Source organism: Herpailurus yagouaroundi, unplaced genomic scaffold, assembly GCF_014898765.1.
Source record: "Herpailurus yagouaroundi ecotype Mexico unplaced genomic scaffold, PumYag 28, whole genome shotgun sequence".
Lineage (NCBI taxonomy): Eukaryota > Metazoa > Chordata > Mammalia > Carnivora > Felidae > Herpailurus > Herpailurus yagouaroundi.
Window position 1 is genome coordinate 102,563,084 of NW_024412376.1, and position 62,175 is coordinate 102,625,258.

The 62,175-nt window shown below is 39.9% G+C and overlaps 1 protein-coding gene across 3 annotated transcripts; it reads right to left on the bottom strand.

Moving 5' to 3' along the window:
* Nucleotides 1-27,886: 27,886 nt before the first annotated feature.
* On the bottom strand, nucleotides 27,887-48,904 carry FGF5 (fibroblast growth factor 5). Of its 3 annotated transcripts, XM_040480258.1 has the most exons (4): nucleotides 48,284-48,904; nucleotides 40,500-40,603; nucleotides 36,633-36,685; nucleotides 28,304-28,621 (listed from the first exon to the last, which is right to left on the bottom strand). In XM_040480258.1, exons 1-4 carry the CDS (start codon nucleotides 48,639-48,641, stop codon nucleotides 28,414-28,416), a joined length of 723 nt encoding a protein of 240 aa, XP_040336192.1. In that variant the 5' UTR covers nucleotides 48,642-48,904; the 3' UTR covers nucleotides 28,304-28,413. The 3 variants fall into 3 exon arrangements, with proteins under 3 accessions (XP_040336182.1, XP_040336201.1, XP_040336192.1); XM_040480248.1 differs by lacking the exon at nucleotides 36,633-36,685 and having other exon boundaries at nucleotides 27,887-28,621; XM_040480267.1 differs by lacking the exons at nucleotides 36,633-36,685; nucleotides 40,500-40,603 and having other exon boundaries at nucleotides 27,887-28,621.
* Nucleotides 48,905-62,175: the final 13,271 nt, after the last annotated feature.

The following is a 62,175-nucleotide window of genomic DNA, read 5'->3' on the forward strand; positions in this document are numbered from 1 at the left end:
ATGACAGCCCCATGTTTAACTTTTTGAAGAATTGCCACGTTGCTTCCCAAAATGGTTGTACCATTTCACATTCCTACCACCTATGTAATGAGGATTCAAATTTCTTTACATTCCCACCAAGACTTGTCATTATCTGACTGTTTGCCCATTTTGTAAATGGTTTATCTTTTCAGTATTGAACTGTAGGAGTCCTTCCTATATTCTAGATACCATCCCCTTAGCAGATGTATGATTTGTAGATAATTTCTTTTATTAAAAAGAGTTGTCTTTTCACCCTTTTGAGACTGTCCTCTGAAGCACAAAACAATTTAATTTTGGTAAAGTCTATTTAATATTTTTCTTTTGTTGCTTATGTTTTTGAAGTGTCTCTAAAAAACCATTGTCAAATCCAAGATCATGAAGATTTATCCCTATGTTTTCTTCTAAGAGTTTTATAGTTTTAGCTTTTTTTAAAATATATTTGAGAAAGAGAGAAAGAGAAAGCACACACATGAGTGGAGGAGAGGGGCAAAGGGAGGGAGGGAGAGAGAGAGAGAGAGAGAGAGAGAGAGAGAGAGAGAGAGACTCTTAAGCAGGCTCCACACTCAGCACAGAGCCTGACATGGGGCTCAGTTCCATGATCCTGGGATCGTGACCTGAGCTGAAATCAAGAGTCAAATGTTCAACCAACTGAACCACCCATGCACCCCAGTTTTAGCTTTTATACTTTGGTCTTTAATATATTTCAAATTAATTTTCACATGCAATATTGAAGTGGTAGTCCAACTTCATTCTGTTCAAGGTGGATATAGAGTTGTTTTAGTGCCATTTAGCAAAAATACTTTTTCCCATATTGAATAGTGTTGGAACACTCACTGAAAAACAATTGACCATAGATATGTGGGCTGATTTCTAGACTTCCAATTCTATTGATAGATCTATATGCCTATCTTTATGCCAATACTATGTTGTCGTGATTACTTTCATTTTGTAGTTGGTTTTAAAATTGAGAAATGTAAGTCCTGCAACTTTTTCGTTCCCTAATATGCCTTGGCTATTTTGGATACTTGGCTTTTATATATGCATTTAGGGATCAGAATGTCAGTTTCTACAAAGAAGCCAGCTGGGATTCTGATAGGGATTGTGTTGAATTTATAGATCAGTTAGGGAAGTATTGCCATATTAGTAATATTAACTTTTCCAGTTCATGAGCACAAGATGTCTTTCTCTTTATTTAACTTATTAGTTTCTTTTTAGGATATTTTATAGTTTTCAGAGTATTAGTTTTTCATATATTTTGTTAAACTTATTCCTAAGCATTTTATTCTTCTTAATTTTTTTTTATTATTTATTTATTTATTTGAGAGAGAGAGAGAGGGAGGGAGAGAGAAAATATATTAAGCAAGCTCCATGGTCACCAAGGAGCCCGATGCAGGGCTCAATCACGTGACCCTGAGATCATGACCCGAACCAAAATCGAGTTGGACACTCAAGCGACTGAGCCACCCAGGCGCCCCAGGATCTTATTATTTTTAATGCTATTTTGAATGAAACTGTTTTCTTGACCTTATTTTTGAATTGGTCACTGCAAGAGTATATATAGTAGAATATAAACTCTTATATATGCATACAATATGTTGACTTTTATATCTTGATCTTGTTGCCACAACCTGGCAGGATTTGTTCATTAGTTCTAATAGTTCCTTGGTGGATTCCTTAGTGTTTTCTATATACAATATCATGTCATCTCAAATAAAAATAGTTTTACTTCTTAGTAATGCTTTTTAAATACTAATTCACAATATTTTAGCATTAAATGAAACAGCTGAATGTATTATGACCAGATGTAAGAACTTAGACAAGTATCTGGATTTTTCATTTTTATCAAAATCTACTTTCTACTAATGTATAATCATCTCTGATAACACATTCCTTTTCTCATCTTTTTGTTTTCTGTTCTTTAATATAGATTACTTAGAAAATTGTTTCTTCTGCCCACTTTACTTCTTTACAGTAAAACTATCGTCTTGCTGTAAAAATAGAGATGTAATACCATTTATTTTGAAACGATTATATCATTTAATCAGTCGCAGGGTCAGTAGTCTTTTTTTTAATATTTATTTATTTTGCGGAGACCACAAGCAAGGAAGGTGCAGAGAGAGAGAGGGACAAGGATCGGAAGTGGGCTCTGTGCTGACAGGCTAACAGCAGTCAGCTTGAACTCACAAACCCCGAGCTCATGACCTGAGCCAAAGTCAGACCAACTGAGCCACCCAGGTGTCCCACGTCAGTAGTCTTTGATTCAGTAAAATAAACTTCTTTATAAAATGACTTTACACGGAAATCAAAAGTACAGAAAAGCAACATCATATCACTGTGCAGTAAATTTGTACCAATATAAGTAAAACAATAGAACATCCGTCCACAAAAGACCAATGAAATGTTTGATGTACGTATCCCCCGTATCACAAAATGTAATAACTGCCACATACGGCACCTTTTCCCGTCCACGTAGAAAACTGCTTCGGTCATCACTTTGCAACACATTGAGTAGAAAACTACAGCATCTGGCACAAGACTGATACATAAAGCAATAAAACTTAGTGAAGAATTATTTAACGGATTCTGTGGATACTGAGGCTTTCAACACGTCTCTCTGTCTCTGTACAAAACGCATCTATCATTCCCATATGGCTCTCTTTATTAGGATTACGTTTCTGAGGCACTCATTAAAGAGTTTAGCTGATGTGTTACCCCAGAGGGGATTGAGGTCAGGGGCAACCTCTTGACCCCAGGATGCGGTCTCCAGAGCCAAGGAATATTTCAAGGAGGGAGACCATGAAGTTTCCCTAAGAAAATATTATCTCTTTTAAGGAGATTTATCTAGAAGTTAGAAGACACACAGAGATGCTGCAGTTAGGGCAAGGTTAAAATCTCTCATCAGAGACAAATAGATTAACCTGCGACACAACTTTAGTGCTGTGCTATTTTGTATTATGTGCTTGTATAAAGGAAATATATATAATTGCAGGAAAAGTTTAAGCAATTAGTCTTCTAGTCTGGCTGGCTGTATTTCATATTTTTGACAATTACCCACTCACATTTTTTCAAGACAAAGGTTTAACTGTTATAAAAACAGTTATTGAATGTATATTAAAATTTGGCAGGGCTGATAGCCTATGTTATCACTAATTCATAATAAAGCAAACCACAAGAATGCTTGCTTACAAGTGACTTATCCGAACATGCCCCCATAAACTATATTGAAATGCTGTTGATTTTAATCTCAATGGAGCACTGGAGCGTCCTTATTAGTAAGAAGGTAGGAAAATCAATCTAGAATTGAGTTAGCTATTATGCAGAATGATCTGAATTTTAATCTTGATCTGACTTTTAAGCTGAGATCTACCCTTTTGTGACTGTCATATTGGATAAATCACAGAATCTCTCTTAAAGCCTGTTTTTGTCTGTTTGTTTGTTTTACTGGTAAGCTAAAAGTAATGAAAAGTACTTAGTTTATGAAGTATTTTCAGGATAAGATGAGAAAGTGCACAATAGAAAAATTCAGTACAATGCTTGCCACGGGGTTCTCAAATAGACTTTGCTTCTTAATCCTGTTCTTAGCCTATCCGAAAATCTAAATAATTTATGTCTTATATTCACATCTACTTATGATTAAGAACTAATAATACACTACAGTTTCCTCATTTACAATATATGCATTGATACTGTCTACTAGTAATGGAAATGAAACACTTTAAATTAAAAAAAAATAGGGGCGCCTCGGTAGCTCAGTCAGTTAAGCGTCTGACTTCCGTTCAGGTCATGATCTCATGGTTCTCGAGCTCGAGCCCCATGTCACGCTCAACTGCGCAGAGCCAGATCCTCTGTCTCCCTCTTATTGCCCCTCCCCCACCCCAATCCCCCATGAGCTCTCTCTCAAAAATAAATAAACAGGTTTTTGTTTTTTTTTTATTTAAAAGATAAATATACAGGGGCGCCTCGGTGGCTCAGTTGGTTAAGTGTCCAACTTCAGCTCACGTCATGATCTCACAGCTGGTGAGTTCCAGCCCGGCTTCAGGCTCTGTGCTGACAGCTCAGAGCCTGGACCCTGCTTCAGATTGTCTCCCTCTCTCTCTGCCCCTCCCTTGCTCGCGCTCGGTCTCTCTCTCTCTCTCAAATATAAGTAAACGTTAAATTGTTTTTAAAGATAAATATGTAATAAGGATTATATTTTATATATACTATATAGCTATAAAGTACATATATATTATGCTATATATATAGCTATATATATTTATATATATAAATACATATTTATATATATAGCTATATATTATAGTATATCTATTTAATGCATATATATTTTATGCATATATATAATAAAATTTCCAACTTTTATACCTTAGCATTTGGACGAAGGACTAGTAGGTAACAAACCACAGCCTACATTGAACCATATGCCCCATTAATTCAAAAATTGCTATTCTGGCTAGGGTATGTCTTTTTCACAGGCACTAGGAACACACTAGATGAGACAGGACAAGTCCATTTTATCTATGTATCACCTAGAGCTCTTAGCATAGTACCTAGGAAGTCGTAAGAGCTTGAAAATGTTCAGTAAACAAAAATTACATCTCACACCTGATGAAAGATAGGGAAAGATGATAAGGTAGATTAAAATGCTAAAAATACAAGGAAAATGTCACATTGGATATGCTATAAACATAAAAATATTTTACTTTAGTAAGTATTATTGAAAACTATATATTGGTACAACAGTAACTTTACACAATTTATAAATAAAGATATAATATCATGGATATGGGCTCAAATAAGTTTTTATTAATAGGGTTGGTTTCAAAGGGTATGGAGACTTTGGTGGGGGTGTTCAAGTATTTCTCAACCATACACCTGTATTTCTATCTACCTATTGATCCATTTTTGTTTTTAGCTTGAAATTTCTCTCACTTGAAATGTTTTGTTTATATTCTGATATGATGGAAGAAGAGTGCAAGAGGTGTGATTGAGTGCCAGTGGGCATAAAATGAAATTTTAGAAGTCTCCTAGGTATCTAATTCCCCAAGTCTCATAGAGACCACACACATTATACCATAAAGGAACTCTATTTGTCAAACTCTTGATATAGTATTTGAAATACTTCAAAACTCATAGTTGGAGAATTTATCTTGATATGCCCTTTGCATCTCTCTTGCTGAATGAAAGCAATCACCTTCTTATAAGTCTTCAATAAGATTTGTAGAGGTTTTGGTTTGTCAGTTTTCAAAAAAGGATAACTGCCTTTACTTGTAGGTAAGCCCAATACCCTAATTCATCTACTTAGGGATCTTTTTGTTATTACTTTTCTGTCACAGATTGTCCCCTACATAGATGGTCTTTCATTATCAACATGAAATATCAATAGATTTATATATAATTATAATGTAAATATATTATTTATATATGTATACATAATACAATAGATTATATAATTTATACTTATATACAATACATATTATCTAATTATATATAACATGTATTATAAGTAATATGAATTGGAAATTGAAAAGAAGATAAAATGTAACTTACAATGTGTTAAATAATTGTTATTTATCACTGCTTCCAATAATTTTGATCTCACTGATATTTTACTTTTTTGTTAAAGTCTTGATTAAAAAAAACTTATTTTGAGAGAGAGAGAGAGAGATTGGACATGAACAGGGGAGGGGCAGAGAGAGAGGGAGAGAGAGAATCCTGAGCAGGCCCCATGCTCAGCACAGAGCCCAACATGGGGCTCGATCTCAAAATGCAGAGATCATGACCTGAGCCAAAATCAAGAGTCTGACGCTTAACTGACTGAGCCACCCAGGCGCCCTACTGGTATTATTTTAATTGAGAACAACATGATTATTTTTTTTAACTTGATTTGAACCCTTGAGGTACAGCAATTCAAGACTATGGCTTTAAATTCAGTTTGTTTTAAAATATGATTTTAATGAAAAATATTCTTTGCAAGCTGCATAGATCCAAATGAGAGAGGTGCAACATAGGCTCTGCTTACTGAATCACAATATCATTTTTCAATCCCAATTATATAAAAGATTTTTTTAATCCAGCATTATATCTCTATCTTCCCTGAAAACAATTGGTTATTTTTTCAATGTTAGTTAGAAGGTACTGTGCATCTTTAACTAGAGGAGGTCTTGTTTCCTCCAGCCCAGGACTTCCTACTTCACCCTCTAGTCCTGGAGCACCTGACTACCTCCAAGATCATCTGTCAGTGAAAGAGAAGAAAATGGTTTTTCTCTTGAGGCTGCAAAAGTGGGGAGGGGGCACATACGTATGGATGTGTGTGCATGTACATGTGCATATGTGTATTGATGGACATATATGTGTATCAAGGTTTGTTAAAAGAATATGATCGAAAACTGGCATTTATTGGTTGACCTGTGCCTCAAAATGAAAGTTTATATGAAACTCTCCAATGAACTTTTCTGAGTTAATAGTTCTCGGAGATATGCTAGAGTAAGAGGGAAAGAGGGAGGGTAAGACGGATGGGAGAGAGATGAGAAAAGAGAGATGTTTTATGCTACGGCGGAAGAAATATTTACAACATTAAAATGCAAAAAGGATAGACTGCAGGAGCAATAAAGGTAGAGGCCATATCTATCTCCTTCCTAAGTACTCCATTTAGAATCTGATCCTCGTATGGTTTCCAAATCCAGCTGTTGAAACCAACCATGATGAATGGACCGTAATAATTGTGTGATACGCTTCATATGGTACCTCTCAGAATTGCATACGATCTGGAGCATCATTTATAAGAGGGGAAAGAATGTGCTTCAGCCAAGCCCTTCTCAGCGTATAAGTTGGCCTCAAGAATAAAAAGTGAAAAAGAATCATGAAATCAACCATAAGCACCTCGAACAGTAGTTGAAAATAAAGGCAGCCAGGGAAGCTTCTTACTTTCCATGGCCAATTCCATTTCTTTCATCAAAACTTGACTTTCCAGGCAACTTGACAGATTGTACCTGGTGTCATTTGTGATTTTTCAGTTGGAAGAGGTAAAGTGGACATTCTCAGTTCATAGTGGGAGCATAATTCTGGCAACTTCTGCATTTCCCTTAGAACATCCATAAAGGTATCAGAAAGTGAAAGGTTAACTTTAATTTTAAGAAAAGTCAGAGGAATAACACTCAAAGGTTGAGATCTGTGGTGCATTGAACTAGGTTGTCTCTTAACAATATATAAATGTAAAAATGTCCACTTTTCCTGAAACAAAAGAAACCATGAGTAGAGCTTTTATTCTTAAGCCGGAAGGAACCTTACTGGGTGGAACAGATAAAGAAATAAGTGCGGAGCATTTCAGTTATTCGACCTAGCGGTATAGCTTGTTAGTGGCAAGGCAGGTGCTCCAGTGCGAATTGTCTCACTCTGAGACCAAAGTTTCTTCCCTGAGCTTCACTACTTTCCCCTCACACAGAACTTAGTTGTAAAGGGGCCACGGGCTCAGTTTAAAGGTATACACCCCTACTGTATATGGGCCCAGCAGACCTTTAAAGGCTGCCAACAGGTCACAGTAGGAACAATGGCAGTAGCTTTGCAGTGTACATCGTCTCCTCATCATGACAGGTCTGGTAACTCAGCTAAATGACAGCTGTTATCATCCAGCCCTTAATTAAATTTAGAAAATTTAAGAAAATGTGACTTTCTGTCATGGTATTTTAAGTTTTGCAGTGTTCCAGACTTCAAGTCTCTACAACAGTAATTGTCAACACAGGGGCGCCTGGGTGGCTCAGGCAGTTGAGCTTCCAACTTTGGCTCAGGTCATGAGTTCACAGTTCATGAGTTTGAGCCCCACATCCAGCTCGCTGGTGGAGCCTGCTTCGGATCCTCTGACCTCCCCCCTCTCTGCTCCTCCCCCCCTCAAAAATAAATAAAAACATTAAAAATAACAATAATAATTCTCAACACGGGCCACCACACTAGAGTCATCTGACGATGACTGTTAAAAATATGGAACTCTGAGGCCCCACCTCAGGACAATGAAATAAGAATGGCTAGGAGGTAGCACAGGGTGGGGGGTTTTGTGTGTCTTTTTGGGTATTTGGTTTTCTGCTGTTTTCAACATAAGCCACTTTGGAACAGCATTTTTTTTTTAATTTTTTTAACGTTTATTTATTTTTGAGACAGGGAGAGACAGAGCATGAACGGGGGAGGGTCAGAGAGAGAGGGAGACACAGAATCTGAAACAGGCTCCAGGCTCTGAGCTGTCAGCACAGAGCCCGACGCGGGGTTCGAACTCATGGACTGCGAGGTCATGACCTGAGCGGAAGTCAGACACTTAACCGACTGAGCCACCCAGGCGCCCCTGGAACAGCATTTTTTAAGTGCCTCCAGTGATTCCAATGTGCAGCCAGGGTTGAGAATCATCTGGACTTCTGTCCTCCTGTTGCTTTTCATTGTCCTTATGAAAGACTCTGGTGGCAGTGATAGACCAGTCATAACTAAAATCTCAGGTCAATGTACTTTCTACCCTTTTTGGTCCTTTCTTGAAAAAATTTGCTCGAGGCCAGTGTTGTCAAACTTTCTGATTCATCAGAATCCCGTGGAGGGCTTGCTAACACACATATTTCTAGGCCCCATGCCCAGAGTTTCTGATTAAGGAGGTTTGGGGTGAGACCAGAGAATGTGCGTTTTGTCAAGATCTCAGTGGGAATCACACTTTGAGAACCACTACTCTGAGCAGTAGGTAAAAATCTACCAGGTTCCTTCTTCCCTAGTGGTCTTTTCCCACCAAAAGCAAGATTCTTCGACTACTAGGTCTCCCGAGTCTATCCCTGCTTCCCTTCTGATCAGTGCCTAACCTCTAGCAAATGTATTTGCCTCTCAGTAGCTATAGAAAGCTTCTAGCAGATTTTACCAGCTGGACTCTTCCATTTGCTTTTAGTTCTTAAAGAGCAACTCTCTTTTCCTTGAAACATTTCAAAAACATTTGAACTGAGTGACTTTCTTAAGAAATGATATTTTCCCATAAACGATGCGCAATTGTGGTTATGCTACGTCTTTAGTGCATGCCATGCAAACATGAGAGGACACAAGTATGTACATTTGCTTTTTCACACAGTACAAATAAAAGGGTGAACACCTCCGCCCCCCCCCCCCCCCACCGCCGCGACTTTCCTTCCTCCTTCTGAATGCATTAATTTAAGGAACTCACTGCTGGTAAGTAGAAACTGATGCCCAAAGCCCGTGGAACACCGAGATAAACTTAAATCAGGAAAAACTTAAAATTTAAAATAGAAAAGGAAGACATTTACCAAGCACATACTATGGGCCTGAGCATTAAGCATTTTTAATTCACAAGACAGCAATAGTTAGTAAGCCCTCCAAGTGATTCTCAGGCAGGCTTACATTTTGAGAACCACTGACCTGAGGAAATATTTGAATGTTGGCATTTGCGCAACATTCAAAATAAAAAGCACTTTGGGGCTTTAACAGGTCTGGGGGAGGTCTCCTCTGAAAGAGAAACACCTGATGAGGGAAACGAGGTAGCTGGGAACTTGGGGAGAATAACCGTTGGGGGGCTGAAGCAATGAATAGAGGAGACACGCACAGCAGTCACCTGCTTTGGGTGAGCTGCGTGCATTGCCCTCTTGTGGGTTGTTAGGGCAGAGTATGGTAGGAGACCCGTCCCGGAGAGGTAGAGGAAGGATGTTTTAGACATCGCCTTACTGGTGACTTTCAGGCTGCCTTCTTACCCCTGGGACTCCACCATTGTGAATGGTCCTCACAAATGTCAAAAATCTAAATGAATTTCTAGATAGGGTTAAGAATAAATCAGGTTTGGGAGGAGAGGTGGGTGTGGCAAAGCAGGGGATGATGGAGGGAGGGTGTTGCCTGAGTCAGATTCCGGCTTCATTCTGATAGTCCCTTCCTAGCTGGTGATCTCAGGCAAATTACTTAATCTAACTCAGGTTTTGTCCTTATCTATAAAAGGGGATAATCATACCTACCTCAGAGAATTGTTGTGAGGATTAAAAGAGATAATGACCTGCTTGGCACCCAGTAGGAACTCAATTGTCCAAAGGCAGCTGGCAGACCCAGCTCTCCCTCCGGCATAATGGAAGCAGTCCTACCTTTTTCTTAAGTAGAAGCTTTTCTCCATGGGTTTTGCTTTTCATTATCTGCTTTGTCTTGTGTGAATAGAAATGACCAGAGAGAAAGAGCTGTGTCCTCCTCTGAGAGTAGGTGGGAACTGGTTGCATATCAGCTTGTTCTCTCATCCTGCTCCCCAACCTTCCCAGGCTCTCCCCTCCAGCTCTTGTGTGGGTGGGGGTGGGGATGTTGCCACAGGCATGTTTATGTACTCCTCCAACACTCAGCTCTGCTGGAGGAGAATCGGTCTTAATTACTCATTTACCTAGCATAACTCAGCAAATCTGTGTTTTAAGGAGAATTATTCTATAAAGACCTTCATGTCTCCATTTCCCATTTGGCCTCAGAAAGGTGACATGGACTATTCAGGAGAGAGGAGGTTAGGTCACTTTTTTTTTCTTCCATCCTGTTTTGGATTTGTGAATTTTAAAAGTAAATGCTTACAATGCATGGATGAATTCTGCATGCCAGCTACCTGTCAAGTGTAGCAAGAACTCAGGCAGCTACTGCATTAGGTTTTGGTTTAAAGCCACTCTAAATGATTTATTGTTTTTAAATTATTTATGTGGCATTATTCCTTTCTTGTAAAATGCAAAAGTGCTGTCAGGAACAGCACGGCAGCAAGGTTATGAATGGTACTACAAGTAAATCAAGGTAATTAGAGGCCTCAAGTTGCAAATACTGACAAGTTCTCCACCAGCCACCACTTCACTGATGATAATAAAATTTGCATGATTTCCTGACATTATACTCACCACATATTTTCACTGCACGCTCACCGTAATTACTTAGGGCATGATCTCACACTCATGGCAAGCAGAACTCTCACTGAACCCAGCTGTGACTATTACAGATGCTTAGAAATGAAGCGGGTGGAATTAAGGGAAGAGTTCCCTACATAGCTTTAGGGATCTGTGATGTATCAACTGAATTTTGACAGCTCAGAAAAAGGAAAATAATCTCCACTACTCCTAAGTCACAATCAGGTCAAATTATAGTGAGAATAAAGGATCTCAAAGACAGGATTTGGGTCCTGGGTTTTGTGACTATTAATTTCTACAATTTGGGTTCTTTTGTTTGTTTGTTTGTGGGTGTTTTTGTTGTTGTTGTTGTTGTTTTGCTGTAATAAAAAAAAATCAAAGGTTATTTTAATCCCTGATATGACAGGACGTATAGGCATGACTCTAGGTGTGATTATGGAAAGAAAACTTCTGTGTTCTTCATCAAGGGTCAGAATGGACAAGTCATAGGAATTCAATACACTAAAGATCCCATGGACACCTCTTAAGGTGTGAGGTAATTAAAGCAGGTCAATTCAATACCTGTAATCCATATCTAACCTCTCATTTTGTCCAGTGATTCCCCAGGGCTCAGTGCACCCCTCATATACGCCAGCACATGAATCCTTATATTCTCCGTGCTCAGGCTCAGAGAAACAAACTTACATCTGACCATTTGCTCTTTTCTAAGCCCCAATAGAGAAGGGAACATTTAGGTTTTGAGCCATGCAATATATAACAGAGTTCCAAGGATGAATATACCGTATAAGCTAAAGCTAGGAATACAAAGAAACCAAAGCTGATTTGATTCTCATCTTTGCCTTGTGATCTGAGGAGATTGGCAGATAATCCCTCTGCCTCTGATTTCATCAACCTGAAAAGTGGGAAATCACTCATTTGCGTGAAGTAGTTGTGAGGGCTGAAGAGACAGGGCAAAAGCACTGGGCACAACACCTGGCCTGTAAGAAGTAATGGTCAATTATGAAAGAAAAGATTATCAATTATCCAGAAGTGTCCTATTTCACAGAGTTTTTAGTAAGTCCGCAGAGACTAGAAAACCTTCCTGTGGAAAGTTAGGGTCCGAGTTAAAATTCGGAAATAGCAAGAAAAGGCACTTTGTTTTCTATATTTTATTTATTTATTTATTTTTTAAATTTTTTTTTCAACATTTATTTATTTTTTGGGACAGAGAGAGACAGAGCATGAACGGGGGAGGGGCAGAGAGAGAGGGAGACACAGAATCGGAAACAGGCTCCAGGCTCCGAGCCATCAGCCCAGAGCCCGACGCGGGGCTCGAACTCACGGACCGCGAGATCGTGACCTGGCTGAAGTCGGACGCTCAACCGACTGCGCCACCCAGGCGCCCCTTCTATATTTTAATAAAACTCCCTCAGGTGCGAAAAGGAGGAGGATTTTAGGACTGAACGACCTCTCCCCACACCGTGGAAAGCAGCAAGTGTCATGGCAATAAAAGCAGCCTCGTTGAGACAATGAGATCTTAGACTTTGGAAGTTAGTTAGTGCTCCAAATCATAGTGCTCCTAAACCCAGAGGTGTATCTACTGGTGAATCCTTAAAGGAATGAAATTCATGAAAGATTCCTCTATCTTCTCCTGGCACTGGTCAAAGTTACAACCATCGTTGCTGATGTTACCTCCTGTAGAACAGTTACAGTGCAGGTATCTTTTCTTTGCAGGAGCACGTTATGGGGGGCGGGGGGCGGGTCACTTTTGTAATGGCAAGCCATATGAACTTGTAGTAACATATATGCAATCTTTAGAAAAGCAGAATAAAAGTCCATTGTAAATAGTTTGTGTTAATTACCCTAAAAGATTACATCAGCCTCTGCGGTAGGTTTACTCGTCTTTAATTATATCCATTTTTAGACCAGTAGCAACTTATGAGATTTCTGGAATGTGTTTAGTAATCCACTGAGGAGACTGACTCAGAGTCACAGAAGAAAGATACTCAGAATGTCCAATTGCCGTGACTGTTGACCTCTATCATTTGTTACCCACACTTTAACATGAATAGAGAATGCATCAAAAGTACAGTTCAATTAGCACAACAGCAAGCATGAAGCTATTATGTAGATATGACATATTTTATGTTGAATCACATGAGTGGTCGTAACTTCTGCTAAAAATATGCATGTCATTTTTCTTAAAGTGCCCTTTCCTTTGCCCCCTACTGTATTTTGAAGACAAAACAGACCATCTTTTGTAGAATTCAACAGTTTACTCATTTTGTTGTTGTTGTCCTTAACAATAGTGTTCTCATTTCCTCAACTCAAGATCTGTGGAAAATTAATCCTAACTGCCCTCCCGGAGACAAGATCACAAGCTTTCTGAATGAGTACCTCACTGTTGAATGTATGGCTTATCACTGCGATATTTAAGCACACCGTAAGGTCATTTCCTGTGAGTGTTATTACCATGGTTTTCCACTTCTGTGAGATTTTGAACAAATGACATAAATTCCAATTAATGTAGCAGCCAATCAATCAACATGTTTACAACTAGTAAGTTTTATGTATTTTTTTAAAAGCTTACATTTGGATAGTGCCTTAGAGGCAATTTAATCCAACTTGCTGTACCTCAGTGTATACATTTATTTTTTGCCTTTTTTTTTTTTTTTTGGTCATTTTTGTGTTTATAACTGTTAGATTTTTTTTTCTCCCTTTCTTTTCATTTGGAAAGAATTCACTCTCAGAAGGAATAAAAGAGTCTTAGAAATGAGCTTAGGGGCACCTGAGGGCTCCCAACTCTTGATTTCAGCCCAGGTCATGATCTTGTGGTTCATGATTTCAAGCCCCATGATGGACTCTGTACTGACAGTGTGGAGCCTCCTTGCAATTCTCTCTCTGCTTCTCTCTATGTCTCTCCCCGACTTGTGCTTTCTCTGTCTTGCTCTCTCTCAAAATAAATAAAGAGAGAGAGAGAGAGAGAGAGAGAGAGAGAGAGAGATGAGCTTATATATCAGTAGATTAATGGTAGCTCAGCTAAGATATGTGACCTATTTTGCGAGTCACATTGAAAAAAAAATTTTAATCTACTGGGAGAGTTTAAAGGTTTTGCTTATCTCTACCTTGCGATGATCTCATCCGCTCCTTCTACTCCAGAGTGGAATGAGGTTGAAAGACCTTTGACAGTTGGCCTATAGCAGCAAAGGAAGAAATGTTTGTCCATTTTCTTTCATTCACTCAATTAACATTACTGATCCAATTAACCATGTACTATTGTCATCCTCTCCTCCCTTGTCAGTAGTCTGTAACTATTAGATTGTTCATTCCTACGTGCACCACATTCAAAAGTTTCAAGAACTGTGTGTTCTTACAAAAGACTTTTTCTTGTGCCTCTCTGTCCACTAGGACCTTTCTTTCTTTCTTTGGTTTTCATGCTTTTTTTATTTTCTTTTTTGAGAGACAGAGAGAGACAGAGTGTGAGCAGAGGAGGGGCAGAAAAAGAGAGAGGGAGACACAGAATCTGAAGCAGGTTCAAGGCTCTGAGCTGACAGCTCAGAGCCCCATGCAGGGCTCGAACCCATGAATGCAAGATCCCGACCTGAGTCGAACTGGGACACTCAACTGACTAAGCCACCAGACAGCGCCCCCACTAGGGCCTTTCTAGAGGGAGCTTGCAGAAGTCTCAGAAGTTTTGGTGAAAGAACAGAGTTCTTCATGATTTACAATCTGAACAGAGGACAGCTCTAAATGCAGCCAATCTGGAAAGTGAGCTGAAGGGGAAGCAGCAGAAAACCTAGTTGAGATGGTTAATTTTATCTGGAAATTAGACTGGGCTAAGGGATGCCCAGGTAACTGATAAAACATTATTTCTGAGTGTATCTGTGACAATGTTTCTGGAAGAAAGTAGCATTTGAGTTGGTAGACCAAGTAAAGAAGATAGACCTACCCAATTGGATGGGGCATCATACAATCCATTGGGGGCCCACAAAGAACAAGAAGATTGAGAGAGTATAAATTCAATCTCTCTATTTGAGCTGGGGTACTTCTGCTTACAGATAGCAGATTATGGGATTTCTAGGCCTTCATAATTACATGAGCCAATTCCTATAATAAATCTCTTAGATAGAGATATATATATCTTTGGATATATACAAATATAGACATAGACATAGATATAGACATAGACATAGACATAAATATAAATATAAATATAAATATAAATATAAATATAAATATAAATATCCTGTTTCTCTGGAGAGCCCTAATACACCTGCTCACTTTGCAGAGGAACCTTACAAATCATCAAGTTAAGCCCCATTAACAAGTTCAAACCCTTCTAGTGAATTCATGGAAGTGCTGAGGTCAGGACACAGACCTCCATCTGCCAGTCTCAGTTCTTCCCATTATAGAGCAGTGATGCCAAATGGCTCCCAGTTTTGGCAACAATATACACGAAACAACCAAAGGAAGAATTAAGTCATCCTCAGTCATTTTTACGTATCTGCGTGTAGTACATGTTTGAAAAATATTATCTAATAATAAAATGTGTGGTTCCTTAAAATAATAATAAAATGGGTTTTTTAGATATAAATCTATTTTTATTTGCGGCTGACCTATATGATTTGAAACTGATATTATTTAATAATGAATCTATATTTGACCTACAAAATGAAATAAAGCATGGAGATTAGGCAATTGTCAGCCCAGTTTGCTGAGTCCAGTAATAAGGATATACCGCTGAAAATTTGAATCCTTACTGCATTGTTAGTGGTAGACATCAGACCTAAATTATCTAAGTCGTATCCTCACTTCTTTTGCCACAGCCAATATTACACAGCAAGACGACTTCATTTGAACACGATCAGATTAAAGATGGTTGCCAGAGGTGAAAACTAAGGATGAATATCAGAAGATACAAGACAGAAGTGTGCCTGGCACAGTAAATAAGAACACGTTGTGACTTACGCATAATGCTTCAATCTTTTTGCTTTATCTGTAAAATCAACTTTTCTAACTCTGATTTTCTGGGAGGATAAAAGAGCCATTTCTGATATAGCCCAGCATATGCGATTTCTAAAACTCACTGCAATATGCAGAATTGTGCAGTAAAGACCCCGGGACCCATGAGAAAATGGGGCTGGGAACACAGCACTCAAAACTTCACGAGAAACGCGTAAACAAGGATAGAAACCTAATAAAAAATGACAGTACAGTTCATGCATGTTACATAGTTAAAAAATACATAAATACTATAATAAATGTGGCGTTTTACCTTCATGAAGGTCTTATGTTTGTTGTTTACTTAAGCTCCCAATGTAACAGAGAAAAAGGGGAAAAAAGTGAGACAAAACTTTGATCACAAAAGAGACGATGAAAAAAGAATAGAGAACAGAGAGGATGAGCGAGAAAAAGGCAGAAGGGAAAAGAGGAGGAAAAAAAATTAAAAGGAGGGAGGGTGCTGGCTGCGGGAAGAGTTGTAGCTTGTGAGTTATCGTCAAGTGGTTTGCCTTAGTCGGCTAGTGCTGTCATAACAAAATACTACAGAGTCAGTAGCTTAAACAACAGAAATTTATTTTCTCACAGATCTAGAGGCTGAAAGTCCTAGATCAAGGTTCTAACAGATTTGGTTTCTGGAGAAATTCTCTTCCTGGCTTCCATGTTGTTGGAAAACTGACCTCTGTGCTCAGGAGCTGAAATATGTAACATGAGGAAGCAGAGTTTGTGGATAAAGAAGGAAGATAGTTTATTGCTTTGCTGGGCAAAGGTGGCTGCAGCAAGCTAAGGCCTTCAAAACTGCATACCCACCAGGAGGAAGGGGCTGGGGGCATTTATAGGGAATTACAGGACCTAGCCGGTTTCCAAAGGAATTGCATATGTGTGGCCAGCCTCCTGGCTTGTTTTCAGGGTGGTATAGGGGTTCCAGAAACAAAAGGCTCAGAAAGGAGCAGGAGAGGTTGGCGGAAGAGAGGAAAAAAGTTAGTGTAAAATCAAACCTGGCTGAATCATCAGTGCAGCCATTTTGATTTTTAACTTTATGCTTTTAAGTGGTTTCACACAGACAAGTGCCTTCTTACTTTGTCTTCACGTGGCCTTTCTTCTTGTGTGGGGGGGAGAGGCAGGAGAGTGAACTCTGGTGGCTCTGCCTCTTACAAGGATACCAGTCCTATGAGATTAGGGCCCCACTCTTATGACCTCATTTAACCTTAATTATCTCCTTGAAAGCTCTGTCTCCAAATATAGTCACATTGGGAGTTAGGGCTTTGATATATGAATGAGGAGGGGGTTGGCGCACAATTCAGTCCATGACATGGTTGAAAGAAATCAGGTGGAAAGTCATAAAACCAGACGAGGGCAGGTGTGGCTCACCGACCTCATGAAGCAGGTGTAGTATATATTGTGTATTCCTATGCTGCCTCATTCAGCTGAAATGCCTAGTATTTCTGACAGAAGAAATCACATAAGCAAACCAAAAATTCACATCATGCTCACATTGCTCCGTTATATAGCAATCGCGTGAGAACAAATTAATACGCTCCAAGCAAATGCTATAACACAGCTGGCTGCATTCAGTCAATCAATAAATATCGAGTATTCAAGGTACTTACATTCTACTGAGGGCATGACTCACATTCCCCTGGGGAAACCAGTAAACACAGGGAATACAAGATTATTAAGGAGTGTGAAAAATGACCTAAAGAGAATAAGATGGGGACGGAACCGAATAACTTGGGGAAGAGACTCTATAGACAGAGTGGTTAAGGAAAGCATCTCCAAGGAGAGGAGTCAGTGAAGAGCTGGAGGGACAGCAGCCCAGTCTGCTGTGGTTAGAACCCTGAGGTGCACGGAGAGCAGGAGGTGTGATAGGAGAGTGAAGGAGGGACCAGATCCAGTCTAGCGGGCTGGGAAGCTACTGGAGTGTTCTCAGCCAAAGAATGACATGATTTATGTTTTCAAAATGTCATTCTGACTTCTCTATAAAATCTCCGCCAGTGGGAAGAAGGGAGACCAGCTGGGAGGCTGTAGCATTGGATCAAGGTAGAGAAGAGGGTAGCTTGGACTGAGGTATAGAACAGAGAGAAGTGGTGAGATTTAGAATTTATTCTGAAGGTTTAGGCAAAGGAGTCACTGGGGGCTTGGGTGAGGGTTATGAGGAAAAGAGAAGGCACAAGAATGATTCCTAGATTTTTGGCTCAAGGCACTGAATAAATAAATCATCACGCTGTTTATTAACCTGTGGAAGTCAGGAAGATTAACCGGTTTGGGAACAAGAGTTGAGTTCTGGACATGCTAGGTTTGAGATTCTTGTTAGACACACAAGTGGTAATGTGGAGTAGGCAGGGAGCTTGTGAACCTGGAATTCTGGGAGAAGTGGAGGCTGGGGATTTAGATTTGGGGAGTCATTAGCACAGAGAGAGCGCTTAGAGCAGAGGTGAGGTCACATAGGGAGTGAGTTCAGAGAAAGAGAACAGAAAAGAGCCAGAAACAGCCCTGGGGTCCTGCATGGTTTAGAGACCAGGTGGAAGCAGAGTTAGACGAAGAGACAAGGACAGAACAGCCACGGAGCTGCCCAAAGACCAGGAGCTTGTGGCACTTTGGAAAATTTGTAAAAAAAAAATATGTTCCCTGAAGGAGGAAGTGATCGACTCTCAGAGACTTTCAGACTGGTTAGTCACAAACTGATTACATGCCCTGTATTATTTTAGGACATATGGTCCACGTGCTTTGGTATAATACATATACACACACACAGACTCATAGCTAATATCTTGTGCGGTAGAGCCAAGAGTTAAAGCCTCGAGATCACACGTGGAATAAATAACATTTTAGGATCTGTATAGCCACTGACACTTCTGAATTTGTCATTGCTTAGAACGGGAGAGTCTTGAAATGTGTCCCCCCGAAATGTGAAAGATCTTTCCAGATCCTCTTCTTGTTCCCCTCTGAGTTTTCCTTTATCCGGGGTTACCCATGGTGCTTATCGACCAAAATAACTTTTCCTAGAGAATGAATTTCCTGTAAACAATCTGTGGCGGAGAATAACGCTCAGGTTATCTGGGGAGGGCTCTTGCGTTACACCTGTAAATAGAGTGGCCAAATGTAATCAGTAAAAATACAGGATGCCCGTGCAATATTTAAATATATCACACTAAAACAGCATTCGCTTTTTAGCTAGTTTATTACCTTTTCACTTTTTAACGGAGCCTGTTGTATTTTGTCTGCATCCTCACCGATTCCAAAGTGGAGAAGGCAGGGTAGAGGGAGAAGGTGATCCTGTGCACAGTTACGACAGAGACTTCAGCTGATCCTAGCAGTGCTTTGAAGCTAGGATGGCCCTATATGTGTTACAGACTGCGGTAAGTGGGCCAGGCCATTGTATCTCTGAATCAGCCAGTCATTGGTGTCAGGGTGCCTCTGGAAATAGGAGTAACCTGGGACAGGACAGGGTGGTTCCACAAGGTCCAGGGACACAGCCTCCAGCAGCTGGGAATGAGTGTCCCGGAACTGAAGAGGAAACCTGCACAGAGCACCGCAGTATCCAAAGTTCAATGCTAACGCTTCAGAAGCTATTCATTTCTCTTTATTTTTTTTTAAAGTTTTTATTTATTTTTTTATTTTAGAGAGAAAGAGAGAATGAGAGAGAGAGAATCTTAGGCAGGCTCCATGCTCAGTGCAGAGCCCAACGTGGGGCTGTGTCCCATGACCCTGGGATCATGACCTAAGCCAAAATCAAGAGTCGGCTTAACCAGCTGAGCCACCCAAGCACCTCTCATTTCTTTTTAGATGATTTCCTTCTATATCTAAATAGATAAGGTAGTTAAATACATTCTGCAAACAAAAAGTGCTAAACTGGAATGTGCTGTTCAAACATAAGGTGGTCATAGTAGTTATTATAGTCACGTCGCTAACACTAATGCTATTGCCTGCTGAGCCCAGCCCCTCCACCATAGGATGTATGGGGCTTATTTCTTTAATTGTACATCTTCCCATTTAGACTTTAAGCTTCTTCTTCTTTTTCTTTTTCTTCTTCTTTCTTCTTCTTCTTCTTCTCCTCCTTCTCCTTCTCCTTCTTCTTTTTTCCTAAGTAAGCTCCATGACCCATGTGAAGCTTGAACTCATAATCCTGAGATTTAGAGTCACATGCTAGGGGCGCCTTGGTGGCCCAGTCTGTTGAGTGTCTGACTTCGCTCGGGTCCAAATCTCGCAGTTGACAAGTTTGAGCCCCGCGTCAGGCTTGTGCCGACAGCTCAGAGCCTGGAGCCTGCTTCAGATTCGGTGTCTCCCTCTCTCTGCTCCTCCCCCACTCATACTCTGTCTCTCTCTGTCTCAAAAGTAGATAAACGTTAAAAAATTAAAAACAAGAGTCACATGCTTTACCTACTGAGCCAGCCAGGCACTTTAAGCTTCTTGAAGGAAGAAACCATGCCTTATTTCTCTCTGGTTACCCAATCCTTTGTACAATATTAAGTGTACAGTAGGTACTCATCCAATGTCCATAGAAAACAAACAAGCAGGAAATAAATAAGCAAGCCATCCAAATGATAATTTATAACAGCTAGACCCACCCTCCATTAGCTGACATGTCATTGTCACTTTTCCTCTTATTCTCTCTAGTGATACAAAACTGGCTCTACTTTCTCTGGCCTTTGGGTGTCTTTATTAAGCAGTTAGAAACTTGAGCAAACCCTGAATCATGCAGCTCATCAGGTATTTACTTGGTGCTCTATTGTTTTGATGCACAACTCACGACATGTTTTGAAGAGTTAAGGAGGCATGGATCCCTTCCCACTTCGGTCCTCCCTTTTTGGGAACTTTGAGGACCCTTCCTACAGGGAAGACAACATTGTAGTTGCCTTAACCATGAAAGCCTGGTGAGGAGTACAAGAGGCCTCTATTTCTCTCTTAACCTGCAACCTCACCTCTTATGAATGCTTCCTTCCATTAACCCTTGAGTGAGTCACGCTGATGCCTGATGATAACCCACTGGTGGACATGCTTCTCCTCCCAGAATGAGTGTTGACATGAAGAAGTCTCCAGATCCCCTACAGCCAGACCAGTGATCCCAAATTTTAACCACATTGGATCCTGCCTGTACATCCTGCCTCTGGCTCAACACCCACCTTTACGCCCACGGCACGGAGCTGTGACCACAGAGGCAGATACTTGCAGGGTGGTCCCTGAACACACCCTCGGGTCAAGAGACATGAAATATTTATTGACTGCAGGCCAACGTTACAGGCACGCTGTCTGAAACCACTGCAGGGGTGCCTCTATAACACCCAAGGTAGACAGGGCAACATTTGCCAACTCCCTCAAATGTCCTGGGGGAGGTTCGTTTGCACTAATCCTAGCAGTGCAAAAAGCAGCAGCTGTTCTCAAGGGGAGTCTGATACAATCCTTTGTTCAAGACAAACAGTGGGAGGTAGGGTGTTATTATTATTTTTTTTAAGGGCTAAATTGTTAACAATTTTCCAGCAAACAGGTAAAAAGAGAGCTGAAAATTTAGGGGAGACCCAGGGCCACATTTGCCCCTTCATTTTTTAATACACGCACTTGTTTCTATCCTGTGTATGTCTCTGTCTTGGGAAATAAATCAGACACTGGCAAATACAAATCAGTTTTTCCCATTTCTGAGAAATATTAAAATTAGATGGTCACTGATCTTCCCATCATAGCTATCAGGCCAAGGTTGGTCATAACCGATGGAATTTGAAGTCTCTCAAAAAGCCTACATTCCATTTTCCTATGTTCTATCAGACCCCAATTATCTCTTAATGAACACAGAATAATCTTACATCTTTGTCAATAATCAGTGGAAAACATGCTATAAATTCTAATAGGGGAGCCAAAGAAATTGGTGAATACTCCCAAAGCGCATACTGTCACCTACAGCTTAAGCTTTTGAGTCTACTATGGGAAGTCGTATCCTGACTTATTCAATTCCTTTGACAAGAAGTGTCATTTTCGACTCACTGAGAACTGGATGTAACACACAGAAGATATGATCCATTGCCCTGATAATAGAAGTCAGAGTATAAGTTTTCTCCCACACGGGTCGGTCCTTTATTTAGTTTTATTCCTAGAATTCAGCACAATGGCAGTGTACTTTAAAGGGTTAAATGAACATTGAATGTTTTCATTAGAAATGTATTAGAGATTCCTGCCATAAATTGTTAGCAACCAAGAAATCATTATTCATTTAGTTGGGGCAGGCTCCTTTGGACTGGGGAGTTTGCTAGACTGAGTTGATTTCACATCATTAAACATTAAACTCCCTTGACTAGTAGAGAGATCTTGTGGTTTGTGCTCTGGGCCAGCAAGCTGGGATGTGTGTCTCGCTGTCCAGATGGTAAAGGCTGAGAATCTCAGACAACAGGATTTCTTTTTCTTTTTTAATGTTTGTTTATTTATTTTGAGAGAGAGAGAGACAGAGACAGAGACAGAGAGAGAGAGAGGGAGAGAGAGAAAGTGAGCATGAACACGCAGGGGAGGGGCAGAGAGAAAGGGAGAAAAAGAATCCCAAGCAGGTGCCATGCTCAGCGCAAAGTCCCATGCCGGGTTGGATCTCATGAACCATGAGATCATGACCTGAGCTGAAACCAAGAGTTGGACGCTTAACTGACTGAGCCACCCAGGTGCCCCTCAAACAACATGATTTCTAAGGTGAAAACTGACTCTCTCTGAGCCGATCCAATTTTATTATCCAGAGATATGACTAACGTGGCAACACATATGGGTGCGACTTTCTTTCCTAATCATAACTGACAAGAGCTGCAGGCCTCAAAGGGGAGTTACAGGGGTCATCGACGTGACTTCTATTCTGTCACTACTTCAACAGAAAACATATTTCTACCTCTTTGCAATGCATCCTTATATGCATAAAAAAGGCTAGGCTGAGAACGTACAGCTTGTACGCTGCTATTCCTTTCTAAAATGTAAACTTATTCTGTCCCATGCTCCATTAGGATGTGACTGTTAGGGAGGTCTTGCTATATCCTTTTGGTCCATTTAGCATTCTAGCATGCAGTTACACTTACTCTCAGGGGCCCTTTACAGGGGAAAATGTAGGACAACCAGCGGACTTTAAAAATGTAAATATGTAACCTGTGTCAAAGTATGGAAATGGGTTATGGAATACATGCATCCTTCAAAGAGAGCCCCATGGTAAAATGAGGTGTTGCTGTGGAAGCAGAGACACAATTGCACTCCAGAGAGTAAAAGACATTGTGTTGCCTCCTCAGCAGAAATTCACCTCCCTTTATGAAAATCTGATAAAATTTCCGGTTTCCCACAGAGAAAATGACGGAGAATTTAATGAGAAACACATTGGAACCAGACCTGTCACCTTGTGATTATGTATTCACTAATCTCTCTGTAGAGTACAGCAAACGTCGGTCTTCTCTGAGAGAGTTTATCTGAGTTGAGGGGAAAAAACACATCTAGAAATAAATTACAAAAAGAAACATCTTCACTCTCCCACTGATACCTCCTGACATCCCACTGGACTCTTGTTTGGCCTGCAAATAGCAAAAGCATCAGGATTTGCACAGTAACCTATTTTTATGATTACCAACGACATTGAAGTTTCATACAATGAGTACTTTCTTCATACTTAAATGCAGCTTGCATGTGCCTGGCATTTTTAGTTTGGACTCAGGATTTGTGTTTGAGAAGTCCAAGTACAGTGAGAGGGGTAGCAGGTGTTCCTTTTCTTGCAGGAGCCATTTCCTCTGTCATATGAACTTCTGTTATCATCATCTTCATCAAATCTTACTCAGCACTATATCCATTCCATAAGCATTTTTGAGCACATGTGCTCATATGCTAGGGACCTATGCTAGGTCATATGCTAGGGACCTATACATAAATATAATTATATACCAAGTTCTGGGATAAGTAGAATATCCCATAGGTTCCACAGAGTCTTTAAGTCAGAGAGACATGTCATTCAAAATTGCTATCCTCTAAGAGTGTTTCTGAAGTTCTTTTTATCAGCCTCAACTTGGGTTGGGTAATGTACAATGAAGGCAGATATACTCGTTCCAGAAATTCAAACTCTGAGCGTACATTGATGTTAATATCCACAAGGAACATGCTGAACAAGTATTGAGCAAATAAAGAAATGTTTCACTAGTTGAGATCCTGTATAAAGCAGGATCTCAGAAAATACTAAATACTAAAGTAAGGGAATGAGGAGGAAATTTATGTCACAAGCTATACTTATTTGGAGGAGTGGCATCAGGACGAGATTACTTATATTCCTTTATGAATTTCCAGGAGGCTTCATGGAGAAAGTGGGATTTCACTCAGAACAGAGATGTTGAAAAATTGTATGTTTGACAAGGTCTTAGAACTATTAATTATCAACAAGGATACTACTCTGACCATTCCCCTCTGGATTCATTCAAACTTGCAAAGTCCTTCATAAAGCTAAGCCCAGAGTTGATCCCCATTTTGTAAATCTCTTGATCCAATCTCATGCTTAGTTTATTTTTTTTAATACAAGACAGATATCTCTTTTAAAAATACCTCTGTTTATCACCTCATTGACAATTTTTTTTCATGTGGTTATCCAGTGTAATCTGCACATCAATTTTTAGTTTTATCTGAGAAGGAACCATGTCCTTTCTTCAGTACCTCGACATTATAAGACTTGTACAATCATTGATGACAAAGCAGGAAATGACATTAAAGATCATATGATGGACGATAAAACAAGGCCTAGAGAGTAATGTGGGGTAGATATATGGCAGAGCCAGAAAAAAAAGGATAATTTAACAAAAATAAAAAGTATGTAAGAGCTCTTGATCTCTGATCTACTCTTTTATTACATAAAATTGCTTAAATATGGATGCATGATTTGTAGCTCAATTGTCTCATAGTGTTTCTGAATGTTGTTTGTGATTCTTACATGTAAGAGTGTCTCCATGACTCAGCTAAGGCTGGGTTCTCCTCCCTTCTCTCTCCTGAGACTTTCCAATAGGTAGAGTTAGATGGAGAGCTAACTCTTTTCTTCAACTAATATCTACTTATATGATAATCATATCTCAAAAACTGGTTAGTACAATTGGACTACTAAAAGAAAAATTAGATGAGTCATGTCTCAAAGCTTCTCTCAAGACCTTTTAAAAAGATTATTGGCTTAAAAATAGATTTCACATGATCAAAATTTAGATATAGCAATGAAAGAAATCTTAAAGGAGGTATAGAATCTCTTCAACAAGTGATTTTCATTTGCTTCTCATTGTAGCAATGGCAGCACAGTGCCAGAATTCAAGGTTTTGGTTAGTGCAATATTTTCATTTTGTTACTGAAAATGTGGGAAGTCATAGTTGGTTCCTCCATCCTATGGAAGGGCAAACATGTCAAGGTAAGAAAATTATTCAGTTTTCTAGTTCGAGATCAATTTTATAAAAAATTTACCTGGCAGATGGTTGTTTTGTTTTCAGTCATAAGAAATAAAAGCATCTAAAGCAATATAATTATTATATTCAGAAATAACTTTTGTTGGTATCCTTTATTATCATCACATAATTTTGAACTTCTGGCTACTCTAACTCAGCAAATGAACTAAGATAATTTATATACATCCACCCTCTCAAATTAGTTTCGTCAGAAACAAGTGATGGTATTATTTGTGAAATAAAACCACAGTATTATTACATCTTATTGGAACCCTCTATTTACTTCTATAGATGTTCTAAATAAAGAATATCTTAAACATAATATAATTAATAGAACTGAATTCTCAATAGGAAGGTATTTACTGTCTCCTAGGCAAATTAGGTTCCTAAATTTTAATGTCAAATTCATTGACGTTTTTAGGTAAATGTAACCATGATTAAACAACTGTATTTGATGTTAGATGGGCCAAGTTACTTAAAAATTATCAAAAACGACGTAAGCAAGGATCCCCTTCAAATGTTCTAGGTATTAGTAAGGAGTTACATTTATACGTGTTTTCTGTACATGAGTTCATTCAATTAATTAATTTAGGTAACTTTAAGCTTCAGTGAGCATTAATTAAATGTAATTGTGTATGGCCAGTAAACTGAAGATAAGTGTAATTTAATTTTTTTTTTTTAATTTTAGCTTGGCTTTAAATTTTGAAATTAATGAGTCCTGACTTGCATGATATATATTTAGTAACTATCCTACTTTAACTTTCATGTACTAATCAAATCATACTAGAGTACAAGATAAGCTATTATTTTGCAGTTTAACCTAAACTACCAGCAGCATCAGCCTAATGTAATATATGCATTAATTTAGTTTGTTGTTAATCATCATTAATATCATCTCTTCCTTGCCCATTTAGGAACACGTCTACTGTTCTGTTTTACAATTTTAACTTTTCATGTGTACTAAGAATTTGATACACGGTGTACAATTCTTAACAATATATGAGAGTAAACTAGAGGGTTGTTTTCAGCTTTGTACTGTGTATATAAGGTGATATGCCAGCTGGATGAGAGTTGGACATATTTTGTTTCCAAAACCCTGTTTCATTTAACCCAAGAGAATTTTAATTTATAAATTAAATAAAAATTTTGTAGTATCTCATTTGATATGTTTTAAATCATGTATTAAATGCAAACAATGTCTAATCAGACTATTGGCTTTATAATAAAACACAATACTAGAGTAGAGGCATGATGATTTCATTGATGGGTGATTTCATATATATTATATGTGTATAGTTTATTTCTATTTAAATAAGGCAATCTGCTTAAGCAGTAGTAAGTTCAATTGTGATAAATTGCTACTTTGCATTTGTGTGCCAAAATAAACAAAACTTTAGAAAAGTTTGTTAGTATCCTTTAAAAGAAAAGAAGCATGCTTAAACATACAACAGAAACTTTCTGTGAATTCTTCTGCTCTTCCTGTGAAAGACATACTTCTGAGAATTAGCTGTACCTTTTTTTACAGGCACATTTCTGATATAAACACTTATCTTTTATAGAACTCCATAGAAATGATTGCCCAGGAAAGTAAATAAATTACGGAAATTCTCTCAAGTCAAATTTTCTGTGATTTATGCCCAACATTCAGTATGCAGGTTGAGAATTAAAGTGCTATTTTCAATCATCAAATTCCCAAATTAAATTTCCCCTATTGCACGGCCACCTTTTTTAAAATATACATCAGAGAGTATCTATTCTAAAGGGCAATCTATTCATTGGGATGGTTACCTTTAGGACAGCAAACTCAAAGGGTGTTTGGCTGAGTAATAAGAATATTTTTGACAACAGAACTTGACGTGCATAACTGTTACACGATTCATCTTCTTCGATGTTCCATGTTTTTCTGCTAAGTGGGTTGCTCCCCGTGGATCTATACAGTGGGGATAGCAGAGGGTCATAGAAGAGGTATTTTTAAGCACTCTGGTTTCATAGTGTGTGCTTGATGGACAGAATAAAATGTATTCCTCCAGCTGTTCAAGAATGAGGGCAGGGGAGTAGATAAAAGGAGAAATGAAGGCAAGACAGAATCAGATCCCAGTAAATGCTGCAGACTTAGTGTAGTTGTGCCTCAAATCCTTTTCCTTACCTCCAGTGTATAATACCATCAAAAAAATCCTTAATTTTCTCCTTACTCCTAAGCCATTATAGCCCAGCCACCAAAGGGGTAGGATTCCACATACTGTCATGAATTTACACGCAAACACACACACACACACACACACACACACACACACACACACACACACGCACACATCTAAGCTGAGCTTTTGGCGCTGTTGAAGAGAATTTAAGCATTGTAAGAGGATGGACTAAACTTACATTATCTGAGGTATGGTAAAAAATAAAAATAAAAAATGAAAGTGCGATGAATAAGAAAAATGAAAAAAATCCACATGTTACAAATGGGCTATAAACACATTTATATTCATAAACTGCATTCAAATGGTTATGTCATATTAATTAAAATAAAAGTAAGAAAATATGCTCAATGCAGAGGTACTTTTTTAAAAAAAACAACAAAAAACAAAAAACAAAAGTTAATAAAATATTTTATCTGCATCAAAATATTCTTTGGAAACCAAAAATAAAAATGTATCATGTATGTTCTTTCAGGTTGATCTGTAAAAGTCAGAAAAATACATAGTCCACGCTGTTTAACTTTCTCAAAATACAGAGTATGCACGAAGCATAAAGCAAAAGGCTTTATGTCGTCCTGACTGAAGCAGTGTGCTCCCTATGTTGGACAAAGAATTCCAGTTCAGTTCCTATCAGAAAACAGTTTTGTTTCAGTCGCGCTGAAACAAGTGACTGGACTTCACTACGGTGGAGTGTAGCTGCAGGTGTATCCGAAAGTTTTTCTTCAGAGCCATAAAGACACCCGTGGAAACTCCTGAGGCGAAGGCATGGTTTCTCACAAGGCCAAGAAGAATATTATCCAAAGCGAAATTTGAGTCTGTACTTCACGGTGTTGGGACTTTTCCGAGGTGCAGAAAGGGGAACCTTTGGCTTGACAGGACTGGGTGGCTTTTTCTTCTCAGGAACAGTGACCGTGAAAGAAAGTTCTGGCTGCTCTAGCTGCTTGAATCTTGGCAGAAAGTGGGTAGAGATGTGCTGGGGTTTAACCCGCGGGCTGCAGCCTCGCTTAGCTTTCCCTCTCTTGTTGAGGGCCACATACCATTCCCGGCCTGCTGGCTCAGTTCTGTGTATTGCTGAGGCATAGGTATTATAGCTGTTTTCTTGGAATCGCTCCCTGAACTTGCAGTCATCGGTAAATTTGGCCTGGTGGGGGGAAAGAAGAAAAACTTGTAAATAGTAATAATATTTTCAGCATGTAATAAAATGAGGTCTTATACTGTAAAGGAAAACCAAAATTTCCACTGACGGAAAGATTCCTCCTCCATTCTCTCTTGTAAAGACATATTGGCCTCTTTTTTTTTTTGTTTTTTTTTTTTATTATTATTATTTAGTTTGAGAGAGACAGAGAGAATGTGAGTGGAGGAGGGGCAGAGAAAGAGGGAGAATCTCAAGCAGGCTGAGCACTGTCAGCGCAGAGCCCAACGTAGGGCTTGAACTCAGGAAACTGTGAGATCATGACCTGAGCTGAAATCAAGACTCAGACAAATGCTTAACTGACTGAGCCACCCAGGTGCCCGAAGACATATTGGCTTCTTTTAAAAAGTTGCTTTAAATTACTATTTTCATTTCTATCTTCCCACTTTATTCATCTTTGTAATGCTGATTTGTGTTTACTGTATACTTAGTGAAATAACATCAATGTATCTAAAAATGATAACAGGAACACTTAATATGTTGAAATTCTGTTATGGTTTTTAAATTACTTTGAGATTTGCAGTAAAAAAATAACTTCTAATATTTTAATATTTTTCCCCTCTTAAGCCATCAAGAAAATAAATAGAACTGAATTACTAAGGAACAATTGCCTGATAAAACATGAATGCATGTTTCGAGAAATGGGGTCAGATTATTCTTTTGAAATAAGAATACATTTTTCAATGTTATCAGTGTGATTCATGGTGCTGAGAGAGGGGTAGCATATGGCCCTATTAATATTGCATGTGTTAGAGTTCTTTAGGAAAAAATATATCTTCACACAGTGATACAGGAGAGAATATTTGATGCCAAGAAGAAAAAATTACTTTTGGAGTCACTAGCAATACTTCATCCAGATCTCTCTCTCTCTCTCTCTCTCTCTCTCTCTTTCTCTCTCTTCCCCTCCACAGACACAGACACAGACATAGACACACACACACACACACACACACACACACACACACACATATAATGTCTGCCCTTGAAATGTTCCCAGAATAGTGGCAAAAGCAGACAAGTAGACATCCGTCATGGCACAGCTTGATACAGGGAATGAGGACAGCGATATGCAGAGGGAACAATGACAGCATAGCCGAAGGGAATCTAAGAGGATGGAGGCGGCTGGCAGAGGGCAAGGAAGTTTTCCTAGAAAAGGTGCCATCTGAGCTGAGTCTTCAAGTACAAGATATTAGCAAGGTGACATGAGAAATGATTCTCAGGGAGCAGGAACAGTGTGTTCACAGGTCAACATGACACTTACTATAGGTAGTAAGTAATTCAGTATGACTTCCAGGTAGGATTCATGGTAGAAGGAACAAGAGATAAGGCTGACAAAGTAGGCCAGTAAAAGCTCTGAAAATGCTTAGTTTGCTCTGGTTGTAACGCTGATGACTTCTGCTTACTGTGTACATAGTGAAATAAAATCAATGTATATTTAAAAAATAGGAACTCTTAATATATTTCAATTCTGTTACTGTCTTTAAATTACTTTGAAATTTCTAGTTAAAAAGTTAAGTTTTAACAGAAGATTCTGTTAAGGAATTAAAAGAAGATGGTCTGGGGGTGTAGAGCATAAGCGTGCAGACAGATCTGTGATCAGATACCAATTCTGCCAACCAATGTCTTAGTGTCAGGCTCCTTACCCACAGGTCTTATCCACAGGGTTATTGTGAATACCAAAATATTTTTCCAGGAAAAATATTGGTAGCTTTCATCAAACCCAAAACAGGCCATAACTCTCAAAGGATAAGAATTCCTATCCTAGATCATTGGGTTTCACAATTTCAGGGAGCACCATTGTATAGAATTCCTCGGCTTGCAAATACCAAATACACTGATGTCTATATAGAAAAACACTAAATATATATATGAGACACTTTCCATATCAGACCAAGAGATACTATACTAGAATTAAAAGTTATTTTTTCTTACTTTTTCTAATAATGCCAAGCTTTCCTCTGCAATACAGATCACAACGCTATTATCTGAAAGTCAGAACTGCGGAAGGGAATCTACCTAGATCTACTGTTGACGGTCATATGAATATTTTGACTTGTGCAAAGTAGAGACAATATTGGAAGACAACCGATTTCAGAGCACTTCCAACAGAGCATTTATGTTACATACGACGGTTAACCCAAGTTCCTTACATTCAAGTAGAGTTCAATCAATAAAGCTCTTTATTTGAGAACTATGAAGCTATATATCTAGAATCTCCACAAGTCTACTGGTGATTCCCTGGATTTGATCTCTAGCTTCTGGAAACAGATGTTTTAAAGAACTATCGCTTATGGTATTCCTGTCATCTTGTCATACCCTACCAGCCTATGTCTAGGCCAAGGGAGCTATGCTGACATCACTGTCCTATTTTTCTTTTTTTTTTTAATTTTTTTTTAACGTTTATTTATTTTTGAGACAGGGAGAGACAGAGCATGAACGGGGGAGGGTCAGAGAGAGAGGGAGACACAGAATCTGAAACAGGCTCCAGGCTCTTAGCGGTCAGCACAGAGCCCGACGCGGGGCTTGAACTCACGGAGTGCGAGATCATGACCTGAGCCGAAGTCAGACACTTAACCGACTGAGCCACCCAGGCGCCCCATATTTTTCTTTTTATTAAAAAGACTTTCTTACAAGTCAAATGTAGATTTTCTTATAGTTACTTAGCTCTTAAAAGGACTTAAATGCTTTCCCATTTCATTAGATAATCCCAAAGTTTTATTTAAAATAAATGCCATATGGGGCGCCTGGGTGGCTCAGTCGGTTAAGCGTCCGACTTCAGCTCAGGTCATGATCTCACGGTCCGTGAGTTCGAGCCCCACGTCGGGCTCTGTGCTGCCAGCTCAGAGCCTGGAGCCTGTTTCAGATTCTGTGTCTCCCTCTCTCTGACCCTCCCCCATTCATGCTCTGTCTCTCTCTGTCTCAAAAATAAATAAACATTAAAAAAAAATTTTTTTTAATAAAAAAAAATGCCATAGCCATTTGTAATGTTTTCTGCTACATAAAAGGATAAGCATTTTAGGAAGGTATAGGGGGCTTAATCAAACAGAGTAGCAGGTATATTTACCCTGCCTCATTTTTTTCTTCAAATGTATTTGAAAAACATTTTTAAAGACATATAATACATTATACCCAAAACCTGACTTCTAGTCCTATTTTGCAAAAGTCTATTTTCTGAAATAGAAATAGCAGTGACCACTTTATCCAATTTTGACAGGTTTTTTAAAGTGTACTGCATTATTTAACCTTTTCTTTACTGGCACACACACACACACACACACACACACCTCGGTGAATTAAACCTATAGCAATTCCATCTTAGAATCTTCAGATGAGTGAAAGCTCACCGACTCCACCTGCTAAAATCATTTCATCTAAAACCATTCTCTTTTCCTCCTTAAGATTCATGTCCATAGTTCTTTCTTAACACAAAGGAAGGCTATTTGGGCTCTAGATTTTCAAGAGCTACTTAACTGTCACCCAGGGCAGAGATGTTCAGAACCTAAGGACCCACACACCACGTGTAACCCCACAGCCTTTCCAAAATCCCGCATTAGGAGTAAAGGCGGTCAGACTGTTTTGGATTTCTTAATTGACTTCTAAATTAATGTTTTGTCTGAAAAATTCTTCCAGCTGTGATGGAACAGCACCATTTGAAACAAAGATTTCAGCAAATTTTTTTCACCAAGAGATCTGGTTTCTTCTTGAGGGGATTGACTGTTCCTGCCACTATTCCTGGCCTTGTTCATTCAGACAAGACGGTGGCCCTAAACAATGAATTTCAGCTTCTAATATCATGCGTGAACCAGTTTTAGAGCAAAGAGTCACTAAGCAATATAGTTCTTAGCTACAGGTGTTTGAACATATAGATGTTTACCATTACACAGTTTTGTATAATAAATCTTCCAGGCTACTTTTAACTTTTTAAATCCCCTTTGAATTATCAGAAGTCCTTTGGCAAAATATATACTTTAAAAAACTTTTTTAATGTTTGTTTATTTTTGAGAGAGAGAGAGATGGAGAGAGAGAGAGAGAGACAGAGCGTGCGTGGGGGAAGGGCAGAGAGAGAGAGGGAGACACAGAACCCAAAGAAGACTCCAGGTGCTGAGCTGTCAGCAGAGTCAGATGAGGGGCTTGAACCCACAAGCCGTGATATCATGACCTGAACAGAAGTCTGTCGCTTAACCGACTGAGTCACCCATGTGCCCCTGGCAAACTGTATACTTTTAAAACAATAGAACTACATTGTTTCCCTAGAGAGAGTGACATTGACATAAAGACTTTTTCTATAGTTGAGGTGTGAGATAGAGAGGTGAACGAAATTTCAAAGAAGCTATTGAAAGCAGGATCCCCGTTGCCTCATCGTGTTAGCACCATCAGCCGCAAGACCGAACATAAAGAACCAGTATCTTGGTTTCAAATTCATTTTTTACCAGTCTATTCCACAGATCTTGTTGACTATGTATCACAGGCCAGGCACTGTGCTAGTTGCCACTTTTATGATGAGAAGCAATACAGACATGGTCCTGTCCATGTTCCTTGTTGAGCTACATTATATGTTTTTCTCCTTAATTTTTTTTGATGTTTATTTATTTGAGAGAGAACATGCACACATGCAAACACACATGTGCGAGTGTGAGCAGGGGAGGGGGAGAGAGAGGGAGAGAGAGAGAATCCCAAGCAGGCTCTGTGCTGACAGCCTGAGGTGGGGCTTGATCCCATGACCCTGAGATCATGACCTGAGCCGAAATCAAGAGTCTGATGCTTACCCAACACACAGTCACCCTTCTCCTTAATTTCTCCTTGATCTTGCAAGTGTAAAAACAAGTTACATTCAACAAATCATAACTGCAAAATTAAAATGAAATGTTCAAGCCAGCTAATTTTTATGTAATTTAATATAGTCCTAATGGACAAAACAAATAAACCTTAAACAAATTTAACCATTTTTGCTTGGGTAGCCTAATAACTCAGAGTAAGAGAAAGAGTGCAGTTAAGGAAAACATGAATTTTGGATTAGAAGGGTGCCGTGCCTTAATTCTACTCACCTCTTCACACGGTGAGAACACACAATGGATGTTTAGAAGAAAGGTCAAATTCAGTTCAAAGAAGGTAAAATTTTGGTTAACCGGGATATTTAAAAAAAAAAAACTAATTCTGCGTTGTTGAAATCTGAGCGTCAAGTAAGCCAAACAAAAAATTCTTTCTGAAACAATATTTTTCAAAAAGCTTTCTGAAACCTCTCAACATAGTTTTGTTCCTTAGTACATATCGTGTTGTATGATGAGTGAGGATCCTGCAGTGAATGAGTTGAGTCAATGCAAACAAGTACCAATTCTCACTACATGCAACAACACAAGTAAATACATAACATATGAAAGAGGTATGGAGAGAGGAGTGAATTTGCACCAATGTGAGTATAATCCTTGGAGTTTGTGGGGGTACTAATCAAGTTTACTTCTTTATTTCACTTTGTTTTCTTTGATTTGCCTCCCTCTTTTGAAAACCCTTATGAAGAAAATAATTAACCAAATACAAATAATTAAAATGTCATTGTGGGCTGCAATATTATTAAATAATTAAAATATTATTATAGACTGCGATAAAAACAATTATAAGCCAAATTGTACTGTAAGCAAAGTTTCCTGACTGCATGCATCCCTGCTTCTGGCTCCCTACCTCCTTTTAGTGCTTCTTGGTTCCTGTCCCTACTCCCACCTTCGGGGCTGCCCGGCCAGGTGCCCTTAGCCGAGGCTGTTTTGTGTGGTTGTGCTTAAAGCTCCCTGAACGAAGGAACCCACCTTTGGTGGTGATTAAAGGCTGAAAGGCAGCCCCTGCTCCCATCGCTTCCAAGCGGAAGAGCTCAGTGCCGGGCGACATGCACCCAAAGGGCTGCCTTTGACTCTTTACTACATAGGCTTTGTATAGGTCAGTTGCAACCATACTATGCTATCTCCAGGGCATGGCCTATTTCCTGCTTGGCACTGGACATCTTTCCATTATATATCTCAGATCTTCATCCCGAGTGACTGAGGGAATACACAAGTTGGATTTCACAATAAACCAGCCTGAAGTAATGTAATGAAGAATCACAACCACAGGATTTGTTCCCCTCCAAACTTTACGAACTGACTTAAAATTAGTTGGGGAGCCAGTTCAAAATGCAAATTCCCCAGGCCCTATCTCCAGAGGTTATGTCTTTAGTAAATCTAACGTGAGACCCTGGAATTGCATCATTAACCAGCACCCCGTGTGATTTGATGCAGGTGAAGTAAGAGTTTTCCCTCTGATGCTTTTAACAGCTCAGAAACAGGGGCTATTGAGGGCTACTGTATACACCAGGGGTTTTTCATCTATTAGTTCACCTTCACAATAATCTCATGACTAGTAGGATGCTATTGTCTAATCCTCCAGTCAGAGAAATAAAGACAAAGATTCATCTAAAGTCCCATGTTTACCAAATGCCAGGGTCAGCACCTGTGACTTAAATCTCCCATCTTCTGATTCTTAGATTCCAGCTCCTTCACACTATAGAGACCCAAGGGCATCTCCTAGATTTCTGTATAGTCCTACTTGTCTTGAAGTTGCCGATACTACAAAAATGCTGATAAAACACAAAGCCATTCCCCCAACCATTGAAGAAATAGAACACCCTCTCTCGCTGTAGGCTGAAATGAAGCTGCAAGTTAATTCATGGCACCCAGATTTTCGCAACAAAATAGGCTCTCTAGCTCGGTCAACATCGTGTGAAATTACGGGAAAACCGGCATTTACTGTAAAGGCAGCACCCTGACCCCAGTTTTGAGACTGAATAACTGGACACTCAGTTTTACTACGTAAATTGAAAGCCTTTAGAGGGCAAGAGAAGTTTCTATTCAAATGCCTTTAAAGAGCTCATGGTCTTGACTGGGAGAGTGGAGTGCTTAATAGGTTATTTTTTTATGATAATGATGGTAACTATTGCTCAAGCGTCCATTTCCCCTTTCAGTAAACATGCCCAGCTCTCGAGGCTGCTGACTCCTGCTCACACTGCCCCCAGCGCAGAAAGTCCAGTCCAGACTCCCATCCCGGGCAAGCCAGCTGGCACCCTCCGAAACCAGGAAAGGAAGACGTTCTAGTCCTTGCTTAGGGCTGATCAAGCATACATTCCATGCCTGTTTCGTAAACTCTGCAATTAGCTTTCCTTCCAAACATGATCCCCTAAAACCCTGAGAAACAAAAATAATTCTACCACATGCTTCTCTCTGGACCTTTAAAATAAGCTAAAATGTTTCTTCCCCAATAGGTAATGTGCTATCATTCGTGCTTTACGAAAAGGCAAAAAGAAAAAAAAAATACATTACAACCATCTTTTCCAAGATTTACATTTTCTTTAGGAAAAGAACAAGATGCAACAGGGGTCTAAAAGTGTTATGAGATTATGATCATTAAGAAATCCTTGCCTCTTTAAGACCTTGAGCCTGGGAATTTTGCTTTCAAATTAGGTTTCTTGAAAAAAAGGAAACTCTGGAGATAAGGGGCTCTTGTAGGCACAAAAAGAGCCTAAAAGTGGACCTAAAGGAAAAAAAAAAAAAAAAAGGTCAGTGATAAACAGGATTTGGGGCTGGTCTAAATATCTGAAGGGTCACAGCTGCCTGACCCCCAAATCAGAAAGTCGTCTTCTAAGAGAGGAGACAGGATCATCAAACAGCTGCCTGAGAGCAAATTAAGGAAGATCTTTTCTAAATTAAATGCTGAATACTTCCCAGGCACTATTCTAAGTATTTTATATGTATTATCTCATTTAAACTGCGCAACTATCACAATAGATCATGATTTTAGTCTTTGTCCTTTTACAATTCATAAAACCACAGAAGCGAAAGATTAAGTAAAATGACTAGTTTTAATTTAACTAGAATGACACAATCTAACTATGCTTGTAACCACCACACTTGAGGTCTCTCACTCCTACATCTGCACCCACCTCATATAAATCCAGAAAGGTGCTCTATGGGGATTTCCATAGAGATAACAAACCTGAGGAGAGAGCAGGAACAGAGTGAGGAGGGAACAGGAACAGACGAGCAGTCAGAGACACAGACAGAAAGAGAAGGGTGCTCTTTTCCACAAGGTACCTCAGCCTGGAATGAGTTCAAAAGGACAGTGGAGGTCTCAGTGAAGGCTCTGACTCACCCTCATGGCTCTTTGGGAAGCAGTCACCTACTCCCACTCTCGAAGATTCCCAACACATCTTGAAGAAGGAGAAGACCATACGTCTTCACCCTTGTAAAGAATGCTGAAAAAACCTGCATGGTAGGTATCTGGCTGCACTGTGTATTTGAAGTATACTAGTAAAGATTTTAAGGAGAGCTGCATATAGATTGCGACATGTGTAGGTTGAATGAGTCAGGAAGCCATGCACACTGAATTAACAAACTTAGCCCACGCAAAAAAAAATTCAGTACAAATATTGCCTAAGTGTACCCATTCTGGGCTCATACTTTGGTTTGCCATTTTTGCGTCTACTGATAATGAAGCATTTTATAAATGAAATTTTTCAGTGAGCAAAATATAGCTCTCTTCTGCTTTGAAAGTTCATTTTGAGAGGCCTTTCCTATGTGGCGCATCATCACATTGAACCACCAATGTGTGCAAAACTCTGTGATAGGTTCTGTGGCAGACACAGAAACTAAAGACACAGAAACAGATGGGAAAAAAAGAGTCTGAACAGAGCTTGCGTAAGATGGGGAGGCGACGCACGAGCAAAATATTGTAAGGATGTGCCACAATATTTATTCTTTGACATGTAGTATAAAAATATTACTAAACTGTGTGATTGTTAATTCCTATAAAATAATAGGTGAAAACAATGTAATTGGTTCCAAACAAAATTTAGTATCTTCTCTCAACTAAATTTTACCTACAAAGCATTGTAGCATTTGCAGAGAAACAGGATGTTAAAAGGATGGTTCTGGTTCAATTGCTTGTTAACTGTGTTAACTTAACGAAATTATTTAACATCTCTAAGACTCTTTCCTCACCTAATCATGTAATGAGATAATGTGAGTGAAAGAATTTTTAAAGAACTATGCAAATGCGTTGTCTGTGCCCAGCAACTAATTTTTAATATTCTAATTGTTACTAGAAAAACTAAGCTGAGAATCTATAATTATCCATGAATATTTCTTAATACAGTATGGAAATTACTTCCCCCAGAATTATATGAATGCTTCATATTTTTGGTTCATATTTATTGTATATATAAAACCTTAAAAGTACTCTATTAACTTAAAATGTTTTCCAGTTTTATTGAGGTATAATTGACATGTAACATTGTGTAAGTTTAAGATGTACAATATGATGTAAATATACACATATATATAGAAAAATGATTATAAAGGTAGGCTTTAAATGCCTCTGCACAGTTACTAATTTAAAGCAACTCACAAATTATACATTTAATCCTAAAAATATAAAGGTTTTTAGCGTTTTTAGTGACCATCCAATTTTGTGAAAATCAAGACTAAATCAAATGATTATATCTAAAGTTACAAGAATAATTTTTCAACGTGTTTAACTAGAAGAAAACAGGAAGAAACCATCTGGGCATAAAACTGATAACTGCTAGGATTAATACTATTTCCAAATTCAACTTCCTTAAAAATAAATCACGTTATAATTTAATTAGGTTTCCATCTAGAGAAAAAGTGCTAATAAAAGCTCAGATAAGAGAAAGCAGGCTTGGACAATAGGTTTAAGAAGAATCCACATAATCATAGGGCTTAATTTTTTTATCTACAATTCAGCTCAAAGTCATTAGAACGACTTTAATATCAAAGAGCTTCAGTGAGTGACAAGAGCAAGACTTGCTTTGTGCTGTTTAAAAGTCATTATTCCATGAAATAACTTTAGCCTGCCAAGATGAGAAAGAATAACAGATGCTGTTTTTGCATTATCTGCATTATTTCAGCCAGCCAGCCTTAGACATTTGGGTCAAATTTCTGGAAATTTGTTTCTTGCATTTGACAGAGGAATCATGTATCCTCACCTCTCAGTGTGACCTTTCTAATTGGCATCCATTTGTAATGCTTCGAGTTCTGTGGCAATTACCCTGAAGCTGGCCCAAGTTTGGTCTATTTTTTGCATGTACTAGGGCATAAGTCAGAACAATTAAAAAATTAAGGTGCTTACCCAAAACAAAGCAATAAGAGAAAGTTTCTTTACATGCACCACACTTTATTATGATGCTTAGATTCCAAAAGTGTTTCAATTTTTTACAATCTTAAAGTAGACTGGGGGAAAGGGTTGTGTTCAGATGCGTTTGGTCATTGTTTTCTATTCTGCATGCGGATTCTTTAAAATCAATTTTTTTTTTTATAAAATGGCATGTCCTACTTTTCCACAGTGATGCAGAAGTTTGCCTCTTAAGATAAATAATCAAAGAGTGATTACTTGATGAAAACCATAGTAGAGCTTGCTAGAATACAATCACCACCTCAGAAAATGAAGTAGGTAAACCTTTTTATAATTCTCGCAATGGGTGATTAAAGAGATTAGCAAAGGTTTTCCATTTATCTCAACCAACTGAGTTTTAGAATCTATTATATTTAGTTTGCCATATAACAGATAGTATTTCTTGCGCACTTACAGTGTACCAAATACTGTTTTAAAAGCTTTAAATGTATTATCTCATTTAATCCACAAATAACTACACAAATAGCTTGAATTCTGCTACCCCCTCCAAGAGGTATTAAAAAATCACCTTGAGATGCTAGAAAAAAGAAAACTGAAATTCTTACAAATTGAACCAAGTGAAATTCTCACTGAATTTTTTAAAGTTCTATAGGTAAAAAATCATAGATAGTAAGTTTCAATTGATTACACTCCTAGCTGAAAGTTCCTACATACTTCAAACACTAGAAAGTGATATTTCTCCAACTCATTCAGTAGGAATTAAAGAAAATAAGAAGTGGAGGACTAACGCTAAATGATAACTACTTTGTACAAATGACCTAATATGACAAAGCTACAGAAAGAGCCTAAGTCACCTTTAAGTGCTGCGCATATGGACCTAATACAAGTAAACCAAACCTGTGAGTAGAAAAACTAAGTTAAACATATTTGTTATCTTTAAAAAGTTTTGATGCTTCCCAAGTAATCAGCATTTTTGGAAAAAAAAAAAAACATAGAAATCTTTAATTTGTAAATCAGTTACAACACATATATGTGGCTTGTAGAAATTTTTGAGTACAAAATTAGTCTTCATAATTTTGAGAAGTATTCTATTTAATGCAACAAAAATACAAAATGAGAGTTCCTCAAATGAATAAATTAAATTTCTCCAAGAAACAAAAATCTTCTCCTTATTGGTTTCTCTCCATACTTACTGATGTGAAAATAGGTTATATTACTTTGGCCTAATTTGTGACATCATGAATAGCTTGTAAAATTGAATAAGAACCTAATCTACTAAAAATGCACACACAGCCACCATAAACATGTACATTTTAAATGTTCTATATTATTTCCATGATATTTCTCCTCAGTTGGGCCAATTTCAATAAATGAAAAATGGCAATCAATTTGAGAGTGCTATTTTCAAATACATTCACCCTTAAAAAGTTTTGTGGACTGTGTATTACCTCTTCAAGTAAATAAAATATAAAAACGGTTACTTGCAACAACATGTACAATCACCTTGGTTAAATGTACATATAATTAAAACACACACACACACATTAAGTCCTCTGAGCAAATTGTCCCTCTACCAATGTAGAAAATCGCTTCATTCCATTCTACAAATGTGAAATCTCCGTAACACCTTGAACAAACATAAAGCGGTTCTACTTACACTTGCATGGAGTTTTCCTTTTTTTGACATCGCTAAAAATTTGTTGCTGAAAACTCCTCGTATTCCTACAATCCCCTGAGACACAGCAAATATTTCCAAAATACCTAGGATGACAGAAATCCCAAAATAAAACACAGACTCCTCCATATACCATTGTGAAGAATTAAATTTCTACACAGATTCTTTTCATTCTTTATAGTTTTGATTAAAAAAAAAAAAAACCCCAGTATTTAACATCCTTATTTTCCATAACATTCATTATGTTAAAAAAGAAAAGCCTAGCAGTCAAGTGTTCATTTAAAATAACAAATTCTAATATTCAAAAATTTAGTCCTGGTTCATTAATAATTCTTTTTTCCCTTACAAATAATAAGTCATTTTTAGTAAACAATGTTTAACAATAGAAATAATCTTCTCAAGTTGTAAAGGAATCGGAAATTTCTTTAAATGTTTTTCAAAAGAATTCCCATCCATTGTTTTCTATCAGAGATAATATAATGCTTTTAATATTGAAGCTCATAAAGTTTGGACCCAATACTAATAGAAACTTGAAAGCCAGAGACAAATAATACTTACTTACATGAACTAAATCTCTCTTCCCAAATTGTAATAACTGTACAAGTACAAATCAATATATACCATATTCAATCATTCAGTGAGTAGTTCATTTAAAGACTACACATAAAAAGTTGTTGAAAGCATTATAAATAATTTGGGATTATTGGCTCAATGAGTGTTTAATGCACTATGGTTTGAGACATCTTGTATTTTAAATGGCTTTTCTGGCAAAAAAATTAATAAGGTATTTTATTACATTATCATTTATATTTAGTATTTCATAGTTAACATTATCAAGTCAACATCCCTCTGTCTCCTATAATAATTTGAAAGTCCAGGGGCGCCTGGGTGGCTCAGTCGGTTGAGCGTCCGACTCCGGCTCAGGTCATGATCTCGCGGTCTGTGAGTTCGAGCCCTGCCTCAGGCTCTGTGCCAACAGCTTGGAGCTGGAGCCTGTTTCGGATTCTGTGTCTCCCTCTCTCTCTGACCCTCCCCCATTCATGCTCTGTCTCTCTCTGTCTCAAAAAAAATAAATAAACGTTAAAAAAAACTTTTTTAAAAAAAGAAAGTCCACATCCACTGTGTCATGAGAATCACATACCACAGTTTACAGAGTATTTTAGAAGATGAAATTTATAGTCTGTATATAACTGGAATTCCTGCCTGTTTATCGTAAACTCATACATAATGTTATATGAACATGAAAAAATGGTAGTGCTTTTTGTTAATTGCCTACATCAAATTGCAAAAAATTGGGGGGGGCGGGACAAAATAATATGGTTCACTATAGCTAAAAAGAGACCTGTCCTAGGAAGAAAGGAAGGAAAGAAAAAAGGATGGAAAGGAGAAGGGAAGAAAATCTCAATCTTTCAATCTATTATATTCTGAACATATATACTAATCAGGATATCTTAACAGTATTCTGCTGAACAGATAAATTCACCAGATTTTCTTAAAATAGCAACCTCCCCTGCAGTATTGGAAGTACATATAAAATTATTTCACTTATTAAAAATGTAGTATTGAGAATAACCATATATATAAGATATATACATATATATGAATATATTCATTGGGTACTTTTTTGCACAATGTGAGCTTATACTTATAAATATAGCAAATACTGCTGCTTATTTATTTATTCAACTTGACTTCTTAAAAGCACTTGATTAGAAAGTTCATGGGGGAAAAGGGTAGCGGAGAACTACTGTTTCTGTTAGAAGAGTATTTAGTCCAGAGTAAATAAAGCACATTTCAAGAAAACTGCCACTACCACTTTTATTAGTAGATGTTTCTTAAAAAAAAAAAAAAAAAAAAAAATTATTAGGAAGGAACTAGTTTTGCTTTTAGGAAGAAATTCCGAAAGAAACTGTCATCTCATAAATTATTTTCTTCAAAATGTTTTCAAAATGCTCTTTTCAATAGATGTTGCCATATAAGTTATTTGTGATGCGCACCCAGAGATTTTGAAGCACTGCCATTTTATCAAATAGTGACAAAGCACACATAATGCTTTGTAAAGTTAGATACAATGTACAATGCAATATACTGTAATAATATAATTAATAAAGCATAAATAGAACATGATACAAAGTTATATATATACAATTACAGAATGATATTAAAAACAGCATTGATGATTTTAGATATTTGGAAGATGGGGGTTATGATTGTGAATGCTGTGTAAACATGTGTTAAAAAGCAAGAAATGGAAACCTGATAAGTTGTCTAAGTGTGGAACAATAGAAACAAAAGAGACAATATGGGATTGGTGGAAAAGGAGAGTCGGTTGTATGTTTTCCCCCAATTTACTCATGGTTCTACATTGTTAGAGCGTTTTTATTCCATTCTACAGAAAAGCATTTGACTTTGTAAATGCAAACCTGCATGTTAGCGAAAAAATACACCATAGCATAAAAGATAAAATTCTTATTGGATACATATGTTTATAGGTTAATATTTGAAAGATCAAGACAAAGGCTCTAGAAATACTTGTTTAATGGGAGCATTAAGGCTTTGTCTATGTGAGCTACAACTTCTGACCATAACATATTCTATTTTTAGAAAAACCTATTTTGAGTCATTTAACTTGTTTCCTAACACACTGTACATTCTGTGTGTATATGTTGTGTAAACTTTCCATTGTGATAAATTAGATGGGAGAGATAAGATAATATATGTAAAATGTTCTTATTTTATTATATACTGCATGGTTTCTTTTCTTGCAAGTTCTACTATAAAAATGATATTTGTCTGAGAATGAATGGATTTTATAAGTTTTTTAAAGTTATATTTAATTGAAAGCTTAAAAATATACCTTCACATATATTATTCTATTTAAAATTATAAAGAATGCAGGAAAGATAAAAGATGAGATCAGATAAAATAACACATAAGGCAACTTTGGGATGATCTTCTAAATCTTAACATAATTATGATGTAATATTGGGAATGCTATTAAGATCATAATTTCCAAAGTAATTTCAACAGTAATTTCACAATGTCTTTTTTACTAGAATGTTGGAGCAGATTCTACAAGCCCTACAATTCAGCTTCCTGACCCCACCTCCAAGAGATCACACCATTATTGATTTTACTATGCCAAATCTCAGTAACTCACTAAAGAGTCCTAAATATTTTAAACCCATATGCATTAAATCACACATATAGAAATCCCAGAAAACATTTCTCTGAAACTAAATTTTTCTCAATTTCAGTAATTTCCTGACTTTTACTAGGATCCAATAACAATAAATTTTATCGGAATTTACAATTCACATTACAGATACCAGGATGGTATCCCTAAAGCAAAATTCTGGAAGGCTAAGTGTATCTCACAGACCATAGAGAGCCAATACATGTTTGCCAAATTGCATTGTTTTCTTTGACCTTGTCACTACCTCTCTTTCCTTTCTCAGGACACCTGCACATACATACAGACACAAATGAGCATTCGTACGGACACAGGTTTCACTTTCCTGCAATTCTGGTCCTCTCCTACTTAGGAAGTGGGGCAAGGAGAGAGGATCAGTATAATTATTTCACATTAAGGTGCTAGAGACAATGTGTTATCTTTCCGAGGGAGTTCGCATGCAAGAGGATCAAAAGAAAAAAGCAGTGCTGAACAGAAGGAACTATTTTTCTCTTGGTGTAATTTGGGGGTTGACATCTAGATTGAAGGAGACAAGAATTTATACACACATTGTTTAATCCACTTACTTGCAAGCATGGGCATATATTACAAAGTAAGTTTTTTGCAAAAAGAAAATATATGTCTACATTTTTACCTTAGTCCCCTCCAGAGTTTTTAATACAACAGGACTCTATTAATGGTGGTTGATAAAATCACGCAGATTTCTCACTTTTCCCATCTCTTAGTAAATAACATACTAGAATGACATAGATATCCCATGTTCAGAAGCCCATTTGAAAATCCTCAAAGAAAAATCATTTAAAATGGAAGTTTCTCTACTTGTGTTCACATAGACACAGATGTCTGGGTATCATTATCAAATCTGAGTCTTAAAATGCCCAGTGTAGCAGACCTTGATGATTAAATCAGCAATAGAAAATTTCCATTTGAGTTTTTCTGTTCAGTAGATACAGATTCTGGGGGACTATAGAAAGGTTGATTCTATAGGACACTAAAATTGATAGTGAACTTCAATGTTTAAAAATTAGTAAAATTGAGGATTCAGTTTAGTCAGAATATATGATTGTAATTTTCCTATTTTGTGTGAACTTTGGCTTTGTGCAGCCATAACCTTCAACTTTTGCTCCCTGAATTGAGAATTACTTGACTGCCTATTCTTCAATGGCCCACCATAAGTCAACAGAAGCTTTGAAACTAAACTTGAAAGCTCATGAATTAAAGCAAACCCTTTGTTTCTATTCAATAATTGGATTTTATCATCTGTCTTGTCTTGTCCATCTTTCTTCATTCTTCCCTAGTATTTCTTCATAATAAGAATGTTATGAGCTTGATTATTTTTTTCTGTGTCCAAAACTTGGGCTAACTACTGTATAAGAGAAGGTAAGGACATATTAAGTGGTATGCCTTAACCAAATAAACTGTGTTTCAAACTTTATGGCCTGAGTGTACTTCTGATGGTGAAACTAGAAAACATTCACAGTTTGCCGAAATTTTAACATCAAATGATAGTTGTAAAACATATGTATATGTACAGATATATGTATCTGTCCTGACAAACATTACAGAAAATTACTGAGTTTAAAAGAACCATTTAGACTGCAGTTTGGTGGCAAAGTTTTGACTCTTTCTGAAGTAGCATGCTGTGACCAAAATAAGAAAAAAAAAAAAAAAACCAACTGTAAGTTCTCTATCATTGCCAACTCACAGACAGTAAAATGAGATGATGAGGTACCTCTATGGTCCTTTTTGGTCCAGCTTTCAGTGTCTCTTGTGAGACTTACACAATTGTTTCCTTGTGTACTCTAACCAACAGTCCATGACCAATGCTTTAGTCTATGTATGTGTCAGGAAACTGTCAAGTGCTGCTTTCAAAGAAGTAGATGACCAGCCAACAATTAGCGGGCTTCTGATTCTCTTTCACAGATATTGAGGGCAGAGACTCACTTGAAATTTCCAAATTACGTGCTCCCCCACTACACATGACATATTTCATAAATTCCTCATCCACCAGTGGTAGAAAAATCATAGTTAGTAGTGTTGGACACTCCAGACATCACGAAGCAGAAAATCGCTGTGATTTAAACACTTAAGTTATGGTTTTCCCTGCGTGAAACAGCTATGGAAGGCAAAAACAAATTTTAAAAAATCCTCCAACTCCCAAAAGCAATCGAAATATCAAGCTTGATGAATTAAGTAGCCTATTATAGGTGCATGAATGAATGAATGAAGAGTGAGTGAAGAATGATGGCAAACCATATGAAAGATACAGACTAAACCCTGAAAGCCTATTCTAACCTGGAATGAATTAGGAAAAGTATTAAATTAAGGAAGTTTTATTTAGGCACTGTTTTGTAAACATCCCTGTTCTTTTTAAGTATCTTTCAAAGTGGATTTTAAAATAAATTGTATCTTGGAAAGAAAAGATATTGGTCAATGCCTTCTTTAGCTGAATGTATTCTTTGCTGGTGGGTTCTCACTTTCCTTTATCTGCTTTTCTAGAACTTCCCCTCTGGCAAGGCCTAAGGTGCAGAATCTTTGTCTTTTCCAAGAGAAGAGAGAAATATCTTGGGAATGAATCGGGTTTTCAGAGATCCCTACTACACCAAAACCCACCAAAGACACATTCTTTTATTCCCCTGAGCCCCAACCTGCAGCGTGGTGCATGCTAACTTTGTGCCTTCCCTTGGGAACACAGAAGTTATCTACTGCTGGTGCTAATTTCCTGGGTAAACTACAAGAGCATAACAGAAAAAGGTTTCCTGAAAAAGAGAGGTGGAAAGATTACTAGAAGCGGGGAATGAGCTCTGGTGTCTGATGGACTCAAGAGTTGGGTGTGGGGAAATGAGAGAGACAAAGGGAAATACTGAAATTAACGTGACTCTCCCTGCCCCTGAAATCTTGGAAAATTCCCCTTCACCCTAACAGACCTTGCCCTTTATCTCCAAAGACGGTGAGTTGTTTCATAAAAGTGAAATGAACCTTGAAACGTAGAAACAGCCTCCCCCACGGGGCGCGTGGGAGGCCCCGGGGAGGAGCCCCCTCTCTGGTTCAGGGGGTTACCACGTGTAACACCTACCACGTGTAACACGGCCAGCTGGAGCAGCATAGCTCAAAAGACGGGTGTGGGGCAGGGGCGGGCGCGAACCGGCAGGTCTTCCACATCCCGCCTCCTGTCCCCTCCGGAGGAGGCTTGCCAGCAGGGTACCCTATGGACGCGACACCTCCAGCCCCGCTTGGCAAGCGGCTCCCAGACTGCCTGCCCTGCTGGGGCTTCCGCGCTCCTCTGCAGCTCCGGTAGTCAGAAGCCCACTGAATGGCCCGTAGGGCTGTGGGTTTGAAAGGAAGCAAGCTAAGTACATCTGGGAGCTACCAGGCGGCCACACGGAGCCAGGTGACCTTACGCAGCGCGATCTCCTGGCCCCGTTCCCGCTCTTCCTGATTATCTCGCAGGCCCCTGCTGTGTCTATCTGTTGGATTATCGCTGGATGAGCGATCTGGCCCAACCGAGGAAAAGCCTCAAAGAGATCGCCCCGGTCTCGCACACACCCCCAAATCATCTCTCCCCTTGGCTACCTAGAGGCGGTGAGAGGAATCAGAGGCGGGGCAGCCAGCGAAGGTCTGGAAACACAGATGGCGTGGAAGGAAAGAGGCAATAGGAAGAGAGGGGAAAGACAGCTAAAGAGAAAACTCAGAAAGAGAATGTAAAACTTAGCTAAAAAAAAAAAAAAAAAAAAAAAGCTTAACACGATGTACACCTGTACGGAATTGAACCTCCTCTGACCTTCTTCCAAAATAAAGAACTTTTCCTTAATCGTCCTTGGGGACCAAAGGCTGGCCGCTTCCTAACAAGGTGTTGTCATGGTCTCAACATACTTAAACGTTGCTAAACCCAACTCTGGAATTAATAATTCGAATGTCTATCACGTATCCCACTCTAAACGTGTCCAGTTTTCCAGATCGCTGTCTTCTTCCAACCAGGGGATGTCTGATCTCTCCTATATTCTATATGTATATAATGTACAAATATGCATATACAAGAGATATAGACGGATACATGTATGTATCATGTACCTTACTTTGGGGTTTAAGGTGGCAGTTGGGGGGACCGGCATGTGAGATCTGATTCTTCTTTTAAAAAATAACTGTTCAGTTATAGGCAAGGAAAGGGGATGCACTTTGATGCCTCATGAAAAATGTTAGCCTAGTGAACAGAAGCAGAAGGTAAACAGAAACTAAAGGAGCAAAAGATTTTTGTTTTCTTCTCCAGGCACTGGCTGGAGGCTTCTCTTTGGGACCCGGGCAAACTGGAAACAAGGTACCTGTCTTGTGCGCCAGCCTCCGGTAGCCTACACCTCAGGAATCGCCATTCCTCATACCCACAAAAGGGGTGCGCGTGTGCGCGCCATGTAGATGCACCTCCACCCAACCCGCCCCGCGGTTCCGAGGGACAGCTGAGTCCCAGGAGCCAGGGCTCCGGAAGGTGCGCCTGTGGGCCAGGGAATAGCCTCTGTCCCTCTCGAATCCCCCCATCGCCCGCTTCGGACGCGCTTTGCCAGGAGGGCGAGCAACTTACTTAACATATTGGCTTCATGGGAGCCATTGACTTTGCCATCCGGGTAGATCTGCAGATGGAAACCGATGCCCACTCTGCAGTAGAGGCTGCCGGTCCGGCGCCCCGAGGGGCTCCACTGGAAACTGCTCTGCTCCAAGCCGCTTCCTTGGTTGCCCAGAGAAGCCGAGGGGGAGGAGGAGACGGAGGAAGAAGAGGAAGACGTCGTGCCCCTGCTGCTCCTACTGCTGCTGGCGCCCGCCGGGTTCCGACCGGTGGCTGCGGGTCCGGGTTGCCCTTTGGGGGCGAGGTGCTTCTCCCCGTGAGCCCAGGCGCTGAGGATTAGGTGGCTGAGGAAGAGGAGGAGGAGGGACAAGCTCATTCTTCCAGCCGCGGGGGTTCTAAGTGCATCTTGTAGGGTTGGTTCTGGGCTCCGTAGCCCCCGCGCGGCTGCGTGCCTCTGGCGCTGCCCCCCTCGCCGCACCGGGTGGACATAGCCTCGGGGAAGAGAGGGAGGGAGAGAGAGAGAGGCCACTCGAATGGATCTCGGCGCAGGAACTGGGATATTTATAACGCCAGTGATCTCACTGCTTGGTGCACGCCTGCGAAGCTTCCCCTCACCCGCCGCTTTGTGTACTCTCTGGCCGGTGCGGGGAGGGAGCTTCGCTGTCCCGGGGGCGGGGGGTGTGGAGGAGGGAGGAGATGGGAGCGAGTGAGTGGGAGGAGAAGCCGGGCGGAGAGGAGCTGTACCCCGACGCTGGGCACGCGCAGACCGGGGCCACGCACCCCAGCAGTTCTCACGCGCCGCACCGCCACCCTCCCACCGGAGCCAACGGCGCGGAATTCACCTCCGCGCGAGCATGGGAGTCTTCCAGGGGGCAGCAGCAGAAATGGGGGGGGGTGGTTTAAACGTGGAAGTGAGTTCCTGGACTCTCCCACCTCTGCTGCACGCCTGCGTCCCCGGAACGCACTCTCGCCTACCCAAGACCAGATTTCCAGGTTCCCTTCCCGTTGCCCCGCAGACCCTGCTAGCACAATCCTGGCCCTGGGAATCTCTCCGGAACAAAGTCCGGCCGTGAGAATCCCAGCGCTTCGAAGTGCTTGCGGTGGGGAACCAAACCAAGATTCGCAGTCCAACTTGGGAAGCCTTTGGTGCGGCGCGGCTGGAGGAGAAGGCTGTTGTTGCCTCTAATGTATTTAACGGGCTTGTTTGGTACTTAGAGAGCCGCCCTGAGCCATTAGGCCACAATTCGAGTTGCTTTTCTATTGGAAACTCTGGGTCACGCTAAACATTATGCCGAATTTGTTTTTCCGTATGGGAAGTTTTCGGTCTGTGTCCGAGAGGGTGAGCGCACATGCACACCCGCGCTCACAGCAGGGCAAGATGGGCAGGTCTGGGCACCAGCACATGTGGCTGACTGTCCAGTTGTCCTCTCTCACCCCAGGATCCCCTTAGCAGGAAGGATTAGCTAAGGGCTCGCTGCGGCTTACTCAGAGCTGCAGTTGACTGAAAGATCGACCCCAATGAATGATTAATGATGCGCGCTCTGGGTTTCAGGAAACCTGAGAACAGAGAATTTCCATGTATGCAATGCCCCTTCTGTCATTTATCTGAGAAATATACCTGACTTGCATTCTTGGGATATTTCTGTCTGAAAACATATTTGGAGCTTTAAACTACACTCCGATACATTATTCATTGGTCATTTTAATGAAAAGGCCGTGATTTTGACCTAGAAGGTCAATTCACATAAGCCAAGGTTGATGTCAAGATGCGGCCTTATCCATTATTGAACACCCATTTAAAGGTTCCTATCTCGATAATGAAAAGCTTATAAAACGCGTGTAGATTTTTCAGGATTGGAAATATTCCATGACTAGAATACTTAACATCAAGGCAGCTGTGACACAGGAAGTCACCTGTGCAGTACAGTGAAGCCACTGTGGGGAAAAAAGGTCATATCACAAATGGGTGTGCATGACTTGAATACATGCCACTGACACACTCTGAAAGATGCTGTTCGGGGCTGAATGCCCTTTCTCTTTCCACTGTTCTAGTCTCAAGCTCTATGCTTCCGGCTTTAACTAGTGTGGGCAGGCAGACATTGGGAACAGACGTGGAGTCCCTCAGAACGGTGTACTTTACTGAAGTAGTCTCTTTCCTGAGTGAATGATTATGGGATGCTAACCTGAGCACTGTGCCTTCTGCAAGGTGATGCCCTTGGTTCTGTGACAAGCTGTCAATTAAAGGCCCATAGTGGCGCTGGATGCCATCAGTAAGTTCCCTTTCCTGTCACACAGTCTATCCCATGCTTCAAGGGGCGAAGATTTTCCAAACAAATCCAGTTGCTTGTTTCTCCTCCTCCTCTTCCCTAGGAGTCTGCTGAAAGAGCTGGAGTATCTCCTGCCCCAGACTCACTGCTATAAGCCTCTTCCCCAAACCTGGGGAGCCAAAAACCACTAGGCTGAGCTTCTGGAGACTGAGATTTGGCCTCTTGTCTGTCTTTCTTTCTTTCTTTCTTTCTTTCTTTCTTTCTTTTTCTTTCTGCTTCTCAAGTTACACCCCTATGGAAACAACCGTTCTTGTATCCATCCCTCTCTTCAGCTGCAAGATTCCAGGAGAAGATCAAACTTTTGCCTAGGGATGAGCCAGGAAAGCCAAGACACTTGCTTGAGCCTCAGTCCACCTAAACCTGGTGGCTGGCAAGTTTCACTTAGACTTCCTCTGGGGTCCGAGGGGAAGACTTTAGGAAGAGCCAAGTGTTTACGACAGAAGTGACCGACTCTTGTGGGCAGGGATTGAATTTGGCAGCCAGACTCGGTTCTTTTCAACTCTCCTGGATACTGGGGCAGAAGTAGTTCTTTTGGGGGGGGGGGGGGGGGGGGGGGGGGAGTAGTGCGGGCTTAAAACCGAATCCTCGTGGCGTGCGCAAGAAAGCAGGGTGGAGGCCACTGAATTTTTAAAATCTATAAAACAGGATTAAACGTGTATTTGAGTCATTAAAACACACACACACACACACACACACACACACACACACCTGCAGGAGCTGAACAGTGAAAGAAGACTGACAATGCACGTGATCGGGGCGCGAAACCGGCAAGCCGCCTCCTCCACAGCTTGGCAGAGGCAGGAACCATCACCCTGCGCTCCTGGGCTGCGCCGGCCCTGACCCGCGCCTTGCCTAACCCGCGCGCGGTTCGTCCCGCTGCGCGTCTGCTCACAGCAACTGTGCGGTCGGAAAAATGCTCATTTCACCTTCTCCACTACTCCGGGCTATATACTCCTCCAAACTCCACTCAAACAGAGTGCGAGTCACTTTTTGTCTGGTTACTTCCGGGATCATCGAAAGCGCCCTGGCTGGAGACATCCCTGTGGTCCACGCACTAGCCTCGGAGCCTGGTCAAGGTCTCCTGGGCGCTGGCAGACGCGCGCCCACGGCCAGTACACGGTGCTGTCCTTAATTCCCCCATTCTCCAGGCCCCAAACGCGAGGACCAGGAGAAGGTGTATGCCGCTGGCTACCTGCAGAGGTAAAGCAAACGGTCCTCAAAGACTAGTTTCCACTCATCGCCACCCGACGTGGAACCGAAAAACGAATCCACAGGTTAGTGGGTCCCACCACTTACGCGCCGGGTTCCCAGTGCGCTGGCGTCAGCTAAGTCCTCCACCCCTTTCCGGGTTACCTGCCACTGCCCCCATCAACCGGAAGTCACTTTCTGCAGCTCTTAAATCCTTCAGCTTCATGGTCGGTGGCCCCGCCACCTCAGGACCACCTCTTGTAGCCCCAGCACACGAGCTTTCTTTCTAGGCCTTTCCTAGTTGTGTCTGGGAAACCAGGTGGTGAATTTCTCTTACGTCTTCTGCAGCTCTAGATATGAACCAGTCACTCGCGACAGGAATCATAAGCTGTCTCCTCAGGCTGACAACCAAAAGCCTAAGGAGAGAGAGAGATCAGGGCAAGAAAGTCAATGCCCAGGCTTCCCTTCACCAAAGGGACATGCTCACTATTTACAACCTTCCTCTGGTTGTAAACAGAGGCCAGAGTTTCCAGTGGCCAGCACTGGGAGGTAAGGCAGTGTCTGGTCCATACTACCTGTATGGTGCTGAGACAGGGGAAGGACAAGAGGTAAATACTGGGATAGGGTGAGCAGTCCTGGGCAGTGCCAGCTCGAGTCCTGCGAGGCTCTCCAGTCTGGGAACCAGAATGCCACCCTCCCAGCAGACCTGCACAGGCTGTTGTTCAGAGAGCCTCAGTGGCACCAAATCTCTGTTCTGGAGGTACCACACTCTGTGAGATTTGCCTCGTCTGAGGTTTGTTACACTGGCAAGCAAGGACAGGTTTTCTTTGTTTGATCCAAGGACACAAGAGCCCAGACGTTTTCAGAACGTTTTCATAACGTTTTCATGAGTAAGCTGCTTGAACCTGGCCCTAAAGCACCCTGTGGCCCTCCCTCTCTATTCCTGCCACCCTTCCACACACTGAGAGACTGTATCCAGATAGATAGCAGGACCACTTTTTGCTAACCAGGTCCCCGATGACCCTCCAGTGACTTCTAGTTCCATACATTGTTTAATGGAGGCACAGTGGTATTGTGGGAGGAGTCAGGAGTTGACCCTGTTGGGGCCTTCAGTCTATGCTCATGCCAGGACCCTCTCTTTCCTCCAGGCCTGGCTTCTCACCAGCCAAGTTGGCAGCAACTACATAACAAATAGCCTGTGGCTGAAGGAGCAGGGAGCAGGCTGAGAAGGGTGGGAAGGCACTGTGTGGGAAGGAAACAAAGACAGAGTGCACAGACAGGGTGGCAATGGTGTGGTCAGAAATTCTGCAGGTCCTGAGATTAGAGCTCTTCCTCTGTCTCCAGCATCTATTACTTCCCTCTGAGGAGGCAGTTGTTTTGAAATGGCCACAGACAGCTGGTCTTTTCTATTTCTTGTGGAGTCAGAAAGCAAAGCAACTTTTGCCAGTAGAAGTGGGTCTTTTGTGATCTGAATTGACTCAATGAAATCAGTTACCTTTCCTAAAAAAAAAGAAAAAGAAAGCTCAACTATAAAGCTCAATTCAGGTGCCCTCCAACTAACCTAGTGACTCTTGGTTTTTTAGCTTCTGATGAATCCCTGCGCTGAATCCCAAAGCACTTCCAGGGACCCAGGTCCCTTAGCACGTAATATCCAATTGCAGGGAAATCACTGCCCCTCTTCCTGTTGGAAAATGCCCCTAGCCACAGAAGATGAAACATGAGGTTCCTTGTGCTTATTACACAAGAGTACAAAAAACATGTATATTTTTAAAGATCATGTCACCATCCCTTCCCCAAACAGGGCCCATTCTGCCCTTTGTAACAGGTTTTGTTCCTGGCACATTCTGCATTTAATCATGTTTACAGAGGCCATTCTGAGCACATTTGGAGAGACACGATTCCTCAGTCTTATTTCCCCACGCAAAGTGTGTTTGGTGGTAAGAAGAGTGGGGAATCAGAGACTTCTCATCTATGAGAGGGAAAATGGTGAAGCAGCATTCCTGCTCTTAGAATCACCCTCGCATTCTGGATGTTTGGTTTGTATCCAGAGAGACAGGCCATAAGCAAATGGGCACTCATTCAAGAAAAAATGAGGGCGGGGGATCGAGAGAAAGGAAGCACAGTGTCCTCTTCTAGGACATCCTTCTTGTGCCAAATGAGACAGGAGGGAAGAGAACAGAAGTGAGACCAAGCCTGGTACCAGTGATAAACAGATAAGAAGCTGCTGAAACCCAGAGCGCATGGTCTATCCATTCACCAGCCCAGTCAAAGGCCATTTGTTCAGAAAGTAATTTGATCAAAACTGATTTCTCAGACTAAGTCTGAAAACAGTCCACACAGACTAAGTTTTTTTCTCCAATAATAAGATGCTTTTTTTCCCCCCGAGTGTTAAAGGGATAAGGGGACCAAAATTGGAGATGAGACTTTTTGACTGAGAAGTACCTGGAGTTGTAAAAATATCTTCGGCAATAGCAAGTGGATGTTTTGATTTTTAGTTTTTTTCCAAGAAAATTTTAGGTATCATATTCTAGAAGAATACTCCTTGCTTACTTTTCTAAAATCGAATTTTCTGAGAAGTCCCAAACCAAAAGCTGTTTATTTTTTTTTAATTTTTTTTAACGTTTTTATTTATTTTTGAGACAGAGAGAGACAGAGCATGAATGGGGGAGGGGCAGAGAGAGAAGGAGACACAGAATCGGAAGCAGGCTCCAGCTCTGAGCCATCAGCCCAGAGCCCGACGCGGGGCTCGAACTCACGGACCGCGAGATCGTGACCTGAGCCGAAGTTGGATGCTTAACCGAATGAGCCACCCAGGCGCCCCACCAAAAGCTGTTTAAAACAAACAAACAAAAAAAGCAAATAAATAGTAAATTAATTAAAATTAAAATTAAAAAAGAAAACCATGACAATGACAAAAAAGCACAAAGAAAGTATCCCATTCCTGTGACCTTTAAGAGAATTATTTGTGAACGGCCCTTTTTGTTTCTTCCTCTCCCCACTCCCCCCACTGCCCTCTACGTTGCAAGACTGCTAACTCAAAAATCCTGGACCATTCTTTTGATAATCACAGTATAAAAGCATTCAATAATCACAGTATATAACAGCTAAAATTGTGCCCTCAGCACCATTGTAAATGTATACAAATGAGATTTAAAATGAAACAGAAGGCCCTGGCACATATAACTTATTTTGAATATTGTGATTGTGTATGCATAATATAAAAGTCATGTTGATAAAGTCCATGAGAAAAAGTGTCTTTGCTGTTGGCCCATACCAGATTAAAGCAATGACAGGATCTTTAGCTCCTGAAAAGAAATGACACACTTACAGATTTAAAAAAATTTTTTTTTCTTAATGTTTATTTTTTTTTTGAGAAACAGAGATAGAGCACGAGGGGGGCGGGCAGAGATAGAAGGAGACACAGAAAGCAGGTTCCAGGCTCTGAGCTGTCACCACAGAGCCCAACGCGGGGCTCGGACCCACGAACATCAGGATCATGACCTGAGCCAAAGTCGGACGCTTACCTGACTGAGTCATCCAGGCGCCCCACTCACAGATTTTTTGTTTTAAAGAAAGATATACTTTATGCAAACCACTCTAGTATCTGCCCTATATGTGAAGCTCCTGTGTAGTCCTTAAGTGAGGGGTTGAGGAACATACACGGTATTCTGATCAAGACTTTTCTTGGTTGTAGATGAGGCAATTTCCTGATGGGAGGCCAGAGGGGCACACAGCGGAAGTTGGTGCTATAAGGAAGGTCACAACTAAATGTATTGTGATTCAGTTATGCTTAGCTGTGTTTCACTTTTCTTATGGGTATGTATGGTCTCCAATTAATTATAAATTCCTCAAAGGCAGCCTCTTTTCAGCATACATTGCCTTATAATCCCCCAAACACACAATAATGTGAATCCTACATGAGGATCCTTATCAGGAAAATTTCTCCCCAAAAGAGATAAGAATGTTAGCATTTAAAAGTACATTGCGTATTCATTTGTTTTGTTTTTTAGATTCCGTATATAGGTGAAATCATGTGGTATTTGTCTTTCACTTAGCATAATACTCTCCAGGTCCATCCATATGGTTGTGTATGGCTAAATTTCATTCTTTTTTATGGCTGAGTAATATTCCACTGAGTATATATACCACATTTTCTTTGTTCATCAATCGGTGGACATTTTTTAGGTTGCTTCCATATGTTGGCTGTTGCAGATAACACTGCAATCAATATACGGATGCATATATCTTTCCAAATTAGTGCTTACCTTTTCTTTGGAAGCAGAAACAGAAGCAGAATTACTGGATTGTATGGTATTTTTATTTTTAGTTTGTTAGGGAGCTTCCATACTGTTTTCCCTAGTGGCTGCACTAATTTACTTTCCCACCAGCAATGCACAGGGATTCCCCTTTCTCTACATTCTCAACAATAGTTGTTGTTTCTTACCTTGAGACTAACTGTTCTGACTGGCTTCAGATACGTCATTTGCAAATATTTTCTCCCATTCAGTAGGTTGCCTTTTTGTTTTGTTGGTGGTTTCCTTCACTGTGCAAAAGCTTTTTAGTTTGATGTAGTCCCAATTGTTTGTTTTTACTCTTGTTTCCTTTGTCTGCAGAGATAGATCCAGAAAAATGTTGCCAAGGTTGATGTCCAAGAGATTTACTGCCTGTGTTTTCTTTTAGGAGTTTTATGCTTTCAAACAAACGAAAAACAACAGAGAGAAACAAGGCCTACAGATATGGAAAACAAATTCATGGTTGTGAAAGGGGAGAGAGGTGGGAGGATGGGCAAAATGGGTGAGGGGGATTAAGAGATACAAACTTCCAATCATAAGATAAATAAATCACAGGGATGACAAGTACAGCCTGGGGAAAATGGTCGATGATATTGTAATACACTCATTGTGGTGAGCATTTCATAATGTATATAATCGTTGGATCACTAAATTGTACCCCTGAAACTAATTTAACATTGGTTGTCCACTATCACTTCAATTAAAATATTTTTTAGAAAATTTAAAGAAAGAAAAAGCATCAGACAAGAAATAAATGAAGCTATTTTTTTTTTAAGTACATCGCAATGCTGGAGGATTTGTAGTCTGTGATTTCCTCTACCAGGGGGATGAAGGACTCCAGAGAGTGTGAGTGTGGATGTGTGTGCGTTTTCATCGTTTGCATTACCATAGCTCTTAATTACAGTAATCATTTTCACAAATGGGCTTTGTTTTCTACTCTGGCTCCTTGGCTTTTGGCAGGCGGCACCAGGCAAACACCTGTTGTCTGGTTATATAGAGAAACACCTGTCAGTGGAGCCACTAAGTACTGACATAGGGGTTGTCATCCAGAGTCTTGGGAACCTTTGCTATTAGTCGGCAGAAAGGAAGGAGCACCTGCTTAGGGCCCAGGAGGGCTGAATGATTGCTCATTGACTTCTGACAGAAGATGTCAATGAATCCAGTCCTCTTCCCAGCCTACTCCCAAGAGATGCAGCCACAGCTGCAACATCTGTTAATTAGTAAAGGAAGGTGGTCAGATTCAAGGAAAATTCCTTTTTAAAGGAAGCTGTAATTTAACAGATTTGAGGACGTCGAGGCATCAAACTCTAAATGGCTTCCAAGGATGAATATCCAGTCGATAAGAGTAGAGGAAGGAAAGCAAGAAGAAAAAAAGAGACAATGGAAAGAAAAAAATGGGACAAAGAAGAATTTTTCCATATGATACTCTCCTTCAGAAAATCACCATTGTGAGTACATGGGTGTTATGAGCCTGCTTCTATGTAGAGATAGATATATCCAGTCTAATAGGCATCACTAGAAAAGTCAGTGTCAGTTCCTGAAGCAATCAATTGCTCTTTGACAGTTTACATATTTAGATATGGCTTACACCCATACATGGAGAATGAAGAGAAAAAAGTGATGGAAAGGTCTGGGAAAGAGGGGAGGGAGGAGATACGAAGCCTACATTTTACAAAGATAGATTTTTTAAAATGTTTATTTATTTTGAGAGAAAAGAGATAGAGAGCAAGCAGGGGAGGGGCAGAGAGGGAGGGGAACAGAGAATCCCAAGCAGGCTCCGCAGCTGTCAGCACAGAGCTCGATGTGGGGCTCGAACCCACAAACCATGGGATCGTGCCCTGAGCCGAAACCAAGAGTCAGATGCTTAACCGACTGAGCCACCCAGGTGCCCCTCAAAGATAGATTTTTAGCACCAGTATTTATTTATCAATTTCCTAACCTTCTGTTCCCCATGTCCCAGATATAGAGAAATCCATTCCAGCTCAGAGAGATATCTTGAACCTGACTCATCTCATAAAAGATTACCCACAGAGCTGGGCATTGTAAGGATGGGGCTGTTGTGCCTCTCCATTTGTATCTGTCTCCAGCTGGGACTGTTCGCCAGGATATTCTGTGGGAGGAGCTGCCAGCCCGAAATCCTCCTCCAGACGGAGTTTTCTTTTCTCTACTGCTGTGTTGTCTCTCACAAAACCACTCTCCTTTCCTTACATTATGATTTTTTTCTGGACTTGGGAGCTCTCGTGGCATTAGATAAGTAATGCCAAAGAGAAAAACAGAGGAGGGGGATGGGTACAACTGGTAGGAAGGAAAGCAGACAGGAGAAATGATTAAGAGGACTTTTAATTTTGTATTCATTTGCGACTTTTCTCTGTTCTGCACCCACTATATGCAATTCACCAGGAACTCCTTTTGGCTTTATCTTCACCAGGCATGTAGAATCCAAACATTTCTTACAATCTCCATTGCAACCACCCAGGTTTAAGGCGTCATCATCTCTCTCCTGAGGCTGGTCTCCCTGCTTTTGGCCTTGCCTCCCTACAGTTTATTTCCAATGCAGCATTGTAATCTTCCTAAAGATTAAAGTCAGTTTGTGCTACTCTTCTTCTTAGAGCTACCAGTCGCTTTTGATTTCACACTTAAAATAAAAGCTAAAATCCTCCCAGTGGATTTGAAGCCACTCCCTGATCTCCAGGCTTACTCTCTTCAGACCCTACTGGCTTCCTTGGAGTTCTCCCAACTCAACAGCTACATGCTCACCTTAGGACATTCACAAAGGTTACTTCCTCTGTTGGGATTGCTCTTCCCCAGCATATTTGTCTGACTAACTCCTTCAAGATTTTGCTCGTATATTTCCTTCCTTCTCAAATGTCACCTGACCATGTATAGTACGACACCGTCCACACACCCTCTAACACCCACGCTGCTTTTCTTTTCATTTTTTTCACAGCAGTTATTTAATAAATAGCTTTATAGCTCTTACTCTGGGTCAGCCATTTTTGCCAGGTATTAATTCATCTAATGCACATAGCAACCTAATGGAGTAGGCACTATTGTCTTGTCATCAGAAAACAGAGGCACAGAGAGGGTCAACAGCTGACCCAAGTCACACAGGCAGGAAGTGGCAGAGATAAGGTTTGAACTCAGTCTGTCTAGGAGCAGTACCTCAGCAAGCATGCTTTCTGTCCTCCTCATTTTCTGACATACGGTAGGATATACTCTGCATTATGTTTATTGTTTACTGTTTTACCCTGCTAGCATGGAAGCTCCATGAAGCGAAAGATCTTTCTTCTGTTCACAAATATTTACCAAACACCTAGAATGACGCTTAACATACTGACGCCCAACAAATATACGCTGAATGAGTAAATGAACTTGATAATTGAGAGTCTGCTCCTCAGTTTGAGACACCTTATTTCAGACTTACTACTGAAATACCCACTTCTCAGGCACCTCACTTTATCCTCTATGAGCCTTCACGTAGAGCAGAACAAAGAGAAAGGACATTCTAGTTCAGGTATCTTAACTCTACAATTTGTATGTATGTATGTATGTATGTGTGTGTGTATTTAGAGAGGGAGCACAAGGGAGAGCCAGAGAGAGAGGGAAAGAGAGAATTCCAAGCAGGCTCTGCACCGTCAGCACAGAGCCCGATGCAGATCATGACCTGAGCCGAAATCAAAAGTCAGACCCTTAGCTGACTGAGCCACCCAGGCACCCCTCACTCTACAATCTGTGAGTGAGTGACTGCCTCAGAGATGCTCCTTTCATTTCCCTCTTAATTTTTTTCCACCCGAAGTTCCCCTTCCAATTCCACCTACCCTCTCCATTTCCAGTTAGGGGCAGGTAGATGTGAGAGGGCATTAGTGCAAAAAGGAGCAGGGGGCTCACTCTCTTTCTTACACATACGTACTAAATACCAGTTCACCTTTCCAACCTTATTTCCTGTAAGAACTTTGTAGGAAGGACAACACACAGAGAGAAGGGTTTGGAGCCAGAAAATGAGGGCTATGTGGCAGAAATGCGGCTGGTGCTTTGTGGTGCCCACACTTAACAAGACAAAACAATCTTTATACAGCCAAATGTCTTAAAACCTCAGCACCATAGAGCGGAAGACTGCAGTGCCTCAAAACTTAGTTCATTTAGTAAAGACACCAGGGGGAGCGGTGGAAAAGACCCCCCAATGAGAACCAATATCCCTGAATTCCAATTCTGGGGCTCACCTCTGCACGTAAACACACACACAGAGAATAACAAGGAAGCCTTAGTTAAACCTGAGAGGCTCATTTTCGTTCTCTGTAAAAACAGGGGTAATAACTTCTGTTCTGATGTCCTTTGTTCTGAGAAGTAAGTAAGAACACAGGTATGACTATGAATGTGAAATCATTACACAAATTTAATTTATAATTATTATTACACAAATTTAACTTATAAATAAAATTATGTAATTATAAAAATTATAATTTTTATGTTAAATTTGTCAAAATAATGCATTTCCTTAATATACAAAACGTCTAACTCATGTATGAGTATAAAAATATAGATTTTTTTTTGAGAGAGAGAGAACGTGCATGAGTAAGGGAGAGGGACAGAGGAGAGAGACAGAGAAAGAGAAAGAGCATCTTAAGCTGAAATCAAGAGGTGGACGCTCAACAAACTGAGCCACCTAGGTGCCCATAGTATAAAAATATTTAAATCAGTTCATCTTGCCTTTGGAAAAATGCAGATAGTAAAGAAAGTAAAATGAATGCTCCTCTATGTCATAATTTGTGGCAGGAGAATTTGGTTCAGTCTCTGTTTACAAGTTCGGGTTGTGACTTTCTACAGGTATTTCAGCAGCTGAAAGGCAATTCCAATGCACATTCGTGAATGATAGAATAAATGAGATTTATCTGCCTTATTCAGAAGAACTCTAAAGGAAAGGAAGATAATGAAAATAAAGAAGTCTATCTGCATTTTCAACTGTTTTCTTCAAATAGTGATCCCTTTTCTTGCTAGAATTATATTAACATGAAGCCAGCAAGAGTCAATGGTGTGCCATCTTTTCTGACCCTGAGGCCTCTGGCAGGTGCAATGGTTTGCAGGGTGTAAGGATCTGTTCAGATGATTTGTCCACCCTTTAAAAGAAAGCGATTTTCCTTTGGATTTCCATATCAGAATACCTTTGTAGCAGCCACCTGATGTCATGGTGGTTAAAGTTATGTGTCTTAAAATCAAACAAATAATCTCACATTGACTGAATTGAATAACTTCACACAGCTGAAGTGCTAGAGATCACTTAAAACTAACTTGAACCTGTTTTCATCTCTTTTTCTCCATTTCTAAAACTGAGATACAAACCTGTTAGCTTTAAGAGTGTTTCTTACACATGATTAAATTTTAAAGTTTAAAAAAGTATTTTAGAGCCTCAATTCCATTAAGTTTCATCTGTAATGTGCTTTGATTTGTTGGAGAAAGATGAGCAACAGGATTGTATGTTTAATATAACAACATTAAAATGAAAGCTTTGGGACATGTCTAAGATTAAAAATGTTAAAGGTCAGTGTATTGTAAGGAAAATAGAATCATAAAGGAATCATCTATTTCAACAGCAAAGTTTATGTTCGTTTGTTACCAAGGTAGAGCATTTTGAAACATTTGAAATGGTAATTTAAAATATTGGCTTTGTATTAATTAATAAAGGGAAGGAAATCTCGCACATCCCATTGCGATTGCTTCATCCCTAATCTTATTGTCATTGAAAACGGGATTCGTAATGAACCAAAACCCTGGGGGAGGATGATAGCTTCTTAAAGGGAATCAAAAGAAACTACCTTCTATGTAAATGCTGGGAATCAGGTCTGAGATCTCAATAAGAATTGACACAAGACACAGGCATCCAACAGTAAGAAATCAGCATGCACCTAAACATCAGAATTAGAAGATGTTTGGGTGAATTCCTCACCATTACTCCTCTCCACAAGCACAGCTGACCTTGGCACATAAAACACACAATCAGTCCTCTCCAACCTGAACAAGGCTCAGAACACTTCCTAGCTCTGCAACCTGGAGCAAGTTTCTTTCTTTCTTTCTTTCTTTCTTTCTTTCTTTCTTTCTTTCTTTCTTT

Coding starts and splice junctions, on each gene's coding strand:
- FGF5 (XM_040480248.1), bottom strand. CDS start 48,641: ATGAGCTTGTCCCTCCTCCTCCTCTTCCTCAGCCACCTAATCCTCAGC. Junction 40,604..48,283: donor CCATGAAGCCAATATGTTAA/GTAAGTTGCTCG, acceptor CTGTCATCCTAG/GTATTTTGGAAATATTTGCT. Junction 28,622..40,499: donor AAGGAAAACTCCATGCAAGT/GTAAGTAGAACC, acceptor TCCCCCCACCAG/GCCAAATTTACCGATGACTG.